The sequence below is a fragment of the Carassius carassius genome, chromosome 26, assembly GCF_963082965.1.
Source record: "Carassius carassius chromosome 26, fCarCar2.1, whole genome shotgun sequence".
Taxonomy (NCBI): Eukaryota; Metazoa; Chordata; class Actinopteri; order Cypriniformes; family Cyprinidae; genus Carassius; species Carassius carassius.
This window is the reverse complement of record NC_081780.1, coordinates 31,029,046-31,101,134: the sequence shown is the minus strand read 5'-3', so window position 1 is coordinate 31,101,134 and position 72,089 is coordinate 31,029,046. Positions and strand designations below refer to the sequence as shown.

General features: G+C 38.7%; 1 protein-coding gene across 1 annotated transcript; it reads left to right on the top strand.

The window, feature by feature from the left end:
• Window positions 1-39,580: 39,580 nt before the first annotated feature.
• Window positions 39,581-54,355, top strand: LOC132106131 (P2X purinoceptor 7-like). Its single transcript, XM_059511777.1, has 6 exons — window positions 39,581-39,672; window positions 43,673-43,979; window positions 49,909-50,050; window positions 50,375-50,444; window positions 53,543-53,697; window positions 53,966-54,355. The coding sequence occupies exons 2-6, from the start codon at window positions 43,715-43,717 to the stop codon at window positions 54,126-54,128; spliced, it is 795 nt and encodes a 264-aa protein (XP_059367760.1). The 5' UTR covers window positions 39,581-39,672; window positions 43,673-43,714; the 3' UTR covers window positions 54,129-54,355.
• The last annotated feature ends 17,734 nt before the right edge of the window (window positions 54,356-72,089 follow it).

The following is a 72,089-nucleotide window of genomic DNA, read 5'->3' as shown; positions in this document are numbered from 1 at the left end:
AAAAGATAGCAGCCCTACAAGAAGTAAGATAGGCAGTGGTACACTATAAAGAGGTGACTTCACTATGTTCTATAGTGGAGGGAAACATAGGAGAAATGGAACAGGCTTCCTTGCAGATAACACAATGGTTGCTTCTGTGTTCGATTTTGAAGCAGTGTCTGACAGACTGTCTACTCTAAGAATTAAGTCAAGATTTTTCAATATTAAACTTATTTGTGTTTATGCACCAACTGAAGAAACAGTGGAAGATGTCAAAGATTAACTTTATAATGAACTGTTACAACTTGTATGTAAAGTTGCCAGACATTATGTAATTATGGTTCTAGGTGACTCCAACGCTAAGATTGGGAAAGAAACTACTACAGGGCAACGGAAGGTTACCATAGTGTGCATGATGCAATGACAATGGGCAGCGAGTAGTAGATTTGGCCATCGGATGTAATTTAGTGATTAAGAATACATGCCTTCCTAGGAAGGATATACATAAAGCTACATGTTTAGAGTGAAAATCATGCCAAAACCTCACACACACAAAATGTGTTTTACTCACACCCAACGATTCACAAACAAACTCTGTGTGGTTTGCAAATGTAACCGGTGTAGTCTGCGTTGTACTTTATGAAATGACCAGTCGGACATCAGATGACGGCTCAACTTTTCCTTTAATCTGATAACACACAATATTATTTTTAGTCTGTGTGAATTCACCCTCTTTCGTTTCTCTCCCATGCAGAGACAGTGCAGAAAGGGGCGAAAAGAGAGAAATAAAACATTCTAACCATGAAATGAAATGACAGATTTAAATACAAAAGTATTTAAAAATAAAAAGATGTAATCGGATTCATTAGAGCACATTAGAGACCCACCTCTCCCATGCAGAGACAGTGCAGAAAGGGAAGAGGAGGTGCAAAGACAGGAAATTAACATTGCAGTCAGAAATTTAAGGTACACACACACAGACAGGCATATCAGGTACACGTTTGAACATTTTTTGTGTAATTCTACATATGAACAATACTTTCTATAGCCTTTACACAAAAACGTACCTATCAAACAAATACAGTACGTTTTACATATACAAAGAAACATATTTCTTCAATGACAAAAATATTGTATACAAGTACAAAGTAAAATCCTTCAAGTACAAAAAAAATCCTTCAATTAAAAACAAACCTTCAAGTACAAAAAACAAAATCCTTCAAGTACAAAAAAAAATTCTACAAGTATGAAAAACTGTCACGTGACTTTTGGCACTAATTTTCCGCCTTGCTGATCCACACACAAATGCCTTCAGATCCACACACATGCTAGTAAACGGTCATGTAATTCGCCATCCACATTAGCAGGTGGTGCTGTTAGCGACTTGCTTGGCGCCGCCACCGACATGGAAACAGAAGAGAAGACATGCTAGCATGGGGGACGCTTTGAACACGATGCGCGGCCAATAGGTGAGTTTGCAGTTGTTGCTGGGGAAAAATTAGCCTGAAGGGGTTGTTATTCGCTATAAATGATCCCGCTTATTACATTGCTACCTACAAAATAAATAAATAATTTGACACAAAATATTGATCTAAATATTTATCTAAAAATGAGTTTATTGATTTTTTAAAATGATTGTGTTGTTTCCGCTAAAGAAAATAGTTTGTTCCGTGTCTACAGCAACGGTCTGTTTTTCATGGCAAGGGTATGTTTGGACCTCCAAACATCTTCTCCTGCATGTGTCTCATAGAATATAGAGGCTTCATTCCATGTCAAATCAGTCAAAATCCAGGAAAGTGCTTGCAGCAACATCTCAGATGAAGTTTTTCTATATTACGTTTGGGTCCCAAAACCAAGGCCTGTAAAAATATTCATATTTTTGTCAGTCCTTGAGATTGTCATTTTTATAGCATCAAAAACACTATCAGAGAACCATGTTTGGACATTAATATCTTAAAGTGTTATTCATAACCTCACCAAACTTTGCAGGATGGAAGACAAACATGTTCTTAGTATAACTGAACCAAAGTTTGTACTGCATGCCTATTGAGATTCTGCAAGGCCCTAGATTTGAATAAATGGCTAAACCCCTGATATTTAGGGTATTATAAACTAATTTTAAAAATAAATTAATAATTATCGATTTTCAAATATTGCACCTGTCAAACATAGTCTATTTTGCTGTCAATACTGTTGACGGTGTCCTTTATCATCTCTGGCTCTCAACGTTGACGGTGTCCTTATTCTCTCTGGCTCTCAACGAAGGCGGTCGCATTTTCTCTCCCTCTCCTCTCCCTTACCTTCCCTGCTTTGCTTCTCTTGTCTCGTATACTCTGAGAGACTCTCTCTGCACTGCTCTCCATCTAAAAAATCATGGATTTGATAACTGGTCTCTCAAAGCAATTGGCACCATTTTTTGGGTTCGGGGGAACCTGACTGCCCTGCCGGAACGTTTGCAGCTGGCTACACGATGGACGCGTGGGAGAGGTGGCGGGTCGTGTGTCTGGTGGCTCTTTCTGTGGAGGACATTATATTTACCTATTCGGAACCATGATAACAGGTATTCTGCTGATTGGATTAGGCATTGCCCTGGTTTATCGAGGAATTCAGAAAACGGTGACAGCTGTCAATGGCTTACAAGGCTGCCCGTCATGATCGAAGCAGTGGGCAGAGTGGTCAGCATTGAGACTGAGACTATTAACCGCAATATGGATAACAACGTGGAGATGAAAGGCAACATGGATAAAATCATGGAGAAGCTCACGGCTTTGGATAATGCAATTGGATCGATCGGAGACCAGAAATGCACAAACAGAGTAGATGTGGAATTGGAATGCAACTACTCGCCCCAAGACCAAACAATTTGCAATCTAATCTTCTTTCGGCTTCCCTCTACCAGCACTGGTCTCGGCCAAGGCCACTGCTGGAACAACAACAACCCTGAAAGAGCTCTGCAGTGAGACGCTCTTGCGTTCCTCCCGCCGTCTTCCACCTGCTGATAATAGGGACTTTAAGCAACAGCCTCTGGTGGAACGGCAACGCCATTCTGGCGTTGTATTGTGCATGCGCGAATTTAATTGCTACTTTGTGACATTCTACTTTAACGGTCTACTACGGGAGAACAGCTGATTTGCCGGAGTCGCTACAACGTGAGAGATTAGGTAAATAAATGTTATGTTTTATGGCATATGACACTGTAATTTGCATAAGTTTATGATTGTACCACTAGTGTTTTATATAATATGTGTTAAAATGTTTTAAACTTTAGCTAATTTAAACGATTTTTTCCGTTTGTATAAAGATATGTCTGTTGTTAACAACAACACCTCAGGCAGTATTGAGATTAGAGATGATGTGAAGCGAACAATGTAAGTATTGCATTTATCCTTCTCAAAATCCATGTTAAATGTATTACTATGCTATTAAAATATTTTTAATTGGGTAAAGTAGATTAACAGATTAGAAATAGATTAATGGATTAGTTATTTTTAATAGTTATCTATCAAGACTGTTAATTATACATACTTTTCAAAAATTAGCTATGTTTACTTCATGTTTCTTGTTGATTAGCATCCCTTTGGACTGGAAAGAGCAACATGATGTGCTTCTCTGTAGAGAAATCCTGCTCACAGAACCATACAGGTACAAAAAGGGCAGTGTTGACAAGGGCAAGGCCTGGTCAAGTATAGCAGACACACTGAATTGCTCTCAAGAAACCAAATTCAGAGTTGTGCAGAGGTCAGTGAGGGAGAGATTCAACTTGATTCAGACGAAATACAAGGCCAGAAACAATAAACACGAGAAGAGCAGTGGAACATCTGCAGAAATAACAGAACTTGATGAACTAATTGCAGTTTCAATGTAAATTTCAATGTACAACCCGAATTCCGGAAAAGTTGGGACGTTTTTTAAATTTTAATAAAATGAAAACTAAAAGACTTTCAAATCACATGAGTCAATATTTTATTCACAATAGAACATAGATAACATAGCAAATGTTTAAACTGAGAAAGTTTACAATTTTATGCACAAAATGAGCTCATTTCAATTTTGATTTCTGCTACAGGTCTCAAAATAGTTGGGACGGGGCATGTTTACCATGGTGTGGCATCTCCTTTTCTTTTCAAAACAGTTTGAAGACGTCTGGGCATTGAGGCTATGAGTTGCTGGAGTTTTGCTGTTGGAATTTGGTCCCATTCTTGCCTTATATAGAGCCTTATATCCAGTTTCTCTGAATCTTTTGATGATGTTATGCACTGTAGATGATGAGATTTGCAAAGCCTTTGCAATTTGACGTTGAGGAACATTGTTTTTAAAGTTTTCCACAATTTTTTTACGCAGTCTTTCACAGATTGGAGAGCCTCTGCCCATCTTTACTTCTGAGAGACTCTGCTTCTCTAAGACAAAGCTTTTATAGCTAATCATGTTACAGACCTGATATCAATTAACTTAATTAATCACTAGATGTTCTCCCAGCTGAATCTTTTCAAAACTGCTTGCTTTTTTAGCCATTTGTTGCCCCCGTGCCAACTTTTTTGAGACCTGTAGCAGGCATTAAATTTTAAATGAGCTAATTAAGTGGATAAAAGTGTAAAATTTCTCAGTTTAAACATTTGCTACGTTATCTATGTTCTATTGTGAATAAAATATTGGCTCATGTGATTTGAAATTCCTTTAGTTTTCATTTTATTAAAATTTAAAAAACGTCCCAACTTTTCCGGAATTCGGGTTGTATAAGTCCTTCTATTAATAATAAAATATAAAATCTGTTAACATAAAATAGCATATTTTTAATAACATGTTGTTAGTAGTCTATACTAGCAACATAGCTTTCTCTATTTCAGTTTTATCACGTGATAGAAAGTCTAAGGCCATCTCAAGCCGAAGGGCAAACTCATCTAATCTGCGGCCTATTATGCATCAAACTAAAATTGATGTAAAGACACAAAGCACAGCCATCAAGTTAGCATCTTTAAACATTCGCCCACTTAAAAATAAATCATTTCTAATCAATGACTTTATAACCACAAACAATCTGGATTTTATGTTTCTAAACGAAACATGGCTTGAAGACAGCTGCAATGCTACAGTCCTTAAAGGAACACTCCGACTTTTTGGGACTTTAGCTTATTCACAGTATTCCCCAGAGTTAGATAAGTCCATACATACCTTTTTCATTTCTGTGCGTTCTGTAAGTGTTATTTGACGCACCCACCGCTAGCCTAGCTTAGCACAAAGACTGGATGTAAATGGATACTGGTAGCATAGTAAATCCAATATGTGACAAAATAATGCAAACATTTTTCTATCTACATGTTGTGATCTGTATAGTCACAGCATGTACAAATAACAAGGCTATATGAGACAGAGACCATTTTTAATCGTATAAATACTGGGAACTATATTCTCACTAGGCGTAGGAGCACAGCTAACGTTACTTGGGCGGAGTGGCTACTTGGGCGGAGTGATTAGCGCAGAACCCGAGACGCGCCGTGGTGAGGAGAAGAGAGTTCACTCAGAGCTGGAGTAATAGAGTCAGCAATTACTAGATAGTAGATTTATAGTGTACAATCATGGGTGTTCGCTGTATTGTAAAGAACTGCGACAATAAACAGGGGAGACCAGGTATTACTATGATGTTTCATAGAATTCCAACCAAAAACGATCATAAACGACATAGATCCAAACACAGCTGTAAACACCATCACGAAGTATTTCGTTTGCTCTGAACATTTTACTGTAGACGACTATTTTGAAAAATGAAAGTTGCCACACGGACCATGAAACGTGTGCTACAGGATACAGCCATCCCATCGATAATAAAGACAGGACAAATTGGATCACCTGTTACTGCGGTAAGTGTTGCGTTATGTTTTGAGATGACTAACATTAGCCATACTGTAACAGTGCCATGCTAATGTAATATAACCTTAGTAGTGACACTATTACGTGAATAGGGGCTCCGTGTATCCCCTTTATTGTTATTATTGTGACACACTGTATGCAATGGCTATACTAAAATTTCATTGAACTATGAATGATCATTATAACAAAACCACTTACTTGGTGGATAGCTGACCATTAGGTTCACTCGGCATGGGGCGTTTCTTCCAGTTGATCTTGTCACAATGGGGAAAAAAAGACAACTGCCGGGTGTATTAGGGCAGAGAAATCTTCCGTGGTATTGACGCAAATATTTTGATTGTCATCAAGCCTTGACATTGATGGTAATACCCAGTCCAATTCATTACAACAAAGGCACTCGGTTTCTGTCGGCATAGGTTGTCATGTTCCACATTTACACCACCAGTCCATGTTCGTTCTGATTCTCCTTTCGTCTTACAGCTTCCAAAGTTTGTAACTCCTCATCTGTGTATTCTGGCTCAAAACTATATGGTTCTGGATCTTGGTTTGATACACAGTAAAATTCCTCTGAGTCTGACAATTCCTCAAAGTCAGCCATGATCACAAGTCACGTCTAGCTAGTTAGTCACGTTTGTTTTGTTTACGGAACCATCAACAGGGCGTCTCGTGTGCAGCGCTAATCACTCCGCCCAAGTAGCCACTCCGCCCAAGTAACGTTAGCTGTGCTCCTACGCCTAGTGAGAATATAGTTCCCAGTATTTATACGATTAAAAATGGTCTCTGTCTCATATAGCCTTGTTATTTGTACACGCTGTGACTATACAGATCACATTATGTAAATAGGAAAATGTTTGCATTATTTTGTCACTTATTGGGATTACTATGCTACCAGTATCCATTTACATCCAGTCTTTGTGCTAAGCTAGGCTAGCGGTGGGTGCGTCAAATAACACTTACAGAACGCACAGAAATGAAAAAGGTATGTATGGCCTTATCTAACTCTGGGTGATACTGTGAATAAGCTAAAGTCCCAAAAAGTCGGAGTGTTCCTTTAATGAAGCAGTCCCTCCTAACTTCACTTACATGAGTGTCTGCAGGACTGTTAGGAGAGGTGGGGGTGTAGCTGCTATATTTAAAGATGTCTATCAATGCAAGCAAGTGTCAATTGGTCAGTACTTGTCTTTTGAATATCTAGGGATTGTGCTGAAAGGTGCTCCATGCATTCTGTTTATTATTATTTACAGGCCTCCTAAATACTCTCCAGTCTTTGTTGAAGAGGTCACAGAAATGTTATCAATGATCTCCTCAGAGTTTGACTGTTTTGCTATTGCAGGGGATTTTAATATTCACATAGATAATGCAGAAAACAAAACTACAAAAGAAATGATAACGGTTCTAAACACTTTTGACTTGACTCAGCATGTGCATGGACCCACACACAAAGGTGGACACACTCTACACTTAATCATCAGTAGGGGTCTAAACATTTCATCCATTGTTATTAAGGACATAGCACTATCTGATCACTTCTGTATTTTCTTTGATATTTTGATGTCTGCTACAACTGAATCTAGATAGGTCTCTGTCATTTGTCTTTGGCTTTCCTGCATGCAAGAGTCGAGTTAACTTTCCAAGTTTTGTTGGACAGTGGAATGTACGTACGTAGATCACGAGCGTACGCTGGCGCGTTTGGCAGCCGCTGCTCACCTGGCCTGTTGTTTGTTTGCTCTACCTGAAGTTGAAGCTGAAATGAAGCTGATTATGTTTTTCACTGCTCGTCCTATCGGATTATAACGTGGATGGACGTTGCTCCCGACTGAATAGTTAATCTCCCGAAGATACTGTTCTCACTCACCTACAATCTTGGCAAACCCGGGCGTACTTTTTTCGCCCAGCCCAACTCGAGCCATCGACTGCCGTGTGCGTGTGTAAGTTTCCCCTTCCTCACTGCTGTACGCTATGGTTTTTCTGTTTGGGCAATTGGCTACTGATGTTTTCAATCTGGCTGTGAGTCCCGGGGTGCCCGAGGTTCATGTGGAGTATAAATGCGTCCGTTTCCGACTCTCACAATTCTATGGATAGGCTACTGTGGATTGTTACTTCCACCTGTGACTTTTTTTTTTTTTTTTTAATATGTCGCAGCAGAATAGGCCTATGTCTCTAACATACTCTATGAAAGAACTCCGTGACTTTATGTCGCCATCTCTTTGTCTGCCTGCTAAGGTGTACAAGCTGTGCACCGCCCTGGGCATTTCTCGCCCGCGACGTTATGTGCATCGAGGAAGCCACCGCATTTTCCTTACCAATCCCGGGAACTCTGATGGTACCATCCCCACAGTTGTCTCTATGCGGCCCGCTGGCTCCTCGCCTAGGCATCACTCTGCTGGAAGTATTGACTATCGGAATCTTATCCTGCTTTCGTCGCCTGTTTGCGAACTTCCAGTGACTCAGATTCCTGTGCGCTTGGCTTCTCGTTCCATCTCAGCCAAAACCGTCCTTTCCCATGGTGGAGTGGATTTCGGCGTGTCTCCGTTCACTTTGCTTTAATGGACATTTCTCTACTAATTCAACAACTCGATCTTTGCCAGTTAAATTTGCTCTCATAAATGCCCGTTCTGTAGCTAATAAGACATTCATTCTAAATGACATTATCACATCACATGAGTTGGACATTTTATTTGTGACTGAAACTTGGCTTCGTACTAGTGATTTATCCCCTTTCACCGAATTATGTTCTCCTCAGTGGGGTTTCCTTAATTCCCCAAGGATCTCTGGCCGTGGTGGTGGCCTAGCTACAGTTTTTAAAAATATATTCAAATGCAAAATCCTTCCTGTAAAAAACTACCCCTCTTTTGAAGTTCAGCTGTTTATACTTGCAAATTGTCTGCAAACACCCCTGTTATGTGCACTGGTCTACAGATCACCTAAAGCTACTTGCTTCTTCATACATGATTTCTCTGACCTTCTGTCTGCCTTGGCCATTCAGTCTGACAAGATGCTGATTCTTGGTGATTTTAATATTCATGTCTGTTGCCCAACTAAGCCGATGGTGAATGAATTTTTAGCGTTACTCCACTCTTTTAACCTTACTCAATCAATTTGTGGCTCTACTCATATCAAGGGACACACATTGGACCTTGTTCTGTCATCAGGGATATCAGTCGACAAACTTGATATCACTAATGTTGCTATCTCCGATCACTTTCTGATTGAATTTGAATTTTCTAGCTACAGTCCTCTCTCTGTCCCTCCCCCTTCTTACGTTTTAGCTCGTTCATTTAACTCCGCTACAGCTTCTCTTTTCTCAAATTCTTTTAAGTTTGCTCTCCCTCCCTCCCTCTCTGCTGACTTGCCATTATGCACTAATATTGATGAGCTTGTCTCTAGTTTTAACCTGTCTTGTACTAATACATTGGATCAGATAGCCCCTGTAAAATTAAAACGAGTAAAGTCAAACACTTTAACACCTTGGGTGGATAGTTCCATACAAGTTTTCCATCAAGCCTGTAGACAGGCTGAACGGAAATGGAAAAAAGATAAGCTTCAGGTCTCTTATGACATATTTCTGCAACATCTGAAAGCATATCAAGTCACTGTTAAAAAGGCAAAAGCTAATTATTTCAGTGAAATTATTAACTCACAGGCTAATAGACCCAAAGTTCTTTTTAAAGCTATCGATTCATTCTTAAATCCGGCTAATACAGTTGATACATCATTAACTTGTGATGAGTTTTCTGATTATTTTATCCGAAAAATTGACCTTATCAGATCTAGCATCACAACCTAGGGTTGCATCTCAGTTACATCTTGCAGTCCTACCAGCTTTCTCCAGCATTTCACTCCTCTGTCTTCCCCTGAGTTGTCTGAGATAGTTTCTCATCTTAAGCCTTCTTGCTGCCCTTCTGATATTATTCCCTCTCGTCTCTTTAAAGAGGTCTTTGATGTCCTTTCTCCAATAGTGTTAGCTATAGTAAACTGTTCCTTATACACTGGTGTTGTTCCATCTGGTTTTAAGCATGCAGTAGTACAACCACTATTGAAAAAAAACCAATCTTGACCCTAATGATCCTGGAAATTTCAGACCTATTTCTAAATTATCATTTATTTCAAAAATCCTGGAAAAAGCTGTTTTCAAGCAGATCTCCTCTTTCTTGACTAATTTTAACATATTGGATAAATTCCAATCTGGTTTCAGAGCTCTACACAGCACAGAATCCGCACTACTTAAAGTGTATAATGACATTCTTCTTACCATTGACTCTGGATCAAGTGCATTACTTATCCTCCTTGACCTTAGCGCTGCCTTCGACACTATTGATCATGGTATTCTTGTTGATCGCCTGGAAAATAGTGTCGGACTACAGGGCCCTGTCTTACACTGGTTTAAATCATACCTGACAGAGAGAACATTCTCTGTTAAACTGGGTGCTAAATCATCCCCTCCAGTGGATATTAAATATGGTGTCCCTCAAGGATCAGTTCTTGGTCCCCTGTTATTCTCCCTATACATGCTGCCCCTTGGCTCCATTCTTGAAAAGCACAACTTAAGATACCATTGCTATGCCGATGATACATTATTGTATTTACCCATTTCCCCTGGTTGTACTTCAGATATCGAAACAATTTTTAGCTGCTTGGAAGACATTAAATCATGGATGGCAGAAAATTTCCTCCAGTTGAATACCAAGAAAACAGAGATGATTTTATTTGGATCCCCCACCACTTCAAAACACTGGAGTAATGCCCTTGGCCCTTGGTCATCTAACTTGCAGAATATGGTCAGAAATCTAGGTGTCATTTTTGATAGTTCTCTTAATTTTAATAAACAAGTTAGCTCTGTTGTTAAAGGTAGTTTTTATCAGCTTAGAACAGTAGCTAAGCTGAAGCACTTTTTATCCAAGAAAGATCTTGAAACCGTAATTCATGCTTTTGTTTCCTCACGCTTAGACTACTGTAATTCTCTGTACACAGGTCTAACCAAACATAATTTAAATAGACTTCAGTTAGTCCAGAATGCTGCTGCAAGACTCCTCACAGGCACCAAAAAGTGTTTAACCCCAGTTTTGGCTGAGCTCCACTGGTTTCCAGTGAAATTCAGAATCGATTTTAAAATCTTACTTTTCGTTTTTAAAGCTCTACAAGGTCAAGCCCCTTTGTATATTTCTGAGGTTTTGTCTACTTACTCTGCCGCCCGACCACTCAGGTCTACAACCCAACAGCTACTTGCTATCCCCAAGACACGTCTTAAAACCAGAGGGGACAGAGCTTTTTCTGTAATAGCTCCTAAACTCTGGAACTCCCTCCCACTTCATATTAAGTCCTGTAATACAATTGCCAGTTTTAAGACAAACCTGAAAACATACTTTTACTCTCTTGCTTTTAATTCTCTTTAAAACAATTTTTTTTTTTTTTTTTTGATATGTTATGTTCTATAGCCTTATATTTATGTTTATGTTTTATTCAATTATTTAAGTGTATTCAAGGAGTCTTGTACTCATTTTTATGTATTGTCAAGGCATATTGTTTCTGCCTTCCCTGTTTTAACCTGTAAAGCACTTTGGGTCAACTGTTGTTCGGTTAAATGTGCTATACAAATAAAATGACTTGACTTGACTTGACTTGTCAGAAGGAGATGCATTAACGAGAACACAAGTGTACTATTTATGGAAGCTATATCTTTAACACCAAGCATTTCTGCAGACTCTGTTGATACTCTCCTTGATTCCTTTAACTCAAAAGTTAAGAATGTTATTGATGATATTGCTCCAATAATAGTCAGTAAGAAAACAAACAGACAGAAATCAGTTTGGAGAAGATCAACAGCAGTTCAGACTATGAAAAGAAAATGCAGAAAAGCCGAGCGGATGTGGCGGAAGACAAAACTTGAAATTCACTATAGCATCTACAAAGACAGCCTTCATGCTTTTAATGTGAAATTAGCCACAGCTAGACAGAATTTCTTCTTAAACCTTATAAACAGTAACTTAAATAACACTCGTACTCTTTTTGCCACTGTTGAGAGACTGACAAACCCCCCCAAGTCAGATTCCCAGTGAAATGCTCTCAGACAGCAAATGCAATGAGTTTGCATCCTTCTTTTCTGAGAAGATAATCAATATCAGGAAGGCGATTAGCACATCCTCAAGTAATGCAGAGGTCAGACAGATTAGGCCACAATATAAAAAAGATACTATGTTGATTTTTGAAGCAATTGATAGCAAAATTCTGGAAGACATAGTACAGCACCTAAAATCGTCAACCTGCTATCTTGACACACTTCCCACATCTTTTTTCAAAAGTGTGCTTAACTGCTTAGAAGCAGATCTTTTAGAAGTGGTGAACGCCTCACTTCTTTCTGGGACATTTCCAAACTCCTTAAAAAATGCAGTTGTTAAGCCCCTCCTGAAAAAGAGCAATCTTGATAACACCATTTTGAGCAATTTTAGACCAATATCTAATCTTCCTTTTATAGGCAAAATTATAGAAAAGGTCGTTTTTAATCAGCTGAACAAATACTTAAACTCAAATGGATACCTGGACAATTTTCAATCTGGTTTTCGACCGCAACACAGCACAGAGACAGCACTCATTAAGATAATAAATGATATTCGCTTAAATTGTGACTCTGGCAAAATATCGGTGCTGGTATTGCTAGACCTCAGTGCTGCGTTTGACACTGTTGATCATAACATACTACTAGAGAGACTGGAAAACTGGGTCGGGCTTTCTGGGATGGTACTCAAATGGTTCAGGTCATACTTAGAAGGGAGAGGTTATTATGTGAGTCTAGAAGAGCATAAGTCTAAGTGGATGTCCATGACATGCGGAGTCCCACAAGGGTCAATTCTTGCACCGCTCTTGTTTAGCCTGTATATGCTTCCCCTAAGTCAAATAATGAGAAAGAACCAAATTGCCTATCACAGCTATGCTGATGATATCCAGATTTACCTAGCCTTATCTCCAAATGACTACAGCCCAATTGACTCCCTCTGCCAATGCATTGATGAAATTAATAGTTGGATGTGCCAGAACTTTCTTCAGTTAAACAAGGAAAAAACTGAAGTCATTGCATTTGGAAACAAAGATGAAGTGTTCAAGGTGAATGCATACCTTAACTCTAGGGGTCAAACAACTAAAAATCAAGTCAGGAATCTTGGTGTGATTCTGGAGACAGACCTTAGTTTCAGTAGTCATGTCAAAGCAGTAACTAAATCAGCATACTATCATTTAAAAAACATTGCAAGAATTAGATGTTTTGTTTCAAGTCAAGACTTGGAGAAACTAGTTCATGCCTTCATCACCACCAGGGTGTACTATTGTAATGGGCTCCTCACCGGCCTTCCCAAAAAGACCATTAGACAGCTGCAGCTCATCCAGAACGCTGCTGCCAGGATTCTGACTAGAACCAGAAAATCTGAGCATATCACACCAGTCCTCTGGTCCTTTCACTGGCTTCCAGTTACATTTAGGATTGATTTTAAAGTACTTTTACTCGTATATAAGTCACTAAATGACCTAGGACCGAAATATATTGCAGATATGTTCACTGAATATAAACCTAACAGAGCACTCAGATCATTAGGATCGAGTCAGTTAGAAATTCCAAGGCTTCACACAAAACAAGGGGAGTCCTCCTTTAGTTACTATGCTGCCCGCAGTTGGAATCAGCTTCCAGAAGAGATCAGATGTGCTAAAACACTGGTCACATTTAAATCTAGACTTAAAACTCATCTGTTTAGCTGTGCATTTATTGAATGAGCACTGTGCAATGTCCGAACTGATTGCAATATATATTTTCACTGTTTTTTTTATTTTATTTTATGTAAAATCATTTTCTAACTGTTTTAAATTCATTTTAAAATAAGTACAGTTTTAAGTTTTTTTTTTTAGTTTTAAAATTGCATGTTTTATTCTTGTTATTATGTTTCTTCATTACTATTTTACTTTCTTTTATGTAAAGCACTTTGAATTACCATTGTGTACGAAATGTGCTATATAAATAAACTTGCCTTGCCTTGCCTTGCCTATACTTTATTACTTTACTTTATGTATATTGTGTATTTGTGTAAACTATGTATACTATATTTTTGTTAATAATAAAATAAAAAATGTTTTATTATAAAATGTCTAACGCATTCTCATCCCAAGGCGTCATATACTGACCCTCTTGACATTTCGTCAACATCCTACGCATATGGCACCCTCTAGCGTCAATATTAGAAGCAGATTATGGGTTAAGGTTAGGGTTAGACCACTAGCATGCGCCTTCTGGCCCATTTTTATCTGCTTCTAATATTGATGCTAGAGGGTGCCATGTGCGTAGGATGTTGACGAAATGTCAAAAGGGTCAGTATATGTCGCCTTGGGATGAGAACGGTCTGAAATGTCTCATTCTTTTTAAATACAATTCTGGTTTTATATTGTGTGTTTGTATACTATTTTATATTTATTTATCTTTATTTTTAAATGTATTTATACATAGGCCTACATAGCACAGTGTAGTTTTGCATGTATGTGTTACCTCATGAAAAATAGTCACGAATGTGTGGAGGATCCAAGTTAAAAAACTGCGATGTCTGTTTACCGTACAGACAAGTAAGTGCATTTCTTAACAAAGCAGATACAACATACAATTTTCCAACACTACTCAAACCAATTTTTAAATTCTTTTTGAAGTCCATGAACTTGAAGTAGTTTGCTATGTCCCCAAACAACCACTCCACAGACACTCTGACTTCTCTCATTCGTTTGTTGTATTCCATCATTTGAGGGGTGAGATGAACATGTCGAAATGGGGCTTGCAGATGCACACGCAGTGGGTATGCTGGGTCCCCATACACACACATTGGATGGCCATCTACAGAGATGGCATGACGTTGCAGCAATGCCAACAGCCCAGATTCTGCCAGCATTCCAGAGTCATGCTTCTTTCTCTCTGTTAAAATATAGTTTTAAATTAAAAAATGTTTTTATTTTATAAATTTTAAAGGGAATGACAATGTATCCATAGATGGTAATTTATTCAGACAAACCTACAGGGCCGTACAGATGGGCAATCAAACCATTAGGAATGGCTACAGCCTGGTATTTTAGACTGTGGATGCGTTTGTGTCCATTATATAGGATCCTCTGTGTCACATCTGGTCTGGCAATGGGTCGTACAGTGCCATCAATAAACCCAAAGCAATTATCCAGAGGGGCTCCCATTTGGAGGATGCAGTCAGCATAGTTTCTCAATGCTACAGGGTTCAGTACGTTTACATTCCACTGCGTTATCCTGTGATGATGTGCAGAATATATATAGTCCAGCACGGAGTTTGTGGCCATGCACAGGACTGGGACTTGTCGGTGACCAAACCTTTGCATCATGTCACTGTACCTGCAAGGGTATGCCAGCCTCTTAAGGAGCATACACAGCGCCTCGACTCCTCCCACAACACTTCTCTGATCACAAACGATCTCATTGGGAATCCGAGAACATCTACCAGAATTGGTAGGTCACATTTTCTGACACGAAATTCATTTAAGCATTCGTCTTCCTCCATGTAATCAAGGTTAAAAGGCAAGTATTGCTTACATGGTAAATCTAGGTTTTTAGACTTATTTATACATCATACAATATTAAAAACTCCTCTTCTGACAAAAGACTGTCATTTAATGCCAAAAGCAATCCTTCTCTTGCTTTTTTAAATGACATTTTTTTATATCTCAATAAATGAATAATTAATGCCGCGTTGCGCTGTCCTGTTTACCGTTGCTTAGTGATTTTTACGTTCTTGGCTACGGCGGTGTGACAGCAAACTTCCACTCGCTGTAGCCGTTCCATTCGCAGCTGTTGCTTAAAGTCCTTGTTGACTCTGTCTGGGTCCTGAACAAGGCCGTCTCCATGGCAACTTGCTGTGACGCTGTACAATCTGCGGACTGAGGCATCTAGAGAGAATCGCAACTCTCCAGGCCTACAAATACACAAACTCTTACACATATACAGATATGCATTCACCCCCCCACCCCCATACCTCGCCTTCGCCGCTTTGTTCCGCCAGTCTGGCAAGCGGGTCTGTGACTAGCTCTGTAATAGCTGCTGGACAGGATGGCTGTTTGCCTGCGCTGGATTACCCCGACCCCCCAGCATAGTCTGGGTGTTGGTTTGTTCTCCTCTCTTTCCTAATGTTTTGCTGTTATCTTTTCCCCTGTCTACTGCATTTCGTTGCCTTGTACCCACATGTGCAATGACAATAAAGTTGAATCTAATTTAATCTAATCTTATCAGTAGGCTTTATATTTATGCTCAACATTAAGTATATATATTGTCATGAAGACAAGATCCTGGTCTGTCGGCGGTCTCCCTCTATGTCACCTACAGTAGCAGCAGCGCGCCAGCACCGCGTCAGGCACGATTCTGGTGTGTAAAGACACAGAAAACGCGAGGCAGCCGCCACGCTCCTGACACGCAGCAGAAACGTCACGCAGCCAGTGTGTCACCGGCCTTACATGGTCAAGATCAGATACCGGCAAAAACACTAGGGGAATCCCTTGCTCACAATTCGATGTAAACAAGCTAAAATTGCCGGATATAGCTGACTGATTTAGATGTTTACTAGATGACTCATTAAAGTTAAAGGCAGAAGAATGGAAATGTCAGAACACTGAAAATAAGTGGACCATGCTGAAGGAAGATACTTTAAAGTTATGGAAGATGTGCTGGGACTGAAGGAAAGATTTTGTAGAGCAGAGTAGTTCATGAAGTATGTAGGGCAACCATCAAAGAAAGGAATTATGCTAGAATACGTGTGTTACAGTGAAGAACTAAAATTACTGTTGAGTCATTTAAGAATAAAAGAGAAGCTCCTTGAGTATGTAGAAACAAGAAAAAAACTTTGAAAGGAATAAAGTAGAGGAGATGGAAAGTTATCACGAAAGGTCTATAAAAAAGCAAAAGAAGAAAAGAAAGGTTTTCAGCCCAAAAGCCCTGTTTTGCAAGGACCGAAATGGAAAATGAATCGAAAGCAAACAGGCAATTCTTGAGAGATGGGCAGAGTATTTCAAGGAATTGCTTAACGGAGACAGAATTTGGGAGAATGTAGAGAGCCAGGAAGAACCAGATAGAGGAGAGGATGAGACAAGTCATGATGGAGAAACCACCAGATTGGTGAACTTCGGAACAACCAAGCTCTTGGAGACGATAAAATCATAGCTGGAGTACTTAAATCAGCAGGACAAGTACTACAGGATAATCTTTATTCTCTGATTGTGGATTAATGAGAACAGGAACGGATGCCTCGGCAGCAGTGATGGGCAAGATACTCTGAAAATGTAATCAAATTACTGATTACTCCTTTTAAAAGTAATCATGTTACTGTTTTGATTACTTTATTTCAAATGTAATTAGTAACATTACTAATTACGTTACTTTTTCTTAATATCAAATTATGAAATCCCAGCATTACTTTTTCATAATTACAAGTTATGAAATCCCAGCATACATCCTCCTGATAAAAATTTGTTATTTAAGCATCAACATTCACAGAAAACTGTTATTTTTAACTAAAGCAAGTGGCTGCTGTGTGCATGGTTTGGCAGAATGCAAGCAAAGAGTGCTGCATTTATAATCTCTAAAAGACATCTCAGTTCATGCAATTTCACAAATCTCTGTTATAACACAATAAATATTTGCATAATTAATATTTCATTATGTCTACAATTCATGTGTTATAATGAGAGGAAACGTGAGCATAACAATTTCAGCACTGCATTGCTCAACGCTGCAAACACGTGTTATAGCCTAAATAGAAACTCTGCATACACTTGCGCCTGCTAATCGATTATATTTAATATTAGTTCATGTTGCTTTTGTGCAATAGATGAATAACAATTTATTTGGTTAAGATATTGTATGTTTAGATATTTCTATTTTACTGGAGTCCTGTGAATCATTTTATTCTTCCGAATCTGGCACACACAAGTCTCTGCACTTGCCTATCAAGTCTTGTCCCGCGTGCTGCACTCTGTTGCGGCGGGTCTCGTGGGAGAAGGTCTCTAATCCACTGGTACTTGATTTGACAGTGCGTGTGCTACATCCTTTTTACAATCTCTGGATTATAAAACACTGCATTCACTCAGCAATGTAATGCGGCAGTAACGTATAGAGAAAATGAATAAATCGAAATATAAAAATATAAATCTATTTTTTTTGCCCTCCTACTTATAACCAATATTCAAATGTCAAAAAAAGATCTAAACAAGTTTCAATAGTTCTTTGTCATTCATTTACCAGTCAAATTTATAACTGAGACAAGATGATTTAAAAAAAGCAGTAACGTTATTACCTTAATGCTGGAAAGACCTTTATTTTATTTTTATTTTTTATACTAGCCCATCAAGCATCTAACCATCCACTTGGCGATAAGAGCTGTTCAGATTAAAACTGGAAGCTCTGCAGTGAGTCATTGTCAAGGAGGACAAAGCAAGTGTAAATATATTTTCTAGTCTATATTTCCATCTCGTTATGCCACTGGTTTAGCAATCACTCCAATCTGCGCTAACTGATACCAAAATCACGCTCCGCCTTCACTCCGTGGATAAAGTATTTCAGTATGTTTGAAATGTTATGTTCATAACATAACCTGTAAAAATAAACAATAACTAAATAAATAAAATAACAGGAGAGTTTCAAAGTGGCATAGGCTATTGTGTGTAAACTTTGATTTCCCTAATAACTAATAATATTGTGATATTAATAAACAAATAACATTGTCAGCATTAAATTTTTAATTGCTGCTTTCTGCTGAGCAAATTTTGTTTGTGATGAAAAAAACTTTTTCATTAAAACCTATTTTTAAACTTGAATTTAAATACTATTAAACTGACTTTAAAATCTCAAGGAGTTCATAAATTAAAAAAGATAAAATGTCACAGTGCATGTTAAATAGCCTAAATGAACTTGTGTTAATAATATAATTAGAACTAACAATATAATAAGATTTTTTTAAATGAAAAATTCCTGAATAAAATGGGACAGCAACCTTTATATCAAACATTTTTAAATCGTCCACAGCTGAGCATCGCGGGAGGCTGATCCAGAGTGCGTGAAGTGAATGTGATGCACAAATTATTACCATATTAAAATAATTCTCGTCTAAAATAGGTACAAATGTGTGAAAGTCAAACTAATGTCATGTGGGGTTGTTTTTGTAGATTGTCTGGCTGTATGGTGACAGAAGAAGGTTGTCATTATGTGTCTTCAGCTCTGAGTTCAAACCTCTCACACCTGAGAGAGCTGGATCTGAGCTACAATCACCCAGGAGAATCAGGAGTCAAGCTGCTCTTTGAAAACAGGAGGATCCAAACTGGTCACTGGACAAACTCAAGTATGTTATTTTAACTCCTTAGTGCCTGTTTGTATACAGTAGGTAGTCAACCAGAATGCCTATTACCTCCATGCCTCAATACAAATTAGTCACATGTGAAACCGATTTGTGAAATCACTATCAGGTGGCACGAAGTGACGGTTGACACCATTTGCTCAATAAAGTGGAAATTGTACATTTTTAATTCAGAATGGAGATAAAAAAATAATTAAACAGTATAACATTAAATCTATATAATCAAAATAATTATTTATCAAATTTTGGTTACATTGTTTATTTTAAATGTTGCATTATAACATTTTGAAAACATTTTTGAAACCACGTTACTTAATTGAAACTAAAATTACATATATATATATATATATATATACATACATAATATGTTATGAAAAGTTGTTTTTGTTTTGTTTTGGCATAAAGATGCATGTCTATTTTGTGACTTTCTAAATATTGTTCAGTACCATATTAAAGTCAAAATTTCATAAAAGAATTGGTATAATAAATAAATAATAACAACCCAAAATTCTGCAGAAACATATTGAGTCTGAACACATCATCTTACTGTGAGTATTTTTTTCCAGTACACAATTAAGGTTAAGGTTAAGGTACAATTAAAATTTCTATATAATTTCTTAAATTTATTTTTTGATGTATGAATATGTATATGTCATATTTTTGTGCTATTTCTCGGTTGCCGTCTGTGAGCAAGTGAAACTGCAAGACTGTACAGTGGGACATATGTACATGAAAACTGGTCTGTGCAATGAATAAATTTAGCACTGTAGCACGTTTGCGATACAGTTTTGCATGTTCATTACACAGCCACTTAGGAGTGTGAAGTGATTTTGTTGTGCTTGTTTGTGTATGTGAAATGGATTATACTAGTTAGGGGCGTGTGTATGACATTTATACGGTTAAACGTTTCATTCATGTGCTTTTCTAACATGCAATTTTTTTCGGAGCATGGACACATGAAGCATACATAATCCTGTCAAACCGAGCCTGATTACTAGACTTTCGCATCTGATTGATTTTGCTTCTAATACTGTCAAAGCACACATGGTTTACTGTTCATTTTAGACATAACAATCTTTAGTTGTATGTGAACCGTTATGTCTAAAATCAAAGTAAACAGCTGAAAGAGAAATAGATGTGTGCAGCTCTTAAAGCGACAGAACTAAATATGCTGCCCCTTGTCATTAAAGGAGTAGTTCATCCAAAATTAACATTTTTTGTCATTATTTACTCACATCATGTTGTTTTAAACCTGATTTAATTTTCATGTGCTGAACACGAAAGAAGATATTTTTAAGAATGTGGGTAACCAAACAGTAGCTGGTCCCCATTGACTTTAATAGTGGGGGGGGGGGGGTACTATGGAAGTCACTGTGGACAACAACTGCTTGATTACTCACAATCTTCAAAATAACGTTTATGTTCAATAGAAGAAAAAAAACGAATTCAGGTTTAAAACAACTTGAGAGTAAGTAAATGATGGTACAAAAATATAACACTATGAAAGCAGTTCCCAATCCCAGTCCTTGCGTACCCCCCCAACCCAAACTGGACTCAAGACAGATGAGAGAAACTATTCTTTTAATGTTAATAAAACAACAAAACACAGAGGAAAATCGGTCACTGCTCATGACAGATTAACTTTAATACAGTTGCTTTAAAAAAATTATAATTGATGTATATAGTGCATATAGTGTTTTAATATTTGTTAATTCAATTTCTACAATGTTAGCCTACTGCTAAATACTGTACCTGAAAAAACTGTTTGTTTTATTTGTATATTGTGTATTTATAATTTATATCTATGTATATTGTAATGTATTGTTCTTATTTTCTAATAGGCAAACAAATTATGACAAAGAAGTGTCTAAATGTCTGCTATTCTTTTAAATTTAATATTTATTTATTTTTATTTTTACCTTGAAAGGCTTCATTTAGGGAAATTAGGGAAATTAGTAGTAAATAGTAAAACAAAAACATGACAAAGAATTGTGATAAAATCATGAATCATGATATTCCTGAAAGAAATGGTGATATGATATTTTTTCCATATTGCCCACCCCTAACTTGTACTACTGTTTGGTCTGTGTTACAAAATGTTCAACCTTTGTAACACCAGTGCTATGTGCAAAAAATAGTTAACATACAGTCCTGAAATCTTCTGCCATATTGAACATTTACCTGGATTTAGCACAGGTATTGATTTTATGTTCTGGTTTGAGACTCAAACATGCTTCTCACTGCTGGAGTTTTTTTTAAGCTCTAGTGAAGTGCAGGCAGAGATCTTACTGCTTCAGAATCTCTGTACTTTAGACAAGCTCAGTCTCTGTGAAACCAACCTCTTTTCTCCATTCACTTTGTATGTGCTTTATAGTGTGAATCATGGAGGAGAGATCAGGATTACAGAAGGACCACGAAAATGTATATCTACACACACACACATACACATACTTGTCTGATTTACTATATTTGTGGGGACCTCCCATAGACATAATAATTGTTCTACTGTATAAACCGTTTATTCTATCACCCTACACAAACCCTACACCTAAACCTACCCCTCACAGAAAATGTTCAACATTCTCAAATAAATAAATAAATAAAAATCAATTTGTAAATTTTATAAGCTTGTTTCCAACAAAACAAAAACACCTAAATTGAATCCTAATGAGTTTGTGTGTTTTTAGGGTTAATTCCCCAACAGGATAGAAAAACAGATACCCAAACACTCTCTTTCTCTCACTTTGGCACACACACATTTACTTAGCTATCTAAATGGAGACTCTCTATAGGCATAATGTTTTTTATACTGTACAAACTTTATTTTCTATCACCTTGCATCTAAATTAAAATTTTAATAGTAAAAAGTATAGTATAATAGTATAGTAAAAGTAGCCAAAACAATATAATTGTTTAATGAATGGCCCAAACTTGTGAGGATAATCCTCTCTATGGAGAAGGGATCAGCACAAAAGAATTACTGAGTCAAAACTGACAGGGCTCATTTCCCACGGTTTCAAATAATGACGTTATTAACAATGCTTTTGGGAAATACCCCTAAGGGCTCGCAATATGTCTAAATCCCAGTCATTCTTCAGGTTTTGGTAGCCCAAAATGAATTTAACTAGCTCGAAAAAAACAAAGGCTGAACGTTACTGTGGACAAATCAGTATGATGAGCAAAAACTAGTAACATATCGGGATGTAACGATTCAATAAGCTTACAATGTGATAAAATTCCCAATACAAATAACACCATACAATTTTCTTATATATATAATTTTTTACAAAATAAGTTTTAAGACAAATTCTAAATGAAAATGTGTCCTTTTATTATTTCTCAGACAAAATGCTTCACATTTCTTTGTGAAATAGAAATGTTAAATAATACAACTAAATAGAAATTTTTAAACAAATCCTAAATCAAATAAAAAAATTATACAACTAAAATAAATATCTTCATATAAACAAAGGCTTTGTCTGTGCTGTATTTTAAATCAGAGGACACAATTTGAATTACTATCCAAAAAAAGATGCTAAATACATGTTATTTGGATTGTATAATTAAAAAAAAACAGAATGGTCCAATTTTAGCTTTGTGAATGAGACACAAACGTCACTCTCTGACAGCAGGTGCCACTAATGTAACATCAGGTATTTAAAGGCTGCTGCCCCTTTAAGACCAAATGCATGGATCCAAGCATGTTAAAGTCAGTCGCATGTTAAAATCATTAGTGAAACTACCGCCAGGTGGCGCAAAGGGATGGATTGCGAACTGAATGTAATTGTAAAATGTTGGTTTGTTAATAGAAATGAAAGGAGGAAGTAAAACAACAATAAATTATAATATAACATTGTAACATCCTTAACCCTTGTGCGTTGTTTACATTTATTTACATTTACATTTATTCATTTAGCAGACGCTTTTATCCAATAAGCGTTGTTCAAATTCACTACTCTTTCGTTATGCCCGGGATGAAAACATCCACTCAATTAAACTGCTGTAAAAATGTATTGTATATATATATAAATATATATATATATATATATTAATCAACCTCAGTCCTGATCAAAACTACCAAATGTTAATAAAAAAATTCAAGATTTTAACTCTTTAATTGCCAAGTTCATAAATGATGTCACTGATTTGGTGAAAAAAAAAATGAGTTATTTTCAATATAAAAGTAATTGTGGTTGGTTATTTTATTTTTTTTTACCTTTTATCAGTCTTGGGCATTTCAAAGATTAGTAACAACATTCGCTTTGATGCATTTTTTATTTTTCTGCAGCATTAGATTAAAATTTTTCTCCATAATTAATTGTTCGTGGCCATTTTTGCCCCATTGACTTCCATTAAAATGACATTTTTGGATTGCAAAGCCATGACTCCATAAAATCATGCATTCTTGATGGTATGTGGTTTTCCCTGTTGGGAAGAGGTACAATATTTTTTTTTTTTTTTTTTTACAGTTGATCACTAGGTGGAACCATTAACCCTTTAGATTTTTTTTTAAAAGACGCACAAAATAATACACTCGAAAAAAAAATGGCTAACACTCAGGACCAAGCTAGCCTCAATGAACATGACTACAGCATGGACGGGATACGTGAGGAATGTTTTGATGAACGTGCTGAAGAAGAGATGCAGATGGCCAAACCACTGAGTGACCACACTCCGTTACCAAGTCCAAATCCCAAAAAACTGAAGAGGAGAGACGAATCAAAAGTAAGCATGGAAAGCATATACGATGCTATTCACACTCTGTCACAAAGATTTGAGGAAAGACTGGATGCGTTTGAAAGAAAGTTGGAAAAATTTGAACAGCGCATCCAAAATAACGAAAAAGAGGTGACAAAATGGGATAATTCAACTCAACGCACAAGTGGATTGGCTGACAAAAAAGAACAAGGAGCTGAAGGAAAGGTGCCGGGAAATTGAGCGATATGGAAGACGATGGAATCTCAATTTGATCGGGCTACCGGAGAAGGAAAACGAGGATATAAGAGAGATGGTGATCGGTATTCTCACAAGAGTGATTCCGGTTTTAGTAAAGAAACTAGGAGACAAGGTTGATACTGTCCATCATCTGGGAAAGAAAGATGATCCCGCCTTCAATATGAGACCACGACTGATCATCATGGAGTTTGGTATGAGGACGATGAGGGACGAGATCTGTAGGAGGTCGAGGGAGGCCAGAGTCTGCAAGGAGCTGCATGTCCATTTCAAACAGGACCTGTCAAAAGAGGATCGTGAAGCCCGGGCAAAGCTGTTTCCGACGGTACAGGAGGCAAGACGCAACGTGAAGAAAGCTTACTTGAAGGAAGGGTATGCTATTATAGACGGAAAAAGAGTGGAGGCACGTTTCATAGCTTAAGTATATTGTTATCACCTTGATTCAGAAAGTTTGATTAAGGGGACTGTTACTGTTAATGTCAAAGTTGTAATCTATGACAGATTGTTAATTCCTGCCTTATCCTATTTTTTAAGCACATTTAAGAGCGTGTATTTTGTTTCATTTGTATGTCTATTGTTTTTAGTTCTTTAAATGTTCGAGGTTTAAAGAATAACATTAAGCGTAAGGCCCATTTTTTTATTTTGTAAGGAAGTTAAAGCCAACCTTATTTTGAAACAAGAGACAAATCTAACAAGGTAGATGAAAAATTCTGGAAGCAACAATGGGGAGACAATATTTTGTATTCACATGGAACTTCTCATTCTGCAGGTGTGATGATTTTATTTTTTAGGTTTGTTGGGAAAATTATTGATTATAAAAGTGATGAAGCAGGTCACTGGCTAATGGTTGTGATGGAAGTATTTGATTTTAAAATGATTTTGATTAATGTATATGGGTACAACAACAGGTCTCTCAATAGAAATATGAGTTAACTCAAGCTATCAGGGAATGTGTGAGTGAAACTTATGGTACGGATAGCATAATAATAGGAGGTGACTTTAATATAGCACCTAATTCTTGGCTTGACAGAAAACCTCCAAAGGGGTTACAACCAGAATATAATGACATGTTAAATTATTTTTGTTTATCCAATAACCTGGTAGATTATTGGAGAGTGACACACCCTAACACAATGCAATTTACATGGATCAGCCCAGCAGATGCTAACTTATGTTCAAGGTTAGATTATTGGCTTGTGTCTCCAAATATTACTAATCGTACACCAAAATGTGATATTCAATCATCTCCTCTTACAGACCATTGTCTTAATGGGATGTCACTCTCAATAGTCAAACAAAAACAAAAATCAAACAATATTTGGAAATTTAATAATTCCTTGTTGCTGAACGAAGAATTCTGTAGCCAGATTAGAATAATATGTCTTGAAACTAATGACATGGATTTGTCAGATATAAGTAAATGGGAGTGGTTTTAATTTTGAGTAAAGCAACAAGCTATTGAAACTGGAAAGAAAATTGCCGACAACCGTAAACGTAAACAAAAGGAAATAGTTGAAAAGATAAGTTTATTACGTGGAAAACCTAACATAACTGTAGAAGAGACACAAAGGTTACACATGCTTCAGGAACAATTAGATGCTATATACTTGGAGAAGGCAAAAGGCGCCTTTGTAAGATCAAAAGCCAAATGGATGGAGCAGGGGAAAAAAAACTCATAATATTTTAATAGCCTTGAAAAACGGAGACAGACTAAAAAATTTATAACAAAATTAAACCAAAATGGAAATATTATTCATAACAGAGGAAGTATGTCAATTCTATAGCAACTTATATAAGAAAAAAATTCAGGGTTACGATTGTGATGCCTTTCTAATAAAGTGTAAACGAAAATGTAATAAAACTAACAGATGAAGACAAATTTTTACTAGAAAGAGATGTAACCTTAATAGAAATTGAAACCGCTTTATAACAAGTGTAAAGCGGTTAATCACCGGGCATTGATGGTTTATCTATAGAATTCTTTAAGACTTTTTGGACAGATATTAAAAATTTATTATTTAACGTGTATCTTGATTGCATAAAAAATTGACAGTTATCCCCTACAATGAAAACTGGTCTGATAACCTTGTTGTCCAAACCCAATAAAGACTTATTACTATTAGATAATTGGAGACCTATAACTCTACTTTACAATGATTATAAATTACTACCTTTGGTATATGCTAACAGAGTAAAAAATGTCTTGAACAAATTAATAGGCGAATTTCAGTCAGCTTTTATTAAAGGTAGACACATTGATAACAATGTGAGACTAATTATGGACATGTTAGATTACAAGAGCCTTATTAATTCAGAAAGCCTAATATTGTTTATTGATTTTTTTCAAGGCATTTGATTCTATTGAACATGACTTTTTACTGAAATCGCTCCAACTTTTTGGGTTTGGCAACAACTTTTGTAAGGTAATCAGAATGTTTTATGACCAAATGACTTATAGTCCAGTGTGACTTATATATGTTTTTTTCCTCATCATGGCGTATTCTTGCACTGATGCGACTTATACTCAGGTGCGACTCATAGTCCGAAAAATACGGTAGTTATATTTCACTGCAATCAGATATCACTCCAAGAATCAATGTCTCTTGTGGAATAGGATAAGGATGCCCAATTTCACCAAAATTATTCATTCTCTGTATGCAACTTTTGGCCTATTTTGTAGTAAATAATAAAGACCTTGAAGAGATGAAAGTTTGTGACACCGAATTGAAAATAATCCAATTTGCTGACGATACAGTGATATTTCTAAAGGACAAATCAATTCTTCAGAAGGCTTTAAATACGATTTCTGTTTTTTCAAGGGCACCAGGCCTTTGCCTTAATCTAAAAAAAGTGAAATATTACCCTTGTATGATTGCACTGAAACAGACTTGGAGATGATTCCAGTTAAGAATGATGTTAAATACTTGGGCATTCATCTATCTAAAAACCTAGCAATATGAGAATCCAGAAATATAACAGAGAAATTTGAAGAAATAAAAAGACTCAACTATTTTAGGACGTAACCTATTGTCAAAATCAGAAGGGATTTCTAAATTTATTTACCCAAGTTATTCTCTCTATATTAGTTCACAAAACATAAGAAAAGCAAATACTATAATTTACCAATTCATCTGGCGTAATAAAACGCACTACATTAAAAAAAAATCACAACTTGTAAAGGATTATTATAAAGGGGGGGTTAAAAATACATTGATTTTGAATCTATGGTTGTAGTTTTTAGAGTTAACTGGGTAAAAGCCGTTTTTGATAAACCTGACTCGCTATGGTTTCATATTCCCAAAAATATTTTTGATAAAGTGGCAGGCTAAGAGTTTCTTTTAAAGTGCGATTTCGAGGTATCCAAATTGCCAGTAAAACTGTCTGAATATCATAAACAAGTCCTTCATTACTGGAAAATGGTATTTACTCATAATTTTACACCACATGGCTCCACCTTGTGGAACAACAGAATGATAACAATAAGTAGAAAAACACTTTTTTTCAGAAATTGGTTTGAAAAGGGAATCATTTTCATCACAGATATATTAGATGAACAAGGTAATTTTCTTAGGGTTATGGATTTTAAAACAAAATTTTATATACAAAGTTTAATAAGGGATTATAATAAGGTATGCAAAGCAATACCAATAGGTCTATTAAAGATGATACAAAACTATTTACATTATTCCAAAAGTCAAATAAATTTGCCTAAACTGCAACTAAACCAAATTCCCCTAAATAGCAAAAAAAAATTAACAATAATTGTATTAGCAAAATATTCAAATGTAAACTATTTCATGATTTTGACCAAAATATAAAAATAAGGCATTATGATGATATAATAACAAATAAATATATAAAATTCATGAAATGGCCTATACCTCCTTAAATTAAAGAAATGCAATTTAAAATTATAAATGCATATTTTCCAGCAGCAGCTATGCTTAAAAAGAGATTTGGTTTTGAAGTGGAGCCATGTGTGTTCTGTTCCCAGGAAGATGAAACTATTGAACATTTGTTTTTCTCTTGTCCAGTAATAAAAAATATTCTGGCAAGATGTCATGAATTGGCTGGAATCAAAAATGGAGAGAAATACACAATTAAAGTTAGAGCAAATTCTTTTTGGTAATGAAAACCTTCCAAAGGAACTTTTTAGAATGTACAGTCGTGGCCAACAGTTTTGAGAATTACATAAATATTGGAAAATTGGAAAAGTTGCTGCTTAAGTTTTTATAATAGCAATTTGCATATACTCCAGAATGTTATGAAGAGTGATCAGATGAATTGCATAGTCCTTCTTTGCCATGAAAATGAACTTAATCCCAAAAAAACTTTCCACTGCATTTCATTGCTGTCATTAAAGGAGCTGCTGAGATCATTTCAGTAATCGTCTTGTTAACTCAGGTGAGAATGTTGACGAGCACAAGGCTGGAGATCATTATGAAAGGGTGATTGGGTTAGAATGGCAGACTTGACATGTTAAAAGGAGGGTGATGCTTGAAATCATTGTTCTTCCATTGTTAACCATAGTGACCTGCAAAGAAACGCGTACAGCCATCATTGCGTTGCATAAAAATGGCTTCACAGGCAAGGATATTGTGGCTACTAAGATTGCACCTAAATCAACAATTTATAGGATCATCAAGAACTTCAAGGAAAGAGGTTAAATTCTTGTAAAGAAGGCTTCAGGGCATCCAAGAAAGTCCAGCAAGTGCCAGGATGGTCTCCTAAAGAGGATTCAGCTGCGGGATCGGAGTGCCACCAGTGCAGAGCTTGCTCAGAAATGGCAGCAGGCAGGTGTGAGCGCATCGGCACGCACAGTGAGGCCAAGACGTCTGGAAGATGGCCTGGTGTCAAGAAGGGCAGCAAAGAAGCCACTTCCCTCAAAAAAAAACATCAGGGACAGATTGAAGTATAGTGAATGGACTGCTGAGGACTGGGGCAAAGTCATATTCTCCGATGAAGCCCCTTTCCGATTGTCTGGGGCATCTGGAAAAAGGCTTGTCCGGAGAAGAAAAGGTGAGCGCTACCATCAGTCCTGTGTCATGCCAACAGTAAAGCATCCTGACACCATTCATGTGTGGGGTTGCTTCTCATCCAAGGGAGTGGGCTCACTCACAATTCTGCCCAAAAACACAGCCATGAATAAAGAATGGTACCAAAACACCCTCCAACAGCAACTTCTTCCAACAATCCAACAACAGTTTGGTGAAGAACAATGCATTTTCCAGCACGATGGAGCACCGTGCCATAAGGCAAAAGTGATAACTAAGTGGCTCGGGGACCAGAATGTTGAAATTTTGGGTCCATGGCCTGGAAACTCCCCAGATCTTAATCCCATTGAGAACTTGTGGTCAATCTTTAAGAGGCGGGTGGACAAACAAAAACCCACTAATTCTGACAAACTCCAAGAAGTGATTTTGAAAGAATGGGTTGCTATCAGTCAGGATTTGGCCCAGAAGTTGATTGAGAGCATGCCAAGTCGAATTGCAGAGGTCCTGAAATAGAAGGGCCAACACTGCAAATACTGACTCTTTGCATAAATGTCATGTAATTGTCGATAAAAGCCTTTGAAACGTATGAAGTGCTTGTAATTATATTTCAGTACATCACAGAAACAACTGAAACAAAGATCTAAAAGCAGTTTAGCAGCAAACTTTTTGAAAACTAATATTTATGTAATTCTCAAAACTTTTGGCCACGACTGTACAATATCATAACAATTATGGGTAAATACCATATTCATAAATGTAAATGGCAAAACAAAAATCCATCTCTAATGGTGTTTAAAATTGAACTGAGGGAATACTTTTCTTCTTTGAAACTTCTGAAAGGCTCCAGTGATAACGTCTCTAGGTTCCGTATGTAACCCTAGTTCCTCGAGGGAACGAGACGCTGCATCAAACAACGCTTTGGGGAACACGTTTAGCGTGAGCAACTCTGAATATCATATCCAATCTGTCTTATAGAAGAGCGTGACGTCACGGGCGGGGTGACGTAAGAGACCAGGAAGCTATAAAGGCACGAGCCTCGCAGCTGGCTTCAGCTTAGAGTACCAGCAAGCGCCAGCAGGGGTGCCAGGAGTATGGCCTCGAGACGCAGCGTCTCGTTCCCTCGAGGAACTAGGGTTACATACGTAACCTAGAGACGTTCCTCTTCAGGAACTCGAGCTGCGTCAAACAACGCTTTGGGGAACGAGTACCAACGCTGCCAGAGTACCAAAATCCTGCCTAGTGTGTATCCAAAGAGCACAGCTTAGGACGAGAGGACTGAAGTTCCTGGCATGTCTAAGCCATAGAAAAAGTAGCGCAAAAGTAGAAGGTGTGGACCACCCTGCAGCATTGCAGATGTCCAGCATGGACGCAAGGCCTTGGAGGCCGCCATACCCCGAGTAGAGTGAGCCTTGGCTCCCGACAGCGGGGGACGACAAGAGGACTCATAGGTGGCGTTGATAGCCTTGACTATCCAACAACTAATAGTCTGCTTAGAGGCAGGAAAACGCCTCTTGGGGGGACCGCAGCATACAAGCAAACGTTTTTCTCCAGAGGGCAGCTCTGTAGACGTATGCATCCGGCAATCGAGTTAGACACATACAGTTTAGCTTCGCTTGGTCGGGCTCCCGAAAGGGAGGAGGACAGAAGGCCTGCAGCACTACCTGTAGTGGTGTGAAAGAGGGAACCTTAGGAACATATCCCGCTCGAGGGTATATGAACGCTTTGGTCATGCCAGGTGCAAAATCAAGATAAGTAAGGGCCACTGAAAGGACCTGCAGATCTCCTACTCTCCTCAGAGAGGAAATAGCCAACAGAAAGGCGGTTTTAAGCGTCGGATGTGTGTCTGAATTATCTTGAATAGAGGCAATGTGCAAACCCCTGTTTGAACCTAACACCACAACCAGGTCCCACGAGGGAATACAGGACCGTACTGGAGGTCTCAGCCTTAGCGCACCGCGGAGGAAACGTGTAACTAAGGGGTGTCTTCCCAAAGACTGGCCATCGAGAAGGGCATGGTAGGCCGCAATGGCCACCACGTAAACCTTCAACGTGGAGTGGGTCAACCCTGCAGAGAGCCTGGCCAGTAGGAACTCCAGAACTGTACCAACTGGGCAGTTTGCTGGGTCTAGCTGGTGGTCTCTGCACCATGAGGTGAAGAGTTTCCACCTAAAGGCATACAGTTTCCTCATTGAGGGAGCTCTGGATTGGAGGAGGGTCTCAACAACCTCAGTTGAGAGACCAGCTGCTAATAGTTGTGCCCCCTCAGGGGCCACACCACAGCTTCCACAACTCTGGGCGAGGGTGAATTATTGTGCCCTGCGCCTGTGAGAGTAGGTCTGTCCTTATCGGTATCTCCCATGGAGAGCCGTTGAGGAGCGAGACCAGGTCTGCGAACCGTACAGAGCAATAGGGGGAAAGGCGCACAGACGAAGCCTCGGCCAGGTCTGTACCGTAGCGTCCAGTCCCAGAGGAGCTGGGTGAACTAGAGAGAACGAAAGGGGACATTGTGACGTCTCTTGAGTTGCAAAAAGGTGTACTTGAGCCCTGCCAAAAACTCTCCATATCTGCTTCACCACCTCGGGGTGAAGCCTCCATTCCCCGTGCCTCGGCCCCTGCCTCGACATTATGTCTGCTCCCACATTTAGTTTCCCAGGAATATATACTGCTCTTAACGAGAGGAGTTTGCTCTGGGACCACACAAGGATCTGGGGTCTCATTTATAAAACTATGCGTAGGATCTTTACTAAAAGTTTACGTGCGCCCAAAAGCCAAAAATGGCGTACGCCAAAAAATATTCCGATTTATAAAACCGTGCGTACGCACACCTGTAAGCAATGTTCCCTTTATAAATCACAGATCACCCGCAGATGTGCGTACGTGAACCAGCCTCATATCCCGCCCTGTACACGCCCATTTTTAACCATAAATAGTCAATGCAAATCACCTCATGATTGCTGATCAGCATGTAAATGAGAGTGGAATCCCATATATACCTGGAAATCTGGCATGCGACCCGCCAATTAATTAATCCAAGAAAGTGAAAACGTGCATTTCTGTTAGCCTAATTTTAATAATGGCGACAGGTGAGAAAAGAGGAAAAAAACGTAATTTCTCAGATACTGAGATTGAAACACTTGTAGGGGAGGTGGAGGCTCGGAAAACTGTGTTATTTGGTGGCCACAGCAGTGGGGTCACTAATAAAAAGAAGCAGTGCGAGTGGCAAAGTATTGCTTCTGCCGTCAATTGTGTCAGTGGGACAGAACGGACAGTTGCAGAATTAAAGAAAAAATGGTCCGACCTGAAGGTATACAAATTTTTTTTTACCAACATATTACATTTGTGTTTTATTAGGCTATATACCTATATAAATAGCAATATTGATTTTCAAAAAGTTTTATTTACATGTGCTTACAGTATGCAAAATATGTGAAATAAAGATTCTCATTCATTCAAGGTGGAGGCAAAGAGAAAACTGTCCTCCCACCGCCAGAGCGTGGCTGCAACTGGTGGGGGCCCATGTACAGCTGATCTCACATCAGTGGACAGCAAAATCGCGGCTATAATTGGGGAGGTCAGCGTGTGTGGTATTGTGTCGGAAAAGGAGGGGGACACTGACGTGACTGAAACCACAGAGGAGCAAGGTTAAACCGATTTTTAATCATTAACGCTGTACATTTGAGTGTGTGGGGTGATAAATGGATAAATGTTGCCAATTGTTTGTCCTCCAGTCCTTCCGGAGTCTGAAGCTGTAAATGAACAGGAGGTTCAGGGTGAGGGGTTCTCAGATGCAGATGCACAGCGTCCGGCTCAAAGCAGTGCCCCTTCTGCGTCTGGCACGTCCAAAAGTGGTCGGGTACTCACTGACGCAGTCCTGCAGTTACAGCGAGAGACAATAAACGCTGTCAACAGGGTTGCAGATGAGCTACGGCAGATGAGAGAAGTGATGCAAGAAATTGCACAATCATTAAAAGATGCAGTTAAAACATGAACCTTGAGTTTTGTCTTTCTTTACAAACGCCGCATGACATCCTCACGGATTCTTGCACCTCGTTGATATCCCTCTTGTCGGCCAGGGGGCTGTGGCTCGGGGTCGTAATGCTGGGGTAGAGGGAGATCAGGAGGGAGAGGAATACCGTTTCTCAGTGCTATATTGTGCAAAACACCACACGCCCTGACAATCTTGCACACTTTTGCTGGATGGTATAAAAGTCTGCCACCCGAGGCATCCAGAGCACGCCATCTGCATTTCAGGATGCCGATGGCACGCTCCACAACTGCGCGGGCACGAGAGTGGACCTCGTTATAATGAGTTTCCTCTGCGCTCTGCGGGTTTAAAAATGGGGTGAGGAGCCAGCGTCTCAGGGGGTAGCCACTGTCGCCTGCAGGTTATAATTATATTAAAAACAAAATTGTTACAGTTTCTACTTTTTAATATTGTTAAACTCACCAAGAAGCCAGCCATCACGTACTGCGCCTGCATTTAGTTTGTTCCCTACACTGCTATGTGTCAAGATAAAGGAATCATGTGTTGAACCAGGCCAGCGTGCCACAATGTTTGTGAGGGTCATGTTGGAGTCACATATGATTTGCACATTAATAGAATGCACATGCTTTCTATTAACATAAGCAAATTCATTTTCAGATGGTGCCCTTATAGCAACATGAGTGCAGTCAATTGCGCCGATTACATTTGGGAAACCAGACATTGCTGCAAATTGCGTTTTAATTTCGGCCTGTTCTCGCACAGTGTAGGGGAACCTGATGTATCGACTAACCATATTAAGTATACCATTTAAAACGACAGATATTATGGCACTCAGGGACGGCTGTGATATACCAGACCTATAGGGTGAGATGATAGATTCCAATAGAATTATTTCATATACAAAAAGGTCTTAGAGACAAATTTGAGGATTACTTATAGTTTTTTTATATTATTAATTTACCTGTCTGCCAATTCCCGCTGGAAACAGCCGGTTGCCAAGAACCCCAGAGTGGTGAGGACTTGTATTTGGACTGGGATGGCATGGTTCCGGCGTGTTGCCCTCTCTAATACTGGACCCAATTCAGCACATAGATCCAAGAGCACAGCTCTAGGGAATCTAAATCGGCTTATTAGCCAGTCATCATCATGGGCCAGGAAATCATCATGGTCCCTGAAAACTCGTTCTCTCCTTATTCTGCCATTAGCGTAATCCTCCAACAGTGCCAGGAGTGCCATCATGAAGCATTACATACCCGGGTCACCGGAGAATTTATATGTTTCTAGCAAATAGACTGATCGTTAACACCTTGACAAAATCACTTAATTAATTTGTGGGCGAAAATTTAAGACGAAAATGTTATAGTGAACACATGCTTCTTGACGGTTTTGTAATGAACACCGTAATAGTTAGGACCGATGATGAGTAGCGATTGTGCTTCATGACTGTATTTTAAGTACATTAAGGAAAATATTTCCTTTTTACACTGTGTTCTGCAGTTCTCTAATAAAAGGGTATTTCATGCTATTCTGTAGGCTATCACATGTATCGCGCCATGTCCTCCTGTGCTCCCGTTGTGGACAATGTGACTGTAAGGCAGCGCTGATTATTATTTTATTTTACTTTTAATACATTTTGAATTACGTTTGGATTTTACTAGATGTATATAGCCTAAAACAATCGGCACAAATAACACTGTTGGATTTAATCTTCATGATAATGTGGATATAACGTATGAAATGGAGTGAAAATTAAATGTCATTCATTCTTATAATCGTTCTTCTCACATTTATTTTCTACAATCTAACTTCAGTTCACGACCTCACCATCGGTGTCGCCAATTCCCTTTGTCTCCAGAATGTGCGTACGCACGGCTCAAAGTTTGCTTAAAGGTGCGCACATTCTCCCGTCAAGTTTGTTTTTTATAGATCACAACCTTTGCGTGGGAACTGGCGTACGTACGTTTCCAGCCCCGTTTTGTGCGTACGCACGCTTTATAAATGAGGCCCCAGGTGCGCCAGCTTGTACAAGGGGCGCGAACGCAGACCTCCCTGGTGTTGTCGGTGCGCACCAAAACATGGTGACCCTTTAGGTCTGGGAGAAAGTGCTTCAGTGCACGATAAACTGCTAGCATTTCTAGACCATTGATATGCCATGTCAGATGGCGACCGCTCCACAGACCACAGGCAGGGTGGCCACTCATGACTGCACCCCAGCCAGTGAGGGATGCATCCGTTGCTAGTATTACAGCACTAGTATCCCAGCACCGGGCCCTGATTCAAGAACCAAGGTTTCTTCCACATGTCTAAGGCACGGAGGCAGCGCCGCGTGACCTTGATAGTTCGAAGTGGATTGCCCCTCTGGGAAAATCCCTTGGTCTTGAGCCACCACTGTAGGGGTCTCATGTACAGCAGTTCAAGAGGTATCACGTTGGATGCAGCTGCCATCAGACCCAACAATCTCTGAAATTGTTTGACAGTGAGTGACTGGCCTTCTTTGACTCTCTCGACTGAGATGAGGATCAACTCGATACGAGCAGGGGACAATCGTGCCTGCATCGCGGTCGAATCCCATACTACGCCTAGATAGGTGGTTCTCTGAACCAGGAGAAAGTACACTCTTCTTGGTGTTCAGCCTCAAACCCAGCTCCTCCATATGTGCGAGAACGACATCTCGATGCTGAGCCGCAACCTGCTCTGACTGAGCTAAAATCAACCAATAGTTGAGAATGCGGATGCCCTGCATGCGCAGGGGAACCAGAGCCACGTCTACACATTTTGTGAACGTGCGGGGTGAGAGTGCAAGGCCGAACGGAAGTACTCGATATTGGTAGGCTGTGTTTTGCTAGCATGCATGCCTCATGAGCTACTAGACTAGAGCTGTGTAAGGGATAATCGCTATACATTATCCTCCTGCTTATTACATGGCTACCTACCAAATAAATAAATAATTTGACACAAAATATTAAAAGGGAGTTTATTGATTTAAACCCGATTTTATTGCTTCCGCTAAAGAAAATAGTACACTCCGTCTCAGACACAGTCCAGTAAAATACTGAACGCACTCCACAGTTTGACAAAGGCCAACAACTGGATAGGCAAAGATGCAGTGGGTCCTGACTGTCTTGAGGCCATTCACACACTGTGTGAATTCTATGGAGGAGAGGAGCAGAAGTTGAAAACAAGAGCTCAGGGTTTTTCATGCATCTTTCCCAAACACATCCACCATGAAGGAGATGTTAAAGACACTGAGAGACAACAGTGGACAGGATATCTTTCCAACACTGGTGGAAATGATAAGAACTTATGCAACAATTCCAGTGTTAACAGCAACAGTGGAGAGGTCATTTTCCAAGCTCAAACTGGTTAAAGACACACTCAGAAGCCTATGCACCGAAGAAAGGCTTTCTGATCTCCTCCTCCTGGCTATTGAGAAAGACATTCCTGTAAACCACAGTGAAGTAATAAACATCTACAGGGACATGGCCCCCAGAAGGTTGCCGCTGTAAGGGAGGAAGGAGAGACAACCAGGGAATGGAAGTAACAGATTTTATTTTGAAGTAGAAGACCTTTTTTTTGTAAGAATTTTATTAAGTTGCTGTATTTTTGTATTTTTTCAATCATTTTTGCAGTGATTTTTTCCGTAAAGTTAACAAAATAGCAGCAACAACCCTCTTCAGTTTAGAGTGAATATTTGTGTTGATTTAAAAGTGTTATGTGTTCTGATAACACCAAAATAATTAAAATGATGTAGTGCCTTGTGCAAAAAAATAAACAAATTATTTAGTAAAACACACCCCTCTGCTTGATGCAGTTATTTTGGTTATTCTAAATATATACTTGAAACTAGTAGCATAGAAAATGTTTTCAAAACATGCACATTGTGGGATGGTTTCCTTTGCTGCTCTATAAACCTAGTGAATACTAAGGAGACCATGGTTTCTGTGTGAACTGATTATTTTGTAGAAAATAATCTTTTGAATAATCTTATCTTTTGGAAATTAGAGTTTGAGGAAGATAAAATTAATTAACTTTTTTAATTATTTTTTTTAAAAGGAAGTCAGTGTTGCGTTAATATATATACTTTTTTGTTTTAAAAAAATAAAAAAAATACCTAATTATGAGAAGTGCCCTTTATTTCACTTGAGCCCCCGCCCCTCAAAATGTCTGTGCACGTCCCTGCCCAGAGGGCGCTGAGGCGAGACGGGCACTGTGTAATGCGGTGTGCGCCGCTCTACCCCAGTAGGGGCCGCCTTCTGCAGTCCTGACCGAAACGTGTCAGGACTTCTTAACCGAGGGCCTCACAGCCTGAAGTACGGCCCTCAGATCCGCCTTAGGCTGGAAAGACCCTGGTTCAGAGCGTTGCTTCAGCCTCCGGTCCCGGCGTGAGATAAATGTCATTATATTCCTCAGAATTTAATGCAAACAAACAATCAGATGAGTAAACACGGTCTGCCTTGTTGGTATAATTCCTATCTAACTTCTCATAGTCAGATAGATACTGAATTTAATTCCTCAGAATTAATGCAGTTAACCAATCAGACGAGTAAAGACGGTCTGGTTTTGGTAAGATTTTTATCAAAACTGAAAATGATGTCAAAGTCAAAGTCACCTTTATTTATATAGCGCTTTAAACAAAATACATTGCGTCAAAGCAACTGAACAACATTCATTAGGAAAACAGTGTCAATAATGCAAAAATGATAGTTAAAGGCAGTTCATCATTGGATTCAGTTATGTCATCTCTGTTCAGTTAAATAGTGTCTGTGCATTTATTTGCAATCAAGTCAACGATATCGCTGTAGATGAAGTGACCCCAACTAAGCAAGCCAGAGGCGACAGCGGCAAGGAACCGAAACTCCATCGGTGACAGAATGGAGAAAAAAACCTTGGGAGAAACCAGGCTCAGTTGGGGGACCAGTTCTCCTCTGACCAGACGAAACCAGTAGTTCAATTCCAGGCTGCAGCAAAGTCAGTGTTGCCTCGGCAACACGCGACCCGCTTAGTCACACAAACAATATTAATCTCCTCGGAGATAAGTAGCTGTAGCTGCGAGTTCACAGAGTGGGAAGGAACCGCTGCGCGTGCTTCCGCACCTCGAGAATGAACTCTAAATCTAGGGAATACGGGTGGAGATAGGCAGAGCCGTCTTCGCCCCGTCCTTAGATAGGCGAGAAGCACAGTCAGCCCCCTTATTTTTTCCCGAGAGCTGACTGCGTGAGCTGCGCTCCTCATTAATGCTGCGAGGCAACACGCGAGCCGCTTAGTCACACAAACAATATTAATCTCCTCGGAGATAAGTAGCAAAGACTCCCCCTCGAGAGAGTCCTCCGGGATCGAAGTGTCCACACTGGCTTGTACCAGTGCAAGCAGTCGGCTCCCTCAAGAGCCGAAACAGCGTGCCTCGATCCCAGGCAGACCGGGCACAGGCCGTGTATTCCCACTCGTGATGAACACACAATCTGAAACGCGATCTGGATTCGCCTTTCAGATGCCTCGTCTTAGCTTTGTTCTTTGACTATTGCTTACTCTTTGAGGAGCTAATAGTGACAAACAACAGTAAATAAGACTGACAAGACAGAATGACATGCACACACAGAGCGCTTGCTGAAATACGCGAAGCTGAAGCCAGCTGCGCGGCTCGTGCCTTTATAGCTTCCTGGTCGCTTACGTCACCCCGCCTGTGACGTCACGCTCTTCTATAAGACAGATTGGATATGATATTCAGAGTCGCTCACGCTAAACGCATTCCCCAAAACGTTGTTGGACGCAGCGCGAGTTCCTGAAGAGAAACATTTACTCGCTATGTGAAGTTTTCTCAAAATACTTGTCATTATAACTTGTTAAGCTTCCATGTAACTTTAGTTTAAGAATATATGTTGACTGAGGTCAATATTTGAATGTACACAATTTTGTCATGCCTTCTGGACTGAAGTGCCTTTGCTTAATTTATTTTATTTTACATTTATTTGTATTTATTTTCTTTATCGACATTTGTTTCATTTAATTGTATTTATATATGTTCTTCCCATAAGTCTCCTATTGAGAGATTTTGTAAATTGTGTTTTGTAAATAAGTGTCTTCAATTAAAAAAAAAAAAAAAAAAGATAATAAGTTTTAGATAGTCAGTTAAATAGTAGGCTAGATCTCTCTTCAACCACAAGCATAATATTTAACTTTTTTTTTATCCTTCAAATTAAACTGAAAACTCTTAATGGAATCCAGTCCTTAGTAATATGAAGATCAAGATACCTGACTTTGTTCATGATTGAGAATATGCTCTGGTGTTGGTGTTAAATTTATGAGCCAGAATCTTTTGAAAAAAATAATAAAATAAATATCGATGTCTTTATGAATCTGTGGTTTATGCTTGGAAACAACACTTTATCTCATAGATGAATTGTGTTTTCTCTATGTGAACTTCTGTTTTGCGTGAACAGGACTTTTATTTTGGTGTGTCGGCATGACGTCACAAGGTTGCATCGCGCCCCTGCATCTGTGTTTTTGCTGAAGAAAGGTTTGTGTTTTTAATCATTTAAAGCGTTAAAATCAGTACTAATCGTTCAGACAGTTTTGCAGATGACTTTGAAATGAATTAAATATGTTTTAATGCAGGCTAGTGTTATAATATATCTAATAACAGAAATGAGCGTAGTTTTTTCACACTCGAGCTACAGAAAAGATGCGTCTCACTTCACTCCCCGTAAAGTGCATCGTAACACACCGCTTGCTCACTGTTATTTAAGTAATGATAGAGTAACATAACTTATAAAAACAAGCTGATGGTTTTGACTGGCTTTGATGAGTCAAATGACTCTTATGAGCCAGTTCTATTTACTGCTTCTCGTCTAAAGAAGTCCTGTGGGATTTGTCTCGCAACTGTTTGTCAAGAAAGTAGAGTGTATTATTTTATACGTTTTGTGCGTTATCAGATTTAGACAGAAGAAAATTTTATGTTTGACTAAAATGTTTTATTTGGACCTGGAAGTTTGAGGCTTTGCAAGTTGGGGTTTTGAGTTTGTGTTTATAGTTGTGAGGAAATTATGAATTGTGTGTTAGAAAACAAGAAAAAGCCAGACTGAAAAGTAGGGATGTAACGGTATGGAGATATATCACGGTTATATTGACCAAAATGATCACGGTTATCAGTATTATCACGGCATTGTTATAATGTGCTGGAGATGTTCAAAAAGTACAGACACATAAATCACTTAACCAAGTTTTATATTTAAAAATCAACAAACAACGAATAAAAATACTTTAAATTTGCATAATCACTAAAACCTTAACATTACCAATGACGTCCTGATTTTAAATGATAGCTTGACTGACAACAGTTTAATAGCTATGTTGAGATATCTAATGTTAATATTCAAATAAAGTTTTAAAAAGTTTCATAAAGAGGTAAACTTCACATTGATAATTGATTAATAAATGAGTATATTTATTTTATCTGCTCCATAATAGGGATGTGGATTTCAAGCAAAAGTAATAATCGATAATAGCTGGGTATTATGTGATTAGTAGCTGATAATCGCCGCCCTCCCGCACATGATAACAAACTGTTTAATTTATTAAAGAAAGGTCCCTCCTAACCCAAGCCAATTGATGGTTGTATGATTGCTAAAACACATTAATATAACACAACTGAATGACGGCACTTATTAATATAACAGTCCGTCTATTATCAACTGCTCACAAGGCTGTAGGAGCCTAGGACATTTTTATTTTTTAAAATGAGCAAGAACACATTATGTGCTAAAACACAGTACATGCTAAAACATATTGTGATCAGCCTGAATGACGGCACTAATTTGAACATTAATTGTAATGTCTGTATTTATAACAATAACCTATTTCATATTTTATGTTTAAACCATGAGCATGTCCACAGTTGTAGTTATTGGCAGTCTCCTTCCCCTGCTGGCCTGTAGACTCACACTGCACTTCACGCTCCGGGCCGTTCTGTTCTGTCCCCTTCCATGAAAAGAGTAGGTAGTACTTATAAGAACCCGCCAAAGCATATTTGTCAGTTTATCCTTCTCAAAAAAAAAAAAGATTAGCGTCATAATATTTTAGGAATTAAGTCACAATTACGACAGTGAAATCATGTTTCGTCCGAGCGCCAACCTCCCGCTCTCTCTCGTGAGGCCAATAAGGAAGTGACTAAAACTGCAAGTCATCGACTGGCCGCTTGAGGCTGGCTGCAAAAGGGAATCAGTCCCATAGACTCCCCATGTTAAAATGCCCAACTTTACAGCAGGAAAAAACATGTTTACAGCCTGGTTCAAAAAATTATTTTGGTCTAAATAGCTAATTTTGCCCTTCATGACAACTGTGAGGGGGGTGAATTTTTTTTATAACTCATCCGTTTAAATAATATTAAGCCTTAAAGTTCTGCATAATTAAGCGCGTGGCCACTTGGGTGACAGGTGGATTGCCGCTGCTGACACTGCCGTCGTGCTAGGTGGGTGTGGCTTTAGCAACTAGCTCCCGCCTTTTTGCCCATTTTCGATTGTCCGGGAGAGTCGCGTGGTGACGCGCTGCCAAGATGGCGACAGCCCGCTCTACACACTTTAGGCTTCAAAAACACACTTCAGGAGACTACGGACACTATGTCCATGTTTTATACAGTCTATGGTTACATTGCATGAAGTAAAATCAAATATATTAAAAAAATTATTTAAAAAGGTATGTGGCACCTGTCATTTTTCAAGTTTAAAACGAAAAACAGCAATAGGCTTACTGACGATTTTTTAAACACGAATTGATTTATTTCACGATAAACTCGTTTGTATTAAATTGTTCAGTTTTTTTCAAACATGCACTCAAATATTTATTTGTTATTATTTTCGTGCTGTAAATATTAAACAGGAAAATATAGCAAATATCTCACTACACATTAAAGAGCGTAAAAACATTTATTGCGACTTAATACGTGAGAAACAGGAAGCTTCTCGCTCGGCACAATAGAGCGTATCGTTCTGTTAACTTTGTGGTTCATTATTTTGAGTCGTTTGGGACGTGGTGACACAGAAGACCCTCTCACAACATATTGCTTTATAAATCTATTGTGTTTGCCGCTCAGAAACGTTCACGTAATCATGCTGCACGTATCAGTAGTTCTCTGCTCCATGTTAGCCCTCACACTGCATACATACCGCACTAATTAACCTGAAGCGCTCTGGTCCACTTCTACCAACCAACCGCGTCCGAGCAATCACAGTCAACTGAACCGGGCTTTGGGGTTAAGACGTGCTCGTTCATCTTTAGAAACTAATCGCACAGCCTAATCGATAATCGGTCATTAAATCGACTAATCGAATATTCAAAAATCGTGACCCATCCCTACTCCATAAATAATTCTAGATCACTTATCTGAATTTTTTAAATGTGTAGAATCCACACAAGCTTGTTTTTCATAAACCAGTCCAAATTTACAGCGGGCCGTGCAAATCCGGTCAGTTTCATGCAACCTCCGTGGACAAAAAAGTATTGCAATTAAGAACTTTATTTATTTATTAAGACAGTATTCATTGTTGTTTAAATCAGGGAAATCTAATATGGTTTTAATGATAATTAAAAGATGAAATGGTAATAATAACCATGGGGAATTTTATCATGATTTATCGTCAGATCGTTAATTGTTACATCCCTACTGAAAATTATGCTGGCTTGTCTTGAAGCCACCTTGTTCACACTTCTGGCAAAACCCTTGCAATGGGCTGAACTTCAACGTCCTAAGCTTAGTTTTGAGTGTTTTTGTCTAGTCAGGTCATTAAAGGCTGATTTATACTTCTGCGTCGGATCTACGCCGTAGCCTTTACGTCGTGGGCTATGTGTCAGTTTTCATGTATACTTCAGCATCGTTGTCCACGTCGATGTGCAGTACACACTCAAACCACTAGTCCGCAGTGTACACGGACATGTTGCTGGTGTAACCAGACAAAAGCTGTAGAAGAAGTGGCTCCTTGGAGAAGCATTATAGCCGTGAAGGTGGCAAATAAATATTAAATCATTATTTAAAACTACAAAAAGGAGACAATATCAGAACAGAAGAAGATGGCATTCTTTACGTCTCCACAAGGACTTGTACCACGCAGATCAACATTGTTGGTCGCGGACAACTAGTGATGTATAATCCTATGTAGTATAATAAATGATAAGACACTTGTTCTTCGCTTTGTTTTATTCTATATAAGAAGGTGTAACATATATATATATATTATATATATATATATATATATATATATATATATATATATATATTAAAGTGCACATATGGAGGAAAGGGTCCTAGCAGACCAATCTCAGCACTTGGGGTCCGTGTAGAATTGGAGATTTTTGGAGAGGTGCACATCAGGATACGCAGTACTACACAAACCCTACGGCGTAGGTTCGACAGAAGTATAAATTGGGTTTAACTCCTTTACTAGTGCGCTGACTACTGAACTAGTGAGCTGACTGAGACACACACCGAGATCTGTCTGTTGATTATTCTCATCTCAAACACACAGATAAACTGAAGCGACTGAGATACACTAGACACTGATATAAAGATGGCGTTTATTAAAGTCGAGACCGAAGACATGAAGATTGAAGAAGCATTTACTATCAAACAAGAAGATCCTGAGGAACAACAAACAGAGATGGTGTTAATTAAAGAGGAAAGGCAAGAGGTGAAAATTGAAGAAGATTTTAGAGTTAAACGTGAAGATCCTGAGGAACAACAAACAGAGATGGTGTTTATTAAAGAGGAGAGGGAAGAGGTGACAATTGAAGAAGATTTTAGAGTCAAACAAGAAGATACTGAGGAACAAACAGGTAGGTTTCATTCTCAAAGTCTTTTTTCACTCATGTATGCTTGTGCTCTAGTGTATTGAATACAAAGCCGTCAATAATGTCTTGTTAGTTTGAGCCCAAATCAAACCCCAAAAAATGACTGAAGAGGAACCTATACAAGCACAACTCTTGCAGGATGTTTCAGTTTTTTTCTTTGTAGTTGTCTAATACTTTTTAGATGCGCTGTTATTGGTAAATGCAACTGCTGTTTATGTCAGCTTTTAATATGTGCAGTTTCATCCTTATTAAAGCTTAAGTCTTCGTAATGGGCTCGTATTTCTAGTGACTAACCATGGCTTTAATACAGTGGCCAAAGCGAACACAGAACCATGTTATTTAATGTGCCTGTAGCTTAACGATCATTTGGGTAAACACTAGGGCTGCTCGATTATGGCAAAAATCATAATCACTATTATTTTGGCAATATCAAAATAACGATTATTTTAAGGGCACAGTCAGCAGCAGAAATATAGACTGCTGTCACATTTTTATTCTTGACTATTTAAGATAATTATATACCTATATGCAATATGCCAAATTTCATGTTAATGCAAGACAAGTTTATTTATATAGCACATTTCATACAGAGTGGTAATTCAAAGTGATTTACATAAAGTAAAATAATCACACAAAAAAAATCACAAAAGTTTAACAAGGAATTTAAAAACTTTGAAAATTATTTAAAATGAATTTAAGAGCGTTAAAAATAAAAAATAATTTTGCATAAAATACAGTGCAATCATTTCAGATTGCAGGAAATGTAGTCTAATGAGTTCGGATTAAATTCAATGAACACATCTGCAATATATTTCGGTCCTAGGTCATTTAGTGATTTATATACGAGTAAAAGTACTTTAAAATCAATCCTAAATGTAACTGGAAGCCAGTGTAAGGACCAGAGGACTGGTGTGATATGCTCAGATTTTCTGGTTCTAGTCAGAATCCTGGCAGCAGCGTTCTGGATGAGCTGCAGCTGTCTAATGGTCTTTTTGGGAAGGCCGGCGAGGAGCCCATTACAATAGTCCACCCTGCTGGTGATAAAGGCATGAACTAGTTTCTCCAAGTCTTGGCTGGAAACAAAACATCTAATTCTTGCAATGTTTTTTAAATGATAGTATGCTGATTTAGTTACTGCTTTGACATGACTACTGAAACTAAGGTCGGTCTCCAGAATCACACCAAGATTCCTGACTTGATTTTTAGTTGATTGACCCCTAGAGTCAAGGTATGCATTCACCTTGAACACTTCATCTTTGTTTCCAAATGCAATGACTTCAGTTTTTTCCTTGTTTAACTGAAGAAAGTTCTGGCACATCCAACTATTAATTTCATCAATGCATTGACAGAGGGAGTAAATTGGGCTGTAGTCATTTGGAGATAAGGCTAGGTAAATCTGGGTATCATCAGCATAGCTGTGATAGGCAATTTGCTTCTTTCTCATTATTTGACTTAGGGGAAGCATATACAGGCTAAACAATAGCGGTGCAAGAATTGACCCTTGTGGGACTCCGCATTTCATGGACGTCCACTTAGACTTATGCTCTCCTAGACTCACATAATAACCTCTCCCTTCTAAGTATGACCTGAACCATTTGAGTACCATCCCAGAAAGCCTGACCCAGTTTTCCAGTCTCTCTAGTAGTATGTTATGATCGACAGTGTCAAGCGCAGCACTGAGATCTAGAAATACCAGCACTGATATTTTGCCAGAATCAGAATTTAAGTGAATATAATGTATTATCCTTATGAGCGCCATGCTGTCCAGGTATCCAAAACTACCTTTTCAATTATCTTGCCTATTAAAGGAAGTCTCTCAGCAGTAGCCAAAAGAGTGCAAGGGTGCTTTCACACCTGGTTTGCTTGCCTGGTCCGAAACCATAGTTTGATTGCTCCCCCTGCCCTCGCTGGAGTGCGTTCATATTATTTTATTTTGGTCAGAAACAGAACCAAACTCTGATGTCAATCGAACCTAGGTGTGCACCAAAACCTAGGACAGCACCCTAAGTTACTGTTTATAAGGTTTGAGAAGAAAATCTTTCTAGCTTTGGCTAGTTTTACATTAAAAGCATGAAGACTGTCTTTATAGATGCTATAGTGAGTTTCAAGTTTCGTCTTCTGCCACATGCATTGTCTTTTTTAACTGCTGTGGATTTTCTCCAAGCTGATTTTTGTCTGCCAGTGTTCTTGCTGGCTTTCACAGGAGCAGTATCATCAATAACATTCTTAACTTTTGAGTTAAAGGAATCAAGGAGAAGATCAACAGTGTTAAAGATATAGCCTACATAAATAGCACACTAGTGTTCTTGTTAATGCGTCTCTTTCGGAGAGAAACAGATCTAGATTCAGTGTTAGCAGAGATCAATATATACAAGAAAATACCTGAGTGATCAGATAGTGCTTAATCCTTAATAAAAAGGTTTGAAATGTTTAGACCCCTACTGATTGAGTAAATCTAGAGTAAATCTACAAAAGTGTTTAAAAAAGTTAAGCATTATCCTCCCACAGAAAAGAGTTACAAAGGAAAACAAGGTGGCTTAATGTATTAATAAAGTAATATTTAAGGGGACCTACTTGTGATTTAAACTATATGCAAGTAAGCTTCTCAGGATATGAACACAACATGCTCTTTTTCATGTTTATTATTATTATTATTATTTTTTTTTTGTATCCACCTTATTTTCCCTGTAGGAGCAGGTATGTCCATTTCTGAATTTTAATATGTCTGGATTTCAGTCTCATCAGCTTTCAGCAATTAGCTGAAATCTTTAGAAGCAATTTTTTGAGCTTCAGATTGTTTTGCCGCTTGATATTGCAAACCGATGTTTCTTATTATAGTAATTTAATGTGTTGTCTTGATTATAAACAAACAGGCTTGTAGAACAAACAATTTTATTGTTTATTGCACTATTATATTTTCACTGTACTGTTTCATCTCTCACTGTAAAAAAATATACCTACCAATACCAACATTTATATCAATATTAGGATCGATCCGACCAATCCTGAATGCTATGCAATAATCATTTTAGCTTGCTTATTGTGTTAGTAGTAGACAAAACCATATTTTGATTAATTGCTCAGCCCTAGTAAACATGACATAAAAGCTCTAATTGAAGAATAGTTTACACTGATCACATATAAGCCAACAAATACCAAGATTTGAAGTTTGCTGGTGTAGGGCTGTGTAAAAATCAAATGCAATTTTCATGTGTTTTATGGGCTGGTGAGGAACACACTCACGAGGATGGAGGAGATCCAAAAAAATATTTTAATGTATTATCCAGGAGACGGGTAAATAAATCCACATTAGATTAACGAATAAACATCAACAAGAACAGACAACATGCCAAACAGGAAGAAGACTTTAGATAAGGCAGCTGATGAGGGGAAAACAGGTGGAGGGAGTTAACTAATGATAACTTAGAAACAAACAAGGCAGGAGAAAGGGAATCACAGAAAAATAGCGGTCCACTGTGGGGTCGATGGCGGGAGGAGCCATGGTGGAGAAGGGGCCAACAACACCAGGGTGCTGACTGACGGAGACTGAGCTGAGGGATGAGAAGCCCAGGATAGAGCAGAGTAGACAGAGAGCCAGGGCAAAGCCAGAGGAGTGGAGTGCCGAGGCAGTCGATGGATGACGACTGACAAAGGCACAGCCGGAGGGATGAGGGAGCCCGGTGGAGCTGGCGGGATGACGGGCCATGGTGGAGACGAGGGAGCTAAGAGCCAAGGTGGAGCCGATGGGTCGAAGGACCGAGGTGGAGTCCAGTGCTCGGAGCCTGGAGGCAGAGACAGGCGATCCTCATGCTAAGGCGGAGCTGGAGACTGAAAGTCCCGAGGCGGATCAGAGCGCCAAGATGGCACTGACTGATGTTGACAGGCACAAGTGGAGATAGGTTAGAGGTACTGGCTGGTTTAAGAGGAGGAGGGAGAGGCGGAACCAGCAGAGACACAGGAGAACAGGGTAAATCCATTTGGAAAATGTCCATAAGTTCCTCATAGTACCTACTAGAAACTGGCTGCTGGAGTGTGGGTGGGGCTTCCTTCCAAGCCCTCGATTTCCACCAGTACTCCCTTGGGGACGGGCTATGTTGCTGGCGCATACACCTGGTTAGAACGGTAAGGCTCCAGGGCAACGATAGCGCTGGCTCACTTGTCGCAGCAGGCTCATTCTCTCTGTCTGCGGTGGACTCTGGTAATAGCTCCGTGCAGCCAGGATGACAGCTGGCTGGTCTCTGTTTTAGCAGTGGGGCGGGAGATGTCCTCACAAGCGGTGCAGATGGAGAAATATAGTCCATTAGTCTCCAGCACTCACTCTAAACTTTTGGTACATTTGTCTCATGGACTGCTCCCGGAGAGGCGTGCCTTGGACTGCTCGCTGAGGCTGGAGATCTAAAAAACAACACGAGCAGTCTGGATAGTGCATTAGTTACGCCAGTTCCAAAAAATCCCTGTTGTGAATTTCAAGAGAGTGGTCCCTCTTTTCCAGGCAAAACAGGGCAACATCAGGATTGTCCATGATGACTGAGGGTAAAAAAGGAAAAAAAAAACGTAGCAAAAAAACTGTGTAGGTCTGTTCCTCTGTTAGGGGGTGGTGAGGTGCAAACACACAAGGGCAAAGGAGATTAAAAAAAAGGTATTTTATTAGAATATCCAGGAGACAGGTAAATAAATACACATTGATTGACGAATAGACATCAATGAGAATGGACAAAATACCAAACAGGAAGAAGACTTTAAATAAGGCAGCTGACAAGGGGAAAACAGATGGAGGAAGTTAACTATTATTGACTAATTAATTAAAAATCCAGGAAAAAGGGAATCACAGAAAACTAACCAAAAACAGATCATGACCATATCAATGGCCATCTCGTAAGTAAAGGCGCTCCTTTGATTAGTAGTATATCTCTAACACATGCGATCGGATCACGGTTGCCAGGTTCTCACAAAAAAACCTGCCCAATTTTTTGACTCAAAACTAGCCCAATCACATTTTGAGGGAGTTCCCTGATAAAAAATTTGTTCTGGGGGATAAAAAAAAAATGTATTTTTAGTAGGGTTCCCTTGGTAAAATTCACATTTTAGGGGTTAAATATCATGTTATTTGGATTGGTGCTCCTTCAACCTATTTAAATTACATTTCTTTCCCCCGAAATGTAATTTTTATTGGGAACCCCCTCGAAGTGCAATTGGGCTAATTTTGAGAAACAAAGGGGGAAGGTTTTTTTTTATTTTATTTTTTAAACCTGGCAACCCTGATCTGAACGAACGTGCTGGAGATTTACTACTAATCACAGGAGCGCCTTTACTGATGAGATGCGCATGAAAATCGCATTCAATGTTTCATACAGCCATACCCTGGTGGGATTTGTTAGCAGATAAGTATCAGTTAACATTTAGCTAACAGGCTAGCGGAGCCAAACAGCATTGCCTTTATTTACGTACTTGCTACAGCATAAAATTAACAATAGAACTGTTAAATAAAACACATCAACAAAGAATAAAACATTTGCAGGTTGTGGCCCATAAACGAGGTTCTGCTTTTAAAGTGGGAACTTACCCATCTTTTAGGACAAGCTTTTAGGTGAATCCGGCATTAAACTCATGTATATTGTAAAATGTCCAGCACAGAGAGCTGTATTGGGATTTTTACAGTGGTGGATGAAGTACCTCAAAGTCACACTTAAAGTTTTTTTTTTTTTTTTTTTAATTAATTTATACTATTGTCTGAGGACCACTTATAACATTCTCATGATTTTAAATTCAGAAATATCAAAAGGTAATTGGCTATTTTCTAACCTGGTTCTGAGGTCGGCTTGAGAAACGCTGTTTTTTTTAGGCACAATAACACCCACTGCTATGATTGGATAACAGTTTTGCTTCGTAAACTAACTTTAAACTCCCCCATCAGTACGTGAGGGGAATTGTTTTGAAAACGTCCAACGTCCAGTGTTTCAACCATATATGTTCGAGCCAGAGTCTGACCCTGAATTTCAAGACGATGAACCTACTTCACCTCAAACACCAAGGATGATCCAGCCTGTGACAGCGTGGTTAGTCCTTATCGCCAATTATTTGTTTATTTATTAGGTTGTTCTAACTTTTAATTTTAATGTAACCAAAGACATTACAGAAAGTTAATATTTACCAACAATGCGAAACTGATGTTTACTACATAAGGTTTATACATCTTGGATGTGACAAGTTTATGAATACTTACCACAGTTATATTATAAAAAAACATTGTTTGTCAAATGTTGGACCTTTATTGTTCCATCAAAATTTTCTGTAAATTGAAAAACATTTTTGTTGTCAGTTACACACTGCTGTCTTGTAAATTAAATAAGAATTAATCACTTGCTATTGATAATCTGTAGGTGTACCTGTGAAAATTGTGCTGTTATGCCAACGGAAAAAGAAAATAAATGCTGTTTGGAGATTCCTGAGGTAAGTACAAGGCACAGAATTTATTTATTTTTTCTTCTGTAATTTGTATGTGTGTGTGTGTGTGTGTGTGAATACTGGATTCTGATTGGCAGTAAAACAGTTTAACACACAGGTAGTTCCAAGTCTGTTTAATCACCATTCTATATTAATGCGCTACAAAGGTTTTTGGCCCTTCCTGGTTTTTTGTTTTGTTTTTTGCATATGTCACATTTGAAAGATTCAGATCATTAAACTAATTTGAATATTACACAAAGATAATGCAAGGAAATATAAAATGCAGTTTTTAAGTGGTGATTGCATTTATTAGGGGAAAAAAGTTGTCCAAACCTGCCTGCCTATAAGTGAAAAATTAATTTGCGGTTCCTGTTAAATCATGAAAGAGCTGTGATTAACCACATTATTTTAGAAAGCGGAGTTAAATTTCACTAGCCACACACAGGCCTGATTACTGCGCTTAAAAGCCGTGTTGAAGCGTTAATTTTTCAACCAATTTTAAGCAATTTGCTTGTTTGATTCTAGACTGAGGCTACCTTTCCTCCACGTCTCCCCAACGTGACGCCATCACCGAATTGCGTAAAAAAAAACATTAATACCAAAAACGTAAAAAACTGGTCTTTAAGACCATTTTTGAGACATTTTAAAAATGATATACATATCTTGAGTGATTTATGTACCCATTAATCGACAGTGGTGGTTAACCTGCAACATGGCCTTTAAAGAGCAACACATAATGCCGTGATCTAAAGAAATTCAAGAACAGATGAGAAAATTAGTTGACGTATCAGTCTGGAAAGGGTTATAAAGCCATTTCTAAGGCTTTGGGACTCCAGTGAACCATGGTCAGAGCCGTTATCCATAAATAGAGAAAACTTGAAACAGTGGTGAACCTTCCCATGAGTGGCTTGGCCACCAAAGAGCCCAACAAGGACTCAGCCACGAGGTCAACAATAAGAGACTGGGCAAAAACTGCATGGGAGAGCTCCAAGGCCAAAGCCACTGCGGACCAAAAAGAACACTGCTCACATTTTCTGAAAAATATCTTGATTATCCCCAAGACTTTTGTGCAAATATTCGATTCGGTATACAAAAATGTAACTACATCATGATTTAAGTAGCTTTTTCTTTATTAACCCTTTAAAGTAAATTCTATTCCAAGTGCAGCACACATGAAGTTGTCAACATGATGTAAATATTCAACAAATCACTTGTTAAATATCTCCAATGCAAAAGATGCAAACTTTACAACTACATATTGTACAATCGTGTCCTGTGTTCAGAAATAATACAAGGAAAATTAAAGGTTCAAACGTCAAGGTAATTCAAAATGACTGAAGGTATAACACCAGTAGACTTATTAACTACAGGGATGTGATTTTTCTGTATAAATAAGGATTTCCGTATTTTCCGAACCTGAGGGATTGGTCACTGCATGATGATTAAAATTACACAAATGGCCTTAACTATTACCCAAGTAAACTGAAAAGGAACATCACCGAATGGTTCTGAGAGCGCTGCACTAGCTCACGGCATCATCTACAGGACAGTTGAAGCGTTCAACTGATTCAAAGCACCAAACACGAGCAGAACGTGTTCCTCGACCCTGTGACTTGAGTGAGAATTTGAGATTAGTGCTGCTGTGATAAAATTAATGGTGGTGCTGTAATTATATAGTAGACTGTAGTGTGACGCGCTACATGTCTGCTGTTACAGAACTGTTTTTGGTTTCGATTCATTCACTGTTTAATTAATATGCTGATTTGCTGCACAAGAAACATTTCTCATTATTATTAATGTTAAAAACAGTTTTGCTGCTTACTATTTTTGTGGAAACAATGATACCACTCAAACATTTGTAGAAGATTTAAAAAAGAGAGAGAAATTAATAATTTTATTCATCATGCATGAAAGTGATGTTCAAATTCATTAAAATTTATATATATTTTTACATTTTCAACATTGATAATAATCAGAAATGTTTCTTTAGAGTCAAATAAATTATGGTTTTTAAAAGATCATGTGACACTAAAACTGGAGTACTTTTTGTAATTGTAATATTTCACAATAATTTTTTCGTACTTTTATTTTGGTCAAATAAATTCAGCCTTGATGAGCAGAAGATAGTTATCTTAAATTCGTTAACAACTGTAAAGTTTCCAAACATTTATTTGTTAATAATAATAATAATAACAATTCTATATACTTTATTATAATATATTATTAAATTGTTGTCATGATTATTAAATGCTGCTTTTTATTTTTTTCAGGACAGTATGTATTTTAACTAAAACAGTCCATTCATGTTTTAAAACCCTCCAATGTGTCTGAATTAAATTCTGCAAAGAAGAGTGGGCCAAAAATCCCCCACAGCGATGTGAAAGAATCATTGCCAGGTATCACGAATGCTTGATTCCCGTTGTTCCTGTGGCAATTACTCTTTCACGTAGTGCCAGGCAGGTTTGGACAGCTTTTTTCACTTAAATGAAGTCATTATTTCAAAACATTTTGCATTTTGTATCTACTCAGTTTTTCTGTGTGTAATATAAAAATTTGTTTGATCTGAATATTTTAAGGGTGACCTATAAGTAAAAAAAAAAAAAAAGTAATATTTTAAATAAATACAGTGCCGTGAAAAGGTTTTTGCCCCCAGCTTTTCACCTGTTCATATATATATATATATAATGGTAGTGACAGTGTTAATATTTTAGGTCTAGGTGGAATAGATCTGCTGCTGTTTCTAATTGCTGTAGTTGTAGATTATTGCTACTGGGTGCCGTGAATATTAAAGACATGCTGCGGCTGCACACATGACATAAAATAACCCTTAGCAGCTCCACACAGGTGGAGCTGGGGAAGGTGGAGTGTTTCAGACGAACTCTTGAGGCGTGCTGCAAATGCTCAAGTGAATGCTAACCAGTCATTTAAGTGTAAAGTATCAAGCTCATTGGCTGTGTATGCAACATGAACCATTCAGCTCATGCCAAGTCGTTTAACACTGTGAATATCATCAGTTACGGTAACAGCCTACACCATCTAGATTTTCATAACTGAACTATATGTATGTATAATAAATAAAAAGTGTATTGTTCTTGTTTTTTTAGATTGTAAGAAGGATTAACCAGGTACCAGACAAACTTACCTGCATAACCCAGCACCCAGGCTTTGAACCGGTTTGCCTAAATGTGTATTCACTACAGAATATGCTTAATATTTACAAAGCTGATTATGGACCCTTGAAACTCAAAGGAATAGAAAAGTAAGAGTTATATCATTTCACACAAGTCTGTTTAATCATTTTGTGTTCAATGCAATAGCTGTTTTGTAAAGCAGTCAGGTCATTACAATTAAAGCAAACAGCACGCAATAGTATGTTTAAATGAAAACTTTATTTCAATACAAAAACCACTGTAATGTTTAGTATGTTTTATTACAAATCCACGAAATAAATATTAGAACATGAGTCATGTATTCAGAATAATAGCAGATAACAAAGCTAATGTGTTGGTCGTTGTCTTTCCCATTAGGCGCTACAGGCACTTGGCGCACAGGAGTTTTGTGAGCTGGTGCTGGGGCTTTCTGAGCAGGACGATCAGGGTGGATGTCCCGTCTTGTGTTGTGCTGCGTATATGCCGAGAGTTTCCTGATGCTTCAGGCAGCTGTGCTGGATTCAGACCCCCCCTTGACTGAACCTCCAGACATGCCTTCTTCCATGGAGGGTCTGTCACACTGGGCTGAGAGTGATTTTGTGGATCTCCGTGTAGGGAAGAGGGTCTGGGATTACTTTTTCAAAAAGGAAGTTCATCAGATCAATGACATTGCCTGTAAAAATATAACCACACACAATTAATCATATTTACGGTTTAGATTTTTTAGTTACTTACCTGTGAACATCAATAAATTTGTTTTACTTACAATATGTTGCCTGTGACTTTAATGGCCACATGTAGTATTTTACTTTTTAGGCTTTGGGAAACAAAAGCCAATACATTGGCATTGCAGTTGTTGTTTTATCCTGAGGATGATTGGAGATCTTATTGAAATGTGTACCTGCCAAATACAGTTTGGAGTACAAAACAAACTTCAGCAAAGTTAATAAAAACATCTTTATGGAGGTTAAGGTCATTAAATTACTTTCAAACACACCTCCACAACATTCCAAGGTAAGGATAAACCATGCTTTTTGGTGAAAAGCATAAAATCGTTTGACCGTGTACATTGCTTTGCTCCATGTAACCACAAAATAAACAAGTTGTGATGACTCGGTTACAGCTGGCTCATATGGTCAAAGAGAGATAAAGTTATAGACACTGAAGTGCCTTATTGGTTTTTTTTTTACCACACATTACCTTAAAGATGTAAAACTAGCTATGTGTGATCATTGTACATTATAATGACTGGACTCTAGAAACAACAAAGACAATATGTGACCAATAACAAACCTTAACAAAGAAAATAAGCTGACAGAGATGCTACTACACTCACACACACACACACACACACACACACACACACACTTCAGTTGCTTCTGAATTTAGGTTCCAGAGTTCCAGCTGTGTGCCCTGTGATGCACATTTCAGTGTCTGTTTGACAAGCTATGCCCTTCAAAGTTTACACTTCATTTACACATGATCAGGACATATCAAGCGATCTCTAACAAAGCAATGGTGACAGTACAGTTTGTGAAAATTCAGCTTTGATCATGGAAAAAATTATATTTTAAAGTATATTAAATTAGAAAACCATTACTTTTAATTGTAATATTTCACAATGTTACTGTGCTTTCTGTATTTTTGATTAAATTGGTTTTTAGCAGGCTTGATGATAATAAGAGACTAGTAGTAATGTGTCCAAAATTTTTTAATGTGTCCATACAGTCTTCAATGTCAGTGATATTATTGATCTTAAACTACTAGGAGAAATTTGAAAGAATATGGGGACAGGGCTACAAGAAGTTTGGGCCTAAAGTACAGTTGTTCAGCAGGCCACCCTCTTCATACAGGATTACACTCCTACGGATGAAGTGCCATCAAAACCATGGTGGATTTGAACATTTGACCCTTTAAAAGAAAAATAAGACACGGATATAAGCTTTTCAGGCTTGTTTTAAGGATGAATGAAAAAAACAACAGTAAAAGAAAGACTTACTCCAAAGCAATGTTTGACTGTAAAGCAATTTCTTCCTGGAACCTGTGAAAGCCCTCAGTCATTTGCAGCATTAACAGTGTTAGCTTTAAAAAAAAAAAAAGAAAATACAATTATGGAATATATATGTACAGTGCATTTAATGATATTGTCCCATGTACTGTATCAAAGTGTCTGTGTATATACCTCAGGGGTCAAAACTTCAAGAACGTAAGTTGTGTTGTCCAGGGAAATACCTTTTCTTCATCAAAAAACAAAATGTTTTGCTAAGTTTCACCCTTAGCTTTGGAGAAAATGTGGGATGTTTAAATAAAAGCATCCTGCTGGATCGGATTGTGCCGTTTCTCTAGCCAGCGTGCAGTCTCTGGAATGTAACCAAAATTAGACAAATGTAAGAAATGTAAACGTTTCTATCTATAAAAGATTATATTGCTATACAATATATGGACACATAAAAAACATTACAAAAGTAAACCTTTACCTCTTTGTAAATACCAATGCTAAAAATGATAGGTAGGATATTAGTAGTAAAATGGTTTGCTTAGTAATTTGTAATATTTACCAAGACTTCTTGATCCTGAATTACAAGGTTAACCTACCAGCCCTTCTTCAGTAGTGCCAATGTTCTGTAAAATCAAAGTAGTATTAAACATATATTGTACTTTTTAATAAAGAATATATATATATAATAATACTTCTTAAAGGTATGCACATGGTTAGTGTCACATCCACAGCTGAATGATGTTTCCTCTGTGATCGTTTCAAGGCTGATGTCAGCGCAGTCAGAATACAGCCATTTTTTGCAAAGGTCACATTGAATCCAGTCCAGTGACTGGAATCATGGGTGCATTACTCTGCATACAGATAAATGATAACAATGAGTGTAACTGCTTAATCAAGTTGTAGTTCATAAGGAATTTAAATTGTCATCACATACTTTGATCGATATTTTTGATAAATGCAAACTCCTTCATCCATACATCTGGTTTGTGTTGCACTCTGGACTATTTTGACTCCGGGTGAAAAGTCCTAGGATAAACTTTCATGTTGAGCTTTGCATACTCTGTAAACTGTAAACCTTTTGAATTTCAAGGGTTACCTCTGGTTGGAGATGTTTCACCATGCATGAGACATGGTAAGTTTGCAGAATTTCCTGGTACATTTTAATACTTTTAGCTTCCATCTCTGCCATCTACTCAAAATATTATTTAACCGAATCAGTTATATTCATCAAACATGTATTATATTATAGAATACATGTTAACAACATTAACATAAAACAGTTAACTCACTGTGCATACGAAAACACCACAGTTCCTTCCATCGTCTCTCTGCCATTGCCGTGGACTAGACACAGTCCAATCGTCCAAGGATGCAATATTTCTAAAAGCATCTCTGGGAAAAAAAAGGTACTTTAGTATATAATGTAAATAATTGAATATTTTAATTGTATTACAATTTTATTATAATAACTTATTATACAATGATTTATTTAAAAAGCATAATGTATTGGGCACAATTTGTTTGATTTGTAAAATAACTTATTACAACCCTTAACTCGGTACTTAGTTGGAGCAACTTTGCAGCCTCAAGTATTTTTTAGTATGTGACAAGCTTTGATCATCATCTTTTGGCAATTATCTGGCATTCTTCTGCTCAAGCTCTTCCAGGTTGGATGGGGGCAGACACACATTTTCAGAATTCACCAGAAATATTTGATTAGGTTCAATCCCAGGCTGTGGCTGGGCCACTGAAGGACATTCACCAAGTTGCCTATAAGCCACTCTTGCTGTGTGCTTAAGGTAATTTTCCTGTTGGAAGGTGAACATTCAATCTGAGGTTCTGAATGCTCTGGATTGGGTTTTCATGGGTTTTTCTTTATCTAAAATGTTGGTTACATTGAGCTTCTACTCTTGACAAGTCAATTCAAATTTTTTTATGTAGTGCTTTTAACAATACAGATTGTGTCAAAGCAGCTTTACAGTATCAAATAGGAAAGTAGTGTGTGAATAATGCAAAATGTCACGCTCAATTCGCAGTTTAAAGCAGTTCATAATTGAATTAACTGATGTCACCATCCAGGTCTAATCAGTTTAAATATTATCTATGCAATCAAGTCGATGATATTGCTGTAAATGAAGTGTCCCCAACTAAGCTAGCCAGAGGTGACAGTGACAAGGAACCAAAACTTCATCAGTGACAGAATGGAGAAAAAAACCTTAGGAGAAACCAGGCTCAGTCTGCAGGCCAGACAAATCATCAGGTCCATCCATGCTGCAGCAAAGTCAGATTGTGCAGAGGACTAATCTGGTTCCTGTGGTCTTGTCCTGGTGGCCGTCTAGGAGACAAGGTCTCTTCAATGGGGATCTGTCTCTATGGCTCATCTAGTTGTCCTGATCTCCTCTGGCATTTACATAGAGCTTATAAAATGAAAAAAAACACCTGAATCCACAGTGCACAAATTTGGATCATTGACAAGTGGTACTCATCAAAACTGAACACCATGTGGCACTCCACATAGCTCTGAAACTGATCCCTTTCAACTTTAATATTAAACACCTGAAACACAACACAACTGAACCTACTGCAGAGCTTCACAGACCTGCTCTTCCAAACACCCTGAATGCAACCATCCAACTCCCAAAAACACAAGCCTCAAGTTCTCAAGATGAAGAGGAAACTCATAACACCAAACCAATATTCCAACATTCAAAATGCAGAAACCCATGCCACACAAAAATCAGGCCAGAAGCAACACACAGGGAATAGCAGACGATCTCCGAAAAGTCAAATGAAGCTCCCCGACCAACCAGTAGTCCTTTGGGGCCCTGACCAGGCTGATCCACCCGAACAAGAATTGCCTAGAGGCAGCCCAAGCAATTCCCAAACATCCACGGTTCACACCCATATGTTAGGTTAGTAATCTCAGTCCTTCAGTCCCTGCTGCAGAAAAACAGCCGCACAGCACGAGGCTGCAACCACTACACTTTACTGCTGGGATGGTACTCTGTAGGTGATGAGAAGTACCTGCTTTTCCTCCAAACATGTTGCTTGGAAATTCAGGTTCATTAGAGAATCTTGTTGGGTTATCATGCGTTTTCACTTAGGAGAAGATTGAGTCTGGCCACACAACTATTATGCCCAGATAGGTAAAGTGTTAAAGTGATGTTTGTCCTTCTGTAGGTTTCTGCCATCTGCATATATGATCTTGGAGCTCAAATAGAGTGACCATCAGCTTCTTGGTCACCACACTAATCAAGGTTCCTCTCCATCAATTGACCATTCACAAAGACCCGCCCTCCTTAGTTTATTTAAATTTGGCGCTCCCTCGTTTTTTGAAAAAAATTATGCAGTGGTATGTTTACTGACTAAATAGTTTGTAGAAGCCTTCAATACTATTGGGAAATATATTTTCTTATATTTGGGGGGTGGGGGGTGTAGACAGTCTCATAAAAATATTTGCAGGAGTCTCATTTTTACATTTACATGACGCTTTTATCCAAAGCGACTCACAATTGCTATATATGTCAGAGGTCGCACGCCTTCAATTCTGTGCTGTGCTCATGCTGTTTGTACAGGCAAGTGTACCAGATCCTTGTGTGGTCCCTGGGCAAACTTCTATCGCTGAGAGCAGTTCACATTCCTGGGCATCTCAATATGGGAGCAGACATCCTTTTGAGTCAGGATGTTTGTGACTCAAGAGACATCGCACTGTCCCCTCTGGTTCTCTCTGCTTGTTAGTAGCCCCGTTCTGGCCAGGCCGGGTATGGTTCTTGGGCCTGATTCTTCTCTTTGATGGTACTCCATGTGAGGTTCCCATCAGGAGAGATGTCCTCTCACAGGCAGAGGGCACACCCCCGCACGGAGTTTGGAAGCTTTAGGTGTGGTCTCTGAGGAGGCACAACTCATAGCTTCCAATCTCTCAACTGAGTTTTTTGAGACCATCCTCCATCCAGAGCTCCCTCTATGAGAAAACTGTACTTTTTGGAGACCACCTGCTCGACCCAGCTAACTGCCCTTTTGGTACAGTTCTGGAGTTCCTGCAGGCCTGTCTACCTGCAGGGTTGACCCACTCCACCCTAGAGGTCTTCGTGTTGGCCATTGGAGCCTACCACACCTCTCTCGGTTGACATTTAATGGAAAGACACCCTCTTCTTACATGTTTCCTCTGCAGTTTGCTGAGGCCTCCGGCCAGAGAAGCTTATGCTAAGTGGTGGATTAGGATGCTATTCCATAGCCTCGAGTCCTCCGAGCTCCCCTCTTCTTTAAGGGGTAAAGGCTAACTCTTCCAGCCTACTTTAGCCACTCCCGGCTCCCTTTTTTCTCACCTTAGTTGTGCTTGTAGTGTCACCTCCGTTCCCAAGGCTCTCGGCCCTGCCCCTCTCGTCACTGTAACCTTGGATGTTCACCATAAGAAACAGCTGGATTCCGTTAGTGCTAGCTTCACACATGCTCGTAACTTTAGTTCATCGGTTTTAAATAATGAACATGTCTGAAAGAAACAGATCTACATTTAGTGTTCTGGTGATTCAAAACTGCTGCAACCGGTTTTTGAATCGAGATCTGCTGTAGCAGTATGTGTAGGTCTGCTGAGCCGAGAACTGCTGCAACTTGAATAAACAGTTGACAAATCTAAAAAGCTGAAGCATTTCTCCAGCATGTTTTAAAGGTTTCTACTGATTAACCCATTTAACACTTTTGTGTAAATTACAGGCTTGCTCAGTATCATCAGCTCATCGGTTCTCAGTATCAAACGTGTCCAACCTTAAATCACTAGTATACTGAAGTGAGAACTTTTTGAGTAAATAACTAAATAAAATTGTGCCAGGTCGAGATGTTAACTGTTTTGAACGATTTAGTCCGATTTGTTGAACTGGTTCGATAGGATCGAAAAGTAATTTGATCGCAAAGCACAAATCACTATTGTTGACTGCATTTTACTTGTTAAATGCCGGCAACTGCTGTGTATTTTAATCTCCCATTCCCATTCTGAGCCAATGTAAAACCGCCTGAATTTGTGTTGAGACCAGCGAGATCCCGATCCAGTGCTCTATTGTGGGTTTTAAAAAGGCTTTGATAAGTAATTCGAATGTGTCTTAAAGAAAGCAAATAATTAACAATATTGTCAAATGGTTCTGAGATTACATTTTAGTTGTTTAGTGGTTGAATTTAATGTGTTATTGTCTAAAAGCTTTCATGTCTTGGTGCTGTTAAACTGGAGTTAACTTGTTTTTGTTTCCTTTCATCTTAGACCTGATGTCACTGATAGAGGGGAGTCAAGAACCCAATGTAATGGAAGAGAAGAATCAGTATGAGAAACGTCATTACTTCATAACTGGGGAAAAATCTTGTACTTACTCACCGACTCAAATAGAAAGTAGAGACCTTAAAGTCCAAATGAGAGTTCACACTGGAGGGAAGCCTTTCACTTGCAAAGAGTGTGGGAAGAGTTACTCACGAAAAATAAATCTTAACATTCACATGAGAATTCACACTGGAAAGAAGCCATTCAAATGCTCTCAGTGTGGAAAAAGTTTTAAAGAGAAAAGGAATCTTAGTGCCCATGTGACAGTACACACTGGAGAGAAACCTTACACCTGCAAACTGTGTGGGAAGAGCTACACAAGAAAAGAAAATCTTAAATTCCACATGAGTGTTCACACTGGAGAGAGGCCTTACACCTGCAAACTGTGTGGGAAAAGCTACAAAAGAAAAGAAAATCTTACATTTCACACAGGAAATCACACTGGAGATAAGTTATTTATATGCACTCAGTGTGGAAAAAGTTTTAAACAGAAAAAGTACCTTATTGGCCACATGACAATTCACACAGGAGAGAAGCCGTTTGTTTGTGATCAATGTGAAAAGAGTTTCAGGTGTAAAGGACACCTTGATCTTCACATGAAGAGTCACTCTGGAGAGAACTGTTTTATATGTCACCAGTGTGGAAAGAATTTCTCACACAAAGGAAACTTTGAGAATCACATGAGAGTTCACACTGGAGAGAAGCCTTTCATCTGCCGAGAGTGTGGAAAGAGCTTTACAGCTAAAGGAAACCTTAAGATTCACATGAGAATTCACTCTGGAGAGAAACCTTACAAGTGTGTTCAGTGTGACATCAGTTTCACATATCACACAGACCTGAAACGGCATGTGCAAAGTCATGCTAGAAAGAAACTTCAAACCTCATGTCATACTGAGGGAAATGGCAATTACGACAATCACCTGTACATTCACTCTGATGAAGGACAATTCAGTTGTGATCAGTCTAATTAAAACATCACATTAACACATTCATACTCCATTAATATTTCAATATATTAGTAATCAATAAGATTTAAGTAGTATGATTTTGTCTAAAGGTTGAAAATATGTTTGTGTGATCAATTTGGAAAAACAGGTCTTGTGTAACAGCCCTAGAAGCCTCTCAGTAGCGTAAGACTTCGACATATGGATGCATACGTACCTGTCTGTCTGCAGGTAACAGTTTTAGAAAAACACTTAAGAAATAACTTGTGAAATCTTTGAAAACAGGTTATATGTTGCAGATTCAGAATGGTGTGATGAGGGCGACTCTCAAGGCAGCCTCCTGGATGGTTTAGAATTGAGGCCCAAGGGACTTTATTTCCTTAGCTCTAGAAATGTATTACAAGTACCTTCATAAGCTGCTGTGAGCTTTGTGTGTTATCTCTTTGCTCACAGACTTCTGCTGTGTGTAAATTGATCAATTTCTCTGCATAGAATTTAAGGCAAGACAGTCTTTTCTTTTGTTTCACTCTTTGTCTTCACAATTGTTTTATTTCTTAATTGGCTAGAAAATCTACAACAGTACATAAATATTTAATCATTTAATGTTTAAAAGGTGTTTTTTTTAGTGTGGAGGCACTTGAAGAAGCATTCAGTGGGACAAGTCTGTGGCAGTGTTTTCAGCACACCATTCAGATAATTATGTTTTATTAACAAGATTCGGGAGGAGCGCATCAGATACTTAGCCTAATCAACACCGGTGGACCACAATCAAGTAATCAATACCACAGAATATATACCTCTGACTTGCCAATATCCATTGACGTTTTTTTCAGCATCTCTTCTCCACCCCATCTTCTTCAAGTTCATTTTACAACTATATGGAGAACGGGGGTACTCTAGGTTCGGGCCATACCCGAGCTAGGAGCCCTTCCCCGGACAGCACACCAAATATGCATTTCCATACCTCGGCGCTTTGTATGTAAGCGTGAACTCGTGAAAAATGTCAAGAACGCTTGTTAGAGACACAAAACTTTTCTAATTATATTATACTATATTACAAATTTAATTTAAATAATACATTTTTTGATCTGACCTAACTGTAAGATAAAATAACTGTAAAATAACTGATAAAAACATCCCACAAACCTGCTCTGATGTCCCGATCTGAATCAAATGATCTGCGATACACACTTTGAAGTCCCAATCTGAATCAAATGATTCGTTATACGTGATCCGATTGGAGCGCTTCGAAACAGTGAATCATTTTGCGATGCAATGGTTTAACTGATATTCTGAGTTTCAAAGAGCTTGTTGTGTACTTTGCTTGCTTTCTCTATATAATTTGTTGTTTGAATAACAGTTGACATTAAATCATTACAATAGGCCTAACGTGGGCCTACAATGTTTTTATTAAACTGAGATCACACTAAATAATAATAATAATAATAAATACACTAAATACAGTTTCCGTTGTATTAAAAGCATTTCAATATATATATATTTATATATAAATATACTCACATGACGACAGGGAGGTGATGGTGCTGTGTAAATAGTTACCCCTCCAACTTCTGGTTGTTTTTCTGAGATTTCTTTGGAATGTCTCCATCTACTCTTTTACAACTAATCCCATCTGAATAGGGCTTTACAGTAGGGATGCAACACTACCACTTTTTCAGAAGCAATCTAATATCTAAAATTCTGAGTATCAGACGATACCGATTTAATATCAGTGTTCTTTTTTACCTTAAAAACTTAGGAATGTATACAATTTACTTGTTTATTAAAATGTATTCATTTGAGATAAAGAAAGAAATACAAAATCTGCCTAAACATTACTTAAAATAAAAATAAAATAAAAAACATGAGATAAATGTTATGCAATCTCCAGTATGCCTGACAACTTTATTAAACAAACTGTCTCAGGTTACGTATGTAACCATAGTTCCCTGAGTAGGGAACAAGACACTGCGTCCTCTAGGGGTCGCTTTGGGGAACACCTCGTCGTGACCCGTGTCTGAAGCATACATTGAAAAAACACCAACTTGTTGGCCGGCTACAGCCTCTGACGTCACTACCGGCGCGACTATAAATAAGCACCGGGAGAGCACGTCATTATCTTCTTTGTCTGAAGCTTGCGTCCGAAGCATGGCAGGGAGCTAGAGGACGCAGTGTCTCGTTCCCTACTCAGGGAACTATGGTTACATACGTAACCTGAGACAGTTCCCTTTCGAGGAAACTTCGAACTGCGTCCTCTAGGGTTCGCTTTGGGGAACAGTATACCCACGCCGCCATGCTGAGGGGAGTGCAGGCCAGAATCATGGCAAGCACCAAGTACAAACTCTATCATTTCCATGGGAGCTGCCCCTGGGACATTTAGACGGCTGTCTGTGACAGTACCCCTTACGGTCAAAAGGCCTGAGCTACATACCCAACTTAATTGTTAAGGCATCGGCCCAGGGTAGAGCTGAAGGCTTGGAATCAGGAAAGATTCCTTTAAAGGGATACGACTAAGAACCTAGCATTTCTACCAAGTCTTGCCTGTCACACAGGGGCTACCGCTAACGTACGCATAAGCTTGCTGAAAGAGCTGTCTCGACAGTTCTCTAGTAGCAACACCCTGTTTAGATAGGTATCCGAGGATACATAGGTGGAGTGGTGCCCAAGATGAATGGGGCTTTTACCAACTCAAGAAAGGGCACGAAGCCCTCATCATATAGGATTTTATAAGGAACGCAGAATACTAGCGTGCGAACTTAACACAGTGTGGATTTCAGAAAGTGTGCAAAGACTTCACGTGCACACTTACCATAGCATGGATTTTCAAATACTGTTCTAAGGAGGGGCTCTCGTGGCACTCTGATAGAGCAGCTCATAGATGGAATGTTGCATCTCGAAACAGTATGATTGAGAGTCATCAACTCGATCTATGGAAACAATACTGGAGTGCTCTGGGGAAAAAAACGGAGACCTCAGTCTCATATGAGAGGAGAACTCCGGCCTCAGTAGTGCCCTCATAGGCGACCCTTTTTTGGAAAAAAGGGAGCGCTGCTAAATTACCACTAGAATCTTCCAAATAGCCCCTCATGTTGAGGGAAGCGATGCTTGAGGTGTATAAAGAAATACACACTGGCTGAATGGAGCCTAATCATCTCAAGAAAGGGAACGAAGCGGAGCGCGTAACCCTTATCGTACAACCCGAATTCCGGAAAAGTTGGGACGTCTTTTAAATTTTAATAAAATGAAAACTAAAGGAATTTCAAATCACATGAGCCAATATTTTATTCACAATAGAACATAGATAACGTAGCAAATGTTTAAACTGAGAAATGTTACACTTTTATCCACTTAATTAGCTCATTTAAAATTTAATGCCTGCTACAGGTCTCAAAAAAGTTGGCACGGGGGCAACAAATGGCTAAAAAAGCAAGCAGTTTTGAAAAGATTCAGCTGGGAGAACATCTAGTGATTAATTAAGTTAATTGATATCAGGTCTGTAACATGATTAGCTATAAAAGCTTTGTCTTAGAGAAGCAGAGTCTCTCAGAAGTAAAGATGGGCAGAGGCTCTCCAATCTGTGAAAGACTGCGTAAAAAAATTGTGGAAAACTTTAAAAACAATGTTCCTCAACGTCAAATTGCAAAGGCTTTGCAAATCTCATCATCTACAGTGCATAACATCATCAAAAGATTCAGAGAAACTGGAGAAATCTCTGTGCGTAAGGGACAAGGCCGGAGACCTTTATTGGATGCCCGTGGTCTTCGGGCTCTCAGACGACACTGCATCACTCATCGGCATGATTGTGTCAATGACATTACTAAATGGGCCCAGGAATACTTTCAGAAACCACTGTCGGTAAACACAATCCGCCGTGCCATCAGCAGATGCCAACTAAAGCTCTATCATGCAAAAAGGAAGCCATATGTGAACATGGTCCAGAAGCGCCGTCGTGTCCTGTGGGCCAAGGCTCATTTAAAATGGACTATTTCAAAGTGGAATAGTGTTTTATGGTCAGACGAGTCCAAATTTGACATTCTTGTTGGAAATCACGGACGCCGTGTCCTCCGGGCTAAAGAGGAGGGAGACCTTCCAGCATGTTATCAGCGTTCAGTTCTAAAGCCAGCATCTCTGATGGTACGGGGGTGCATAAGTGCATACGGTATGGGCAGCTTGCATGTTTTGGAAGGCTCTGTGAATGCTGAAAGGTATATAAAGGTTTTAGAGCAACATATGCTTCCCTCCAAACAACGTCTATTTCAGGGAAGGCCTTGTTTATTTCAGCAGGACAATGCAAAACCACATACTGCAGCTATAACAACAGCATGGCTTCGTCGTAGAAGAGTCCGGGTGCTAACCTGGCCTGCCTGCAGTCCAGATCTTTCACCTATAGAGAACATTTGGCGCATCATTAAACGAAAGATACGTCAAAGACGACCACGAACTCTTCAGCAGCTGGAAATCTATATAAGGCAAGAATGGGACCAAATTCCAACAGCAAAACTCCAGCAACTCATAGCCTCAATGCCCAGACGTCTTCAAACTGTTTTGAAAAGAAAAGGAGATGCTACACCATGGTAAACATGCCCCGTCCCAACTATTTTGAGACTTGTAGCAGAAATCAAAATTGAAATGAGCTCATTTCGTGCATAAAATTGTAAACTTTCTCAGTTTAAACATTTGCTATGTTATCTATGTTCTATTGTGAATAAAATATTGGCTCATGTGATTTGAAAGTCTTTTAGTTTTCATTTTATTAAAATTTAAAAAACGTCCCAACTTTTCCGGAATTCGGGTTGTACAAGATTTCAGAAATTTTGCAGAGTCTTGCGTGCAAACTTACCACTTGTGGTTTTGAGAGAGTACACAAAGCTTAGCGTGTGTACTTAAAGGTTCCTAAGCATCGCAGAGGCGCTGAATCTCACAGGAGAGGCAAGCTCAATTTTACAAACCTCGGGTGAGGGGAGCATCACCTGTGGCAGCATATAAAAGAAGACTTCTGTAACTGCCACCTCCACTTCCCGCTAGATGCGACAGCACCCCTAAGCGGCCAGGAGACCCCTCGGGGTGACCTGGCCGGACATCCATGAAATCCCCTGCAGTGCTGTGCCAGGCCTGATGATCAATGAGGCTCCCTCAGAAACCTGTGATCTCAGCCGCCTAATACCGGAACATGAAGCCGGATGGCTGGTCCTGGCGAGTGTTTAGTAAACACTGTAACTGAGCACTGCAAAGGAAACTCACAGAGTTTTTTAGTAGACACGTAACCACCAGCAATTAAACACTAGACACTAGCCTTTGGTGCCCGTCTTTGATCCTCAGATTGAGACAGGCCAGGATCCCTATGTTGTTCGGGCTCAGACCTGGAAAACATTTTTTTTTTTAATTTTAGCTCTTTCTACAGGGGGCATTCCCTCATAGCCGCTTTCGCGTATCACCTCGATGTCGGCAGATTACTTTCATGCCGAAACCGATGGATGCGAGAAGAAAACGGCATCTTTCATTTCTTTTTAGTCTCTGTATGGAGATCATGCAGAAATAAAAACCCAGCAGAGCACTAACCTCAGTATCAGAAAGTGTTAAAGATATAACATCATCCTCCCGAGGCTCTCTCTCTCTTGAAATAACATGAAAAAAAAGTATTTAATAATCCAAAATAGAGACAGGAGACCAGGGAGACGTCCGACAAAACAATCTGAAAGGACCTGTGCTTTTAAACACAGGATAATTGTGAAAACAAAGGTGCATGGAATGACTAATTAAAGGGAACTACAGGCCAAGGCAGAGTCTGGGCACCTTCTAGGAGCAGCCCCTGGAGGATCGGAAGCCCCCTCAGGGCTGGACGAGGGAACCAAGGACGAAGGAGGGCTGGATGGGACCAGCAGGGACCTAACTAAATCCGAACATGTTCTAACAGATGGGACAAAGCTGGCAATCAGCAATCGAGTTGAAATGACAATCTCGCTGCTGATTGGCTGAATGAGTTTCATGACGTTCCAGCTGTTTGCTCCTCCTTGGACATCTGCTAATCGGAGATTCAAGGTAAGCCTTATCAAATTGCAAATATGTGACAAAGATTAATTAATGATTTGGAATAAAGATTATTCATATCGGTACACTTAAGAGGTCTACACTTGCGTAGCAAGGCAATCTAACTTGATAGTGAGTTATTGCTCACTAACGCTTGTAAACTCTTTGATGCATAACATGGGTCTAAAGTGACCACAACTAAGTTTCTATTTTCTATATCATTGCAAGAATTTAATTTCATCATTCAGTGTTCATTCCCTGTGTTATTTCAGTCATGGCTGAGAGATTCTTTGCTGAATGTATTTTAATAATTTATTACTCCAGGTATTCATTAAATATCTAGTTTTTGATTTCCACAAATTATTATGTTTATTTTTTAGCCTTTCATTCTCTATATACAAACACAGTTTCTGTAATTTTATATCAATATATATTAGGGGTGTAATGGTCACGGTTCGGTTCATTTTCGGTACAGTAAGGGAAAGAAATGCAAACATTAAACTGCAGGTTGTTTATTACTTTAAACTTTTTTTTAAATACTTTTTAATAAAATATTTAAAATAAAAAAGAATAAGAAATAAAATACTGCTGCAAAGTTCTCCACTAAATCAAATACTCTCAGTCTCAAACCAATATCATATAGTAAAATATAATGAAAAATATAAATAAATAACTATGATTACAGTGCAGCATTACCAATCCCAGCTTGTAGGCTTGCTCATATTTAAAAAAATATACATAACTTTTCCAAAGTGTAAAGTGCAGTATCAACAGTTTCAGTTTTTAGACCTGCTCAGATTTCGTTATTGCGTTGGACCGATCGGAATTAAGAGCAAAGGACTGTTTGAATGCCGACGGGAGCTGTGTTTGAATTACAATCGTTTTTTCCTAGTTGTAGTGATGTTCACACTCGCGTGATGTCTTTTGAAAACCTTAAGCTGGTGACACACTGGCATATTGCACCTGTCAAACATAGTCTATTTTGCCGTCAATACTGTTGACGGTGTCCTTTATCAGTAGGCTTTATATTTATGCTCAACATGAAGTATAGATATTGCGGCGCGCGGGCAGCGCGTATTTATTTCGTCATCCATGTTAATCAATGAGTGCATTCACACCGGGACCAGGAGCAGCGCGTGAGCGTCAAGCAGGAGCGTCGCGTGAACAGCAGTGCAGCGGGGGTTTCGGCGTCCGGTCTATTTTTGCTGTGCTGCTCACGCTCAAATTAAAGTGAAAGCACACATTTGATGGACAAAATAAATGTGATTTAACACAAAACGTGCTCAAAATGCACAGAATAAGCATGTCAAGAGTTTTAACAACAATGCCAATGTCTAGTGTTTTAACAATTATGCCAGAAATTAAAATTAAGTATAACAAATATGTATTTACACATTTAAACTTTTATGGTGTATTGTTATAAAAACAAATGTTGAAAGAATTATGCACATTGTTTGAAATGGTTATACTGTCTGCCGAACACGCTTTGCAGCCGCTGCTGTGATGCTGTACTTATACGTTTCCAGTGTGAATACTCGCAAGAGTCTGCTGCTGCAGTGACGATGTAGTTGCGCGGACGCACTGCTCGCGCACCGCTCACGCTTGTGGTGTGAAAGAGGGGTTACTGTGCATTCACACCGCCGGCGTCGAGAGCGTCAAAGTGGCCGGAAGTCATTCATTTTCAATGTAAGCGTGTGTCGAGCAGCAGCGAGGAGTGGCGCGACTTGAACGCGAAGACTTCTGCCACTTAATATGTTCGTTTGGAAACACCAAAATGTACCTATGTTCCGCACACAAAATATTGCATTCGGTCATTCGGTACACACGTGCACCGTACCGAAAGCCCTGGCCATTAAGAGCGTCGAGGAGAGTTGAAATCAAGGCAACTTTATGGTAATGAGCTATGACGCGGTTGGGCAGCAACCAATCAGAACGTAGAAGTCTACCACTTGAGAGGATTCCAGAGAACGCAGCTCCGACCACATTAGTTCCCAAGCACAATGGAGGACAGGTTGATTATTGCTGTTTCGCATTTGCAATAATCTATGATGTGTCCCTGTTTGCGTACAGGGACATAACAAAATTTATTAAAAGTGATACGTGGACCAAGGTGTCTGAGATTGTTCATTTTCCTGATGAGTTGCTGATGTGCAGTAACAATCTAATGATATAATATATAATAATACTGTAGTCCCAGTTTACTTTTAAACAAATGTCCCTGTTATGTTTATACTTGATTATATTTACTTAAGTAGCATTTTCAATGCAAGACTTTTACTTGCATCAGAGTATTTTTACAGTGCTTTATACATTATTACATTTTTCGACTGTGTTTGCAGGCAAACCTGCCTATGAAATGTTGGAGTGTGATCCTGACTTTGCAGTTTGAATGATGTCCTGTATGAACAAAATGATGGAGTATGTTTTTATGTTTCCACTGTTCAATCGCGCCTGCGCCTCTCTTACACACACACACACACACAAACTCACACACGCTGGTTTGTTGAATTCTGACTGCATGCAGATAGATGAGAGAGAGCGGAGATGAGAGATGGACCCATCCATCTGTAAAAAAGAGCTGGGCCTACTGCAGCGAGTTACTGAGAACTTTGTGTGTGTATGCACTAACACTAACAATATCATGTAGTTGTATATATATATATATATATATATGGGTGCTGGAAGTTGGGCAACAGTTGTTCTGCTCGTAAGGATCCAGTCCTTTGATTCCCTTTATTTATTCGTCATATCTTTGCATTAGGATTTAGGTTTAGGCGGTATGGTCTGACAATGTTTTCTTTAGTCCGCTGCATTTTGTAGGATTATATTCTGTTTTTCATGCTAATTTTTCATTATTTTCATGCCAGAACACTAGCCTGCTATGCCAGCACATGTAAACACACCAAACATTGTCACGATCGCGATCCAGAAAACACAGACAGAGATCCAAATGCAGGTATGCTTTTATTGGGGTAATCCAAATCGTAATCAGTCCAGGCAGGGGTCAAAACCAAATTAGCAATCCAAACAATCATAGACCGACACAAACACATGGGCAAGAACAAGACTAGAATTTGTCGTGATAACTACAAGGACTCCGTGACACATACTAAAACAGACAGGGTATAAATACACAGGGAAATGACAATGCTAATGGGGAATTGGCTGAGTGCAATGATTAATGACCAGTGACAGCTGAGTGCAATGAGGAGACAGAGATCGTGGGGAATGTGGTTCAGGAAGTGACAGACACCGTGGGGAAGGAGGACATCTAGTGGTTACCCAGGGCACACCAACCAGACACTGTGACAAACATACCCATAATTCTTTGCGTTCTGATGATATATATATATATATATATATATATATATATATATATATATATATATATATATATATATAATAAAAGCATGGGTAGTTTTTGTAAAAACATGACTCATGCTCAGTATTAGGATTTTTCTATAAAAATATTGTAGTAATGTACTAATTTTGACATGTTGGCAATTTAGAAAGTATAGTTTTGTGAATATTAAAGTCATGAGAGAGATGGATATCGGCAAAATAAAGAGGCTGAAAAGAAAAAGGGAAGTGAAGGTGCAGTCAGGAGAGAACTTTTAATTATTTTGCATGTCCCCAACCTAAGGATTTTAAATCTTTTTTATGTCAGGTCCATACAAAAAATAGGGTTATATAGGTTTCAGAATTAGTTTGCATGAGTTTTCCCGGTCTGAAATTTTTTCTCAGTCGGCCCCTCGTGGAAATGAATGGCACAGACATGTTTGATTACTACACATATGCCTACTGAAGCTAACACTGTCTATATGTACATGAACACATACAGTCATGGCCAAAATATTGGCAGGATTGGTGAATATGATCAAAAGGAGACAATGAAAATTTCATCCAATCTATCACAAGGAGAAAAAAACTAAGAATATATTTCTGATGTGCAGCAAAAGATAATTGAGCTTCACATATTATTGAAGTGGCTATAAGAAAAGAGCTAGAGCAGTGAAAATTCCCATTGTTATGAATCTGCCTGGAAGAGGATGTGTATCTATGTGTTTTCAGATCTCTACTATCACTACTAACACTCGGAGAGCACGCTATGTACGTCACAGGAAGGCCTGTCTGACAAACCTACGGCCTGTCCCTCTGACCTCTACTACTACGCTCTCTATTCCAGTTGGTCTCTGGAATTGCCAGTCTGCAGTTAACAAAGCAGACTTC

Excerpts from the sequence above, each read along its gene's own strand:
- LOC132106131 (XM_059511777.1), top strand. The coding sequence starts at position 43,715 with ATGGCGTTTATTAAAGTCGAGACCGAAGACATGAAGATTGAAGAAGCA. Across the intron at positions 43,980-49,908 it reads AGATACTGAGGAACAAACAG|TACGTGAGGGGAATTGTTTT; the intron begins GTAGGTTTCATT and ends CTCCCCCATCAG. Across the intron at positions 50,445-53,542 it reads GCTGTTTGGAGATTCCTGAG|ATTGTAAGAAGGATTAACCA; the intron begins GTAAGTACAAGG and ends TTGTTTTTTTAG.